The sequence below is a fragment of the Acomys russatus genome, chromosome 4 (genome assembly GCF_903995435.1).
Source record: "Acomys russatus chromosome 4, mAcoRus1.1, whole genome shotgun sequence".
In the NCBI taxonomy this organism is placed as follows: Eukaryota; Metazoa; Chordata; class Mammalia; order Rodentia; family Muridae; genus Acomys; species Acomys russatus.
The window spans coordinates 22,584,297-22,639,057 of record NC_067140.1 but is presented as its reverse complement, the minus strand read 5'-3'; the positions used below and the strand labels follow the sequence as shown (position 1 = coordinate 22,639,057).

At 49.7% G+C, this 54,761-nt stretch overlaps 1 protein-coding gene across 1 annotated transcript; it reads right to left on the bottom strand.

The window, feature by feature from the left end:
• Positions 1-40,372: 40,372 nt before the first annotated feature.
• Positions 40,373-45,781, bottom strand: Pck1 (phosphoenolpyruvate carboxykinase 1). The gene is made up of 10 exons (XM_051143896.1): positions 45,617-45,781; positions 45,175-45,439; positions 44,612-44,793; positions 43,808-44,011; positions 43,378-43,565; positions 42,658-42,820; positions 41,812-42,036; positions 41,594-41,725; positions 40,970-41,065; positions 40,373-40,843 (listed from the first exon to the last, which is right to left on the bottom strand). The coding sequence occupies exons 2-10, from the start codon at positions 45,396-45,398 to the stop codon at positions 40,389-40,391; spliced, it is 1,869 nt and encodes a 622-aa protein (XP_050999853.1). The 5' UTR covers positions 45,399-45,439; positions 45,617-45,781; the 3' UTR covers positions 40,373-40,388.
• Between the last annotated feature and the right edge of the window lie 8,980 nt (positions 45,782-54,761).

Genomic DNA, 54,761 nt, shown 5'->3' with positions numbered 1-54,761 from the left:
TCTCTCTCTCTCTCTCTCTCTCTTAATTTGAATAAGCATTTGTCAATCTTACTGATTTTCTCAAAGAACCAACTCTTTGTTCATTGATTGTATTATACTCTTTGTTTCTATTGTATTGATTATTTCTTGCCATCTACTTCTTTTAGATGTTAGTTTTTCTTTTTGTTCTAGTTCTTCCAGGTGTGCTGCTAACTTACTAATACGGTGCTTTCCCTACCTCCTTTTTTAATGTAAGTACTTAGTGCTATGAAATATCCTCTTAGCACTGTTTTCATCGTGCCCCATAAGTCTGGGTATGCTGTGTATTCATTTTCATTGAATTCTAGGAAGTCTTTATTTCTTTATTTTTTTCATTCAGTAGAGAGTTGTTCAGTTTCCATGAGCCTGTAAGCTTTCTACTGTTCCCGTTGCTGTTGATATCCAGCTTTAATCTGTGGTGTCCTGACAGGATGCAGGGGGGTTACTTCAGTTTTCTTGTCTCTGTTGAGACTTGGTTTGTGTACAAGTATGTGGTCAATTTTGGAGAAAGTTCTGTGAGCTATAGAGAAGAATGTATATTTTTTTGTGTTTGGGTGGAATGTTCTGTAAATATCTGTTAGCACCATTCAGTTTGTGATACCATTTAGCTTCCTGTTTAGTTTTTGTCTGGATGACCTGTCTACTGGTGAAAGTAGGCTATGTGAAATCTCCCTTCATCAGTGTGTGATGGTTAGTGTGTGGTTTAAACTGTAGTAGTGTGTCTTTTACAAACTTATGTATCCTTGTATTTGATGTTAAGAATTGAAATGTCATCTTGGTGGATTTTTCCTTCAGTGAGTATATGGTGTTTTCCCCCATCTCTTTTGATTTGGTTTTGGTTTAAAGTCTATTTCACTAGGTATTAAAATGGCCACGCCAGCTTGTTTCCTAGGTTCATTTGCTTGTGACAGCCTTTTCCAACCTTTTACTCTGAGGTAATATCTATCCTTGATGTTATTGTGCATTTCTTGGATGCAGCAGGAGGATGGATCCTGTTTTTCCATCCATTTTGTTAGTTTGTGTCTTTTTATTGGGGAATTGATAGTGAGAGATATCAACCACCAGTGATTGTTGATTCCTGCTATTTTGTTGTTGCTGTTCTTGTTGGTGGTGATGGTGGTGGAAGTGGTGATGGTAGTGGTGGTGGTGGTGGTGGTGGTGTGTGTGTGTGTGTGTGATGTGTGTGTGTGTGTGTGTGTGTGTGATTTTGTTGGTCTGAACTTAATCACTCCCTGTGTGTTTATGGTTGTAGTTAGCCATCTTAGGCTGGAATTTTCCTTCTAGCACTTTCTGTAGGGCCGGACTTATAAATATTGCTTAAATTTTGTTTTATCTTGCAATATCTTATTTTATCCATCTCTGATGACTGAAAAATTGCTGAGTTTAGTACTCTGGGTTTGCATCTGTGGTCTCTTAGAGTCTGCAGCACATCTGTCCAGGCACTTCTGACTTTTAGAGTTTCCACTGAGAAGTCAGATGTAACTCTAATAGGTCTGCCTTTATATTTTACTTTATCTTTTTTCTTTGCAGCTTTTAATTTTTTGTTTGTTTGTTTTTTATTTTTTGTTTTTCAAGGCAGGGTTTCTCTGTGTAGCCCTGGCTTTCCTGGACTCACTTTGTAGACCAGGCTGGCCTTGAACTCACAGCGATCCACCTGCCTCTACCTCCTGCGTGCTGGGATTAAAGGTGTGCGCCACCACGCCCTGTCCAGTTTTCAATCTTCGTTGTTCTGTACATTTAGTATTTTGATTATCAGGTGCTGAGGGGATGTTCTTTCCTGGTTCTGATGTTCTGTAAGCTTCTTGTACCTTGATAGGTGCCACCTTCTTTAGGGAAATTTTCTTCTATAATTCTGTTAAAAAATTTTTTCTGGGCCTTTGATCTGAGTTTCTTTTCCTTTATCTATTTCCATTATTCTTAGATTTGAACTTTTCACAGTGTTCTAGATTTCCTGGATGTGTTGTGTCATGAGTTTTGCAGATTTAACATTTTCTTTAAACAATGTATCCATTTCATCTACTGTATTTTCAACCCCTGAGATTCTCTCTTCTATCTCTCATACTCTGTTGGTAAGGCTTGCCTCTGTTTGAATTCCTAAATTTTTCATTTCCAGGTTTGTTTGTTTTTTTTTTTTTTTCCAGTTCGGATTTTCTTGATTGATTCTACTTCCAGTCTCAAGTCTTGAGTCATTTTATTCATTTCCTTGCACTGTTTGTTTGTGTTTTCCTAGGTTTCTTTAAGGGATTTGCTCATTTCCTCTTTGAGGGCATCTGTCATCTTCATATAGGTAGTTTTGACATCTTTTACTTGAGCTTCAGCTATATTGGAATATTCAGGGCCTGTTGTGGTAAGGTCTCTGGGCATAATGCAGACATATTTTCCTGCTGTAACTAATCATGCTTTTATGCTGCATCTAGGACTGGGATGGTTATAAATCCAGGTTCTGCTACCTGCTTTTGTCTTTGTTGTGTGGGTGTTTTGGCTTTTGTTTTCTCTGTGGATTTCAGGAGGGTGTGGTGTGTTGCCTGGTAGGAAATTTCCTGTGGACCTGTCTCCCTGGCCTGCTCAGTTGGTGTGTTCCCAGGGATGCCTGCTGCTGTTGGGGGCTGAGGTCATGGGATGAGCTGGGGGGAGGAAGGCTGCAAGAGAAGATATTTGTGGTTCATTAGGGGTGGGGTCAGAAAGGAAAAGGAGGGTGCAGCTGGTGCTCTGCTGCAGAGCCTGGGATGAGACTGGGTGGTTGGATCTGGAGTTGCAGAAGGAGAGGCGAAGATCTGCAGTCAGCCTGCCTGCTTCCCTGGCAGAGTGGTAGGTTTTAACATGTTTAAATTACATTTTAGCTGTTGGTGTGGGGGGTGGGTAGCGGGTGAGGGAGTGGGGGAGTGCATGACATGTGGAGGCCAGAGGACAGTTTGTGGGTCCTGGGGATCAAATATAGGTTGTTAAGCTCAGTGGTAAGCTTCTTTACTTCTGAAGCCGTCTTGCCCACCCAATCAGGAAGTCTGAAACAAACAAAGACGTTTGTTAAGAATAAGATTGGGTGTTGCCCGCTGGGTGGGACTTTGGAATTAAGATACAAAAGAAGTCCATCTGGCCAGTGTTTCTGCTTGATTGTTTCTGTTGAGCTTTTCTCTTTTTGTGGGATGGCAGGATTCTCACTCTGACCACAGAGTTCTGCCCAGCAGGAAGCAAAGTGCTGGGTTCTACAATCCCACAGAAGGCAAAGTAGCTCCTAAAGCAACTCAAATTCATTTGGCCTTGGGGATGAGAGTCAGTGACTATATATAACCAGTCTGGGGCCAGCCCTGACTGTGAAGGAGCTTGACCAATGAGACCCACCTTCCAGCATAGGAGAAACCTGCAACTCATGATGGGTAAACTGGACTCAGGTAAGTGATTCCCCTCTCCCTCCTGCCTACCACTTCCCTCTCTCCAGGCTCCTCCCCAGCCCCATAGCAGACTGCGTGCGTGCATGTGTGCGTGTGTGTATGTGTATGTAGGGGGAGTGGGGGGGGCAGGCTCTCCTCCCTCCATACTGCCATTCCCTGGGGACTCTTTCAACCTTTGCTTGGAGGATCTAGCTCCCTGCCCTGGATCCCTCTGTGTCAGGGTTAATGCCTGGAAAAACTTTCCACCCTGGACATCCGAGGCCGCACCTGGCAGGGACCCAGACCTGTGCATCACACTTTTCCTTCCCATCCTCCATTAAGATGTCTCCATCTTCACTCTCAGCCCAGGAACAACCTTCCTTGTTGTCTTCTTCCCCCTTCCACTCCACTCCCTGAAGACTCACTCCTGGTTCAGACCCAGGCTCCCCTTGGCCCTTTTGTCCCTGCCTTTCCAAGCAGGGTCCCATCTTTCTACCACACCTCCAATTTCCTGGGGACATCTCTAAGTGTGAATACAACGATCCCCTTAGCTCTTCCTGAAGCCCCTCTCGGCCTTTTCTCCTAGGCGACCTCTACTCCTTTCTGCCACCCACCAGCTTGCACAAGCACCCCTAACAGCCAACTCACAACTATCACACTTTCCTAAGAACTAGAGAGCACAACTGAAACCAGAAAATGGAACACCCGCCTGACAATGACATACCAGACATCAACACCTAAAATGACCTCAGTCATCCCAACCCCAGATGCCAAGACATTGGCATAAACAACAATAGCCAGGACGATATTGTCCAGTAGAGCCCAGCAACCCCACCACAGTAAGCCCTGAGAGATGCAACATAGCTGAACCATAATACAAGGTCTTTAAAACATATGCTATGAAATGATCAAGGGCATTAAAGGGATGTGAATAAGTCCCTTAACAAAGTGAAAACAGAAATGAAATCACTAAAGAAAACTCAAACTGGGCTGGAGAGATGGCTCAGTGGTTAAGAGCTCTGTCTGCTCTTCCAAAGGTTCTGAGTTCAATTCCCAGCAACCACATGGTGGTTCACAACCATCTGTAATGTGATCTGAGGCCTCTTCTGGCCTACAGGTATATATATAGGCAGAGCACTGTATACATAATAAATAAATAAATAAATAAATCTTTAAAAAGAAAAAGAAAACTCAAACTGAGGTAAAACTGGAAATGAAAAACTTAGGAAGTTAAAAGTACAAGACATAGAAGAAAGGATCTCAGGTGTTAAAGACACCTATCAAAGTATAAGAAGCATACAGAAGACCAAATAGACTGAACCAGAAAAAAATTTCCTTGGCACATAATAAAACACTGAACATACAGAATAAAGAATATTAAAAGCTGCAACAGAAAAAGACCAAATGACATATAGAGGCAGACTTATTAGAATAACACCCCTGTTTTCTCAATGGAGACTCTAAAAGCCAGAAGGGTCTAGACAGATGTTCCACAAACTCTAGAGATCTCAGGTATAAACTACTATACCCAACAAAACCATCAATCAGAATAACCAGAGAAAGGAAAACATTCCATGAAGAAAGCAAACAAGCAGTATCTGTCTACCAATTCAGCTCTACAGAAAGCACTAGAAGAAAACTTCAATCTGAGCAGGTTAACCACACCCAAGAAAACCCAAAAAATAACCCAGACCAGCAAATCAAAGCAGGGCACACACACAATAAACAACAAATTAACAGGAATCAATAAACACTACTCATTGATAGCTCTCAATATTAATGGTCTCAACTTCCTAATAAAAAGAGACAGATTGGATCAGAAAACAGGATACATCTTTTGGCTGCATCTAAGAAACATACTTTTCCAGAAATAATAGAGATCACCTCAGGGCAAAAGGATGGAAGAAAATAGTCTAGGCAATTGTATCCAAGAAGCAAGCAGGTGTACCTACTTTAACAGCTGACAAAAGAGACTTCAATCCAGAACAAATCAGAAGAGATGGAGAAAGGTACTACATACTCAGCCAAGGGAAAGTCCACAAAGATTTCGCAATTCCAACATGTCTGTAGTGAATACAAGGGCACCAAAGTTAATAAAGCAAACAGTGAAAAATCACATTCAGACCTTAACAGAGAATGTTGGAGCTAAAGAATGTCATAAACCAAATGGACCCAGCAGATAGTTACAGAAAATTTCTATAACTTAACAGAAATAAATATACCTCCTCCTTAGCACCTCATGGACCTTTCTCTAAAATTAGTCACCTACTTGCACACAAAGCAAGTCTCAACAATAGAGGAAAATTGAAATAACACCCTGAACCCTATCTGACATCCATGGAGTAAAGCTGGATATCAACAATAACACAAAATATACAAATTCATAGAAACTGAACAACTGACTACTGAATGAAAAAAATGAGTCAAGATAAAAATTAAGATGGAAAATAAAAATGTTTTAAAGTTGAAGGAAAATGAAATCACAACATACCCAAACTTATGTAGCACAATAAAGGCAGTTCACAGCACCAAGTACACATGAGAGAGAGAGAGAGAGAGAGAGAGAGAGAGAGAGAGAGAGAGAGAGAGAGAGAGAGTTTTTATTCTTATACTGGTAGCAAGTAACAAGAGCACCAAAGTTAATAAAAGAAACATTACTACAGAGAAAATCACATACTGACCCTCACATTGATAGTGAGTGACTTAAATACCCCACTCTCATTAATAACTCAGTTAGCAACACACCTGAAAGGCCTAGAAAAAAAGAGGGAATGCCACTCTAAAAGAGTGGATGGGAAGAAATAGAGAGCAAGAAATAATCAATTGCAAGGTTGAAATCAGTAAAACAGAAACACCATCAAAAACACAAAGAATCAATGAAACAGAGTTGGTAGTTTGAGAAAAGTCAATAAGACCAATAAACTCTCAACCACTTTAACTAAAAGGTGGAGAATGATACAAATTAATAAAATTAGAGATGAAAAGGGAGACGTAACAACAAATACTGAGGAATCCTAAGAATCATAGGACGTACTTTACCAATTTGTCCGCCACCAAACTGGAAAATCTAAAGAAGTGTGTGTGTGTGTGTGTGTGTGTGTGTGTGTGTGTGTGTGTGTGTGTGTACATATATGACCTACCAAAGTTAAATCAAGACCAGATACGCCCCTTAGACAGACTCATAACCCATAGTGAAATAGAGGCACTAATTAAAAATCTACCAACCAAAAGGAAGAGGAGGAAGAGGAGGAAGAAGAAGAAGAGAGAGAGGGAGAGAGGGAGAAAAACACTACATGGGTTTCAGCACAGAATTCTACCAGATCTGCAGGGAAGAATTAATGCCAATACTCCTCAAATTATTCTGCGAAATAGAAACAAAAGAAGCACTGCCCGGTTTGTTCTAAGGCATAATAACCCTGACACCTAAACCCTACAGAGGCCCAACAAAGAGAATATCCTCCATGATCAAGTGGGCTTCATCCCTGAGATGAAGGATGGTTCAATATACGTTAACCAATAAACAGAATCCTCCACAGAAACAGACTACATCATTATCATCTCATTAGATGCAGAAAAGGCCTTTGACACAATCCAACATCCCTTTGTTATAAAAGGTACTGGAGATATTAGAGATACAAGGGACAAACCAAACATAACAAGAGTGATTTACAGCAAGGTCATGGCCAGCCTCAACTTAAAGTGGAGAGAAATTCAAAGCAATTCCACTAAAATCAGGAACAAGACAAGGTTTTTCACCCTATCCTATCTATTCACTATAGTTCTTGAATTCTTAAAACTATAGCAATAAGACAACTGAAGGAGATCAATTAAGAAAGGGAGAAGTCAGCGGGGCAGTGGTGGTGCACGCCTTTAATCCCAGCACTCGGGAGGCAGAGGCAGGTGAATCACTGTGAGTTCGAGGCCAGCCTGGTCTACAAAGCAAGTCCAGGATAGTCAAGGCTACCCAGAGAAACCCTGTCTCGAAAAACAAAAACAAAAACAAAAAACAAACCAAAAAAGAAAGAAAGAAAGGAAGAAAGAGAAGAAAATAAGGGAGATTTGTGGATGATATTATTTTATACATAAATGACCCTAAGAACCCTACCAGGAAACTTCTACAGCTAATAACACTTTTAGCAAAACAGCAGGACACAAAATTAACGTACAAAAACCAGTAGCCTTCCTATATACAAGTGACAAATGGACTGAGAAAGAAATCAGGCTAACACCACCTTTCACAGTAGCCTCAAAAAGGTAACTCTAACCAAGCAAGTGAAAGACCTGTATAATAAAAACCTTACAACATCAAAGAAAGAGATTGAAGAAGACATCAGAGGGTGAAATGATCTCCCATGTTCATGCATCAGTAGGGTTATCATAATAAAAAATGGCCATCCTACCAAAAGCAATCTACAGATCCAACTCATCAAATTTCCAGCACAATTCTTCTCAGAACTTGAAAGGACAATTCTCAGTTTCATATGGAAAAAACAAAAACAACAATAACAACAAAAAACCAGGATAGCTAAAACAATCCTGAATAACGAAAGAACTGATAGGGGTCTCACCATCCCTGACCTCAAACTATACTACAGAGCTATAGTAACAACAACTGCATGGTATTAGCATAAAACAGACACATTGGCCAATGGAATTGAACTGGAGACACAAGTCCACACAGCTATGGACATCTGACTTTTGACAAAGAAACAAATGCACACTGGAAAAAAGTGTCTTAAACAAACAGTGCGGTCCAGGTGGATGGCTGCACGCGGAAGAAGAGAAATAGGGCCATATTCATTGCGTGCATAACTCTCAACTCCAAATGGATTAAAGACTGCAACACAAAACCAGACCCACTGAACCTGCCAGAAGAGAAAGTAGGAAATAGTCTTGAGCTCGTTGGCACAGGACAGGTCACCGTTAGCACAGGCACTAAGATCAACAGTTAATAAATGGAACCTCATGAAAATGAAAAGCTTCTGCCGGCAAAGGACACTGTGATTTGGACAAAGCAACAGCCTACAGAATAGGAAAAGATTTTTACTAACTACACATTTGATACTGTCCAAAAAATATAAAGAACTCAAAATATTGGACATCAAGAAAGCGACTCAGTTTTAAAAACTGGAGTACAGATCTAAACAGAGAATTCTCAAAAGACTAAACACAAATAGCTGACATTTTTTTTTTTTTTTAATGTTCAGCATCTTTGCCATCAGGGAAATGCCAATCAAAACTATTTAAGATGTAATCTTACACCAGTCAGAAAGGCCAAGATCAATAAAACAAATGACAGCTCATGCTGGTGAGGATGGCGGGGTGAGGGAGCACTCACGCTTTGCTAGTGTGAGTGCAGACTTGTTCCGCCACTGAGGAAATTCATGGGGCTGGTTCCTCAAGAAGCTGTGAACAGATCTACGTAAAGACACAGCTATACCACTCTTGGGCATTTACCCAAAGGACTCCGTTCTACTATAGAAATGTTTGCTCATCCAGGTTCACCGAAGCGCTCTTCATAATAGCCAGAAATTAGGAAGAGCCCAGATGCCCATCAACAGATTAATGGATCAGGAAAATGTGGTGCATTCACCCAATGGAATATTATTCAGCTCTTTAAAAGAACCATAAAATTTACAAATAAATGGAGCTAGAAAAAAATTATCCTAAATGAGGTAACCCAGACCCCAAAGGACATATGGTATGCATTCGTTTATATGTGGATGTTAGCTTTTAGTGCTTGATAGTCATGCTGCTATCTAAATAACAACAGAGGTCAGGAATTAGGTATTAGTAAGGAATTTTGGGGAGATATTAAGTATAGGGTAAGAAAGTAGGGGAGATTCTATTTCCCCAAGGAAGAGGAAGTGGGGTATATTGTTAGAGAGAAACAGGGAAGAGGCTGGAATGCAAGGAACACAGGGAGGGGAAGGAAAGATTGTGATCAGAAGGGGATATGGGGAAGGGAAGCTAACACTAAGGGCCATTTGAAGAATTATGGAAGCCTACTATAGTAAATGCTTCTTAAAATATGTACGTGAAAGAAATCTAAGAAGGATCACTATATAACAAGAAGACAAAGCCCCAGCTAGAGGTCTCTCGCCACCAAGTGAAACCCAGAGCAAAGAATGAAGGCCATCTAATTGAGTGGTTGGCCAGAGGGGTCCCATGGGAGCCCCCAAACAACCCAGGCTATTGCCAAGGCTACGGTTTGCTTTTCACAATGTGATGGCAAGGCCCCATTACTGAAGACAACATCTACATAATTCACTGAACATGCAGAAGTCAAGCTGGTGCCTATCTATAGTCTTTACCACTCCTGACTAGTGTTCATGCTTCTGGAAAGTCTGCACACTGCCAGAGGAGAAATAGAAATATTAACAGCTGCACAAAGCCTTTGGTCTACAACGTTGACCTGCTCACATGATACACTAGCACAATTGTGGCAGCGAGGCTGTCGAAGTAACCAGCCACTGTCTGTTTGGATTTAAGGATGAGATGGAACGCATACCTAACACTACTTGCGTGGTCAAGAATCTGGGACTAGACAGGCCATGGAGTGTGTGTGTGTGCGTGCGTGTGCGCATGCATTTCTCATGTTCTATCATTTCATTTGTTACTTTGTTCATTTTGTTTTATCCTTCTTTGTTTACCTTTTTTATTTGCCTGTTTTCTTAAGAGAGAGAAAAGGAATCGATGGAGTTGGAAGGGTGGGGGGAATGCAGAAGGAGATGATTGAAGGGGAATGATCAGAATATGCCGTGTAAAACTAGCTTCATTTTAAATAAAAAATACAATGTAAATACAGAGAAAGGGCCAGGCATGGTGAGGCGCACCTTTAATCCCAGCACACAGGAAGGCAGAGGCAGGGGGATCTCTGTGAGTTCGAGTACAGGACAGCCAAGGTTACACAGAGAAACCCTGTCTCAAAAACAAAACAAACAAACAAACAAAAACAAAAAACCAACCAATCAAAACCAAAGAAAGGTAAAGTGCTGATACACGGGCCCTATACCCAACCTTTCCATCAGGCCAGATTTTCTGGCCCCATTGGCCAACCCACCACCCCAAGCCTTGGTCCTCCTTCCCCCAGGCCCTAGTGAGGAGAGTGGAGGGCTCCAGCTGTGCTGTGTCCAGTAGAGGAGGAGAGGAACCAGTGTTTTACACTTCCTGGAAGAATCCTCCTCTCACAAGAGGCCTGAGATACGAGGCTCCCTGGACACCCACCCACTTGGGGCCCACTGCCCAGTGCAGTCATCACACCCGGGGAGGGAAAACAAGGCTTAGAGAAGTCTAGGTGGTTGGTGAAGGAACAGGCTTCAGCCCCAGGTGGCATGGCCCCTAAACCTAATTTGTCACCTGATATCCACTTCTGTGGTCACCTCCCTATCCAGAGTGTGTTGGTGGCTCACTCACTGTCTCCCAATCTTTTGACCTGGGCCACTATCACCAGAGGAGATCCTAGAAGAACACGAGTGTCAGAGGGTGGGGTCAGGGGCCTTGCAAGGAGATCCTAGAAGAACACGAGTGTCAGTGGGTGGGGTCAGGGACCTTGCTACTTCTAGCTACAGATTCCATGTGCTCTGGCTGTGTCTACGTGTGGTTCGAAGGCGGCAGCCTGCCTAGCAGTCAGGAGGAAGCTAAGCTGCTACCTCACGGGCAGCCTATTTAACAGCTCCTGAACTAACCTTGAAGACAATCACCAGCCTCCGAACCATTAGCTGTTATCACTCCTGAAAAAATGTGCATCTACAGAATCACAGTATCTCAGGAGGGCACCTCTAGCCTTCACTGCAGAGAGTCCCTCAGCCCCAGGCCAGGCCCTTGACAGAGTTCCCTAGCAGAGAACGTGGGAAGCAGTGCCAGACAGGGAAACAAGCCGCATCTGTCTGTCTGTTAACCATGCTGGTACCACGAAAACGGAAGAAAACGCCAGGATTGATGCCGCGGCCCAGGTAGACACAGGCCAAGTGTGACATGAGTAGGACCCTGCCCATCTCATCTGACCCTCTGGTAAAATAGGACAATGCCTTCCTCACAGAGTCCACTCGAGGGTGAGAGCAGACAGCAGAGCAACTTCCTGCTTACTCCAGAACCAGGGCAGGGACAGGGCAGGGAAACAAGGCACAGACTTGGCTGTATGGGTGGGAAGTGTTCCTACGGGGTCCCTTGTATCCCCCAGCCCTGGAGGTGAGATGTCTCAGCTGCACCTCCCCCCAACTGAGCACACCAAGATCATGGAAGGACCCTAGTACCCAGGCTACACAATCAATTAACAGCACCACCCTCCTGCCACTCTTGATGGCTAGAAACGCTGGGCAGGGAAGTGGCCTCCTCGCTGGTGTCCAGGCTCTTGCAGATTCACAGCTTTGGGCCGAGCGCCCTCTGCTGGTCGTGACCACCACCCCGTATACTCAGTTGAGCCGGTGAACTTCAGGGTCTCAGGAGGGCCAGGCAGAGGATTCCAGGGCCCTCCATGCATGCGGCTAAATATACAGCACGTTCCTGAATTTTGCGTCACAGCACAAAAGCTGTAAACAGACTCCAAGATAAGTTTATCTTTCCCCCAGCTCTCTCCAGCCAACACCAATGCTCAAAGCTAAAGGTTGGGATCCCACATTTTGCACCCTTGCAGCACGCTGTCTGTAGAGCTCCCACACACCCACAACTTGCTTGCTGTGGCCCACAGCTTGTCCCGTAATGCCGACATCAGACTCCTATAAGCACCAGTTTAGTTACTCACTATGCCTGTGTGTATAGTGAGTATACACACTTCAAGACGCACAGAGATGTTGAACTGTTTGCTGGAGGTAACAAGATGTAAACAGCCACCAAGATGAAACTCAGGAGCAAAGGTTCACAACCCCCGTGGGTAGGGAAAAGCCACCTGGGTTCTGGAAATACCTCCAGGTTGGGTGGGACAAAGATGAGGATAGGGAGCCGGGTGTGGTGGCACACGCCTTTAATTCCAGCCCTCGGGAGGCAGAGGCAGGCAGATCTCTGTGAGTTCAAGGCCAGCCTGGTCTACAAAGTGAGTCCAGGACAGCTAGGGCTACATGGAGAAACCCTGTCTCCGAAAAAGAAGATGAGGATGGGGATTTGCCTGTGGGGTCCCGTGGCACACAACTAACCCAGGTTCACAGAAGACAGGCATTGGGCCAACCCAGCCTCAGAGTTTAGTCCAACTATCTTCTAGCTATGTGACTTTGGACAGGCTCCTAGTCCTCAGTTTCCACTTCTCTTGGATGGGACCATCACCTTCCTCCCTCCGGGGGTTGTTTTTAGGACGAGGTGAGAAAATGTCTAGCCACATGACTGGCCACATTCATCCTTCGAATGATCTGCCATCACCACCCATATCACCAAACCTTACCTAAGGTCAGGGACCCTCCCTCCTTCTTTGCCCTCCCTCCTTTGCGACCCATACCTGGTTTGAGTGTGACAGTCACTTCAGCAGGGCTTATGGGCTGGAACTCCATGGGCCCTGGTTAATGCTGGCTGTCCTCCAGCCATTTTGTCCTCTGGGCCATGACACGCTGAATGACCCATCTTCTGCCCCATCCCAACTCTCGACTCATTAGCACCTGGGGTGGGGTAAGGTCTCCACACAGACAGCTGTATCTCCCATGTCACACACCAGACCCTAGCCACATCCTGCTGAGCATCACCTGACCCAGGGATTATGAGGTCATCGCCCAAGGAGAACCCCCCAGAACTTTTCCTAGTGTGAAGTTAGCAGTACCTGGCCACTCAGCAAATGTGTGGCTCAATTTGTTGCTCCCTTCCCCTGGCCTCAGTTTCTCCAACTGGAAAATGAAAGTTTAAATGAAACCCAGGGGGTCCTTGGAAGTGGCTGTAGGCGGCCGGTGTGGTGTGGCCCTGGTGTCAGTAGCTCCCTCCCCATTAGTCTCATGGACGCAAAGGGTAGATAGAATCCATGTGACAATGACCTCCTGCCAAGAGGGCCTCACCAAGCCTCTTCCACAGGTGACAAGAGCAGACTGGTGACTGTGAGGTTGCTCCTGTCCCCCAGTTAACAACATAGATGTAGCCTCGGGGCTCTGAAGTCCTCAGAGTGGAAGAAGAGAGCAACTGGCTGACTGACCGGAGAGCCCTCACACCAGCCCATAGAAAGCTTGGCAGACATTTCCTAACAGTCCCTGGGGCTGAGGTGCCTCATGGGTGGATCTGCTATGTCCTAGCTACCATGTGCCCACCTCTAACAGGCAGGAATACAGGTCAGGGAGGCCCTGGGACAATCAAAAGCCAGCGACTGTCCTGAGGTGCCACCTTTGTGGACAGGAGGCTGGTGGGCTCCTTTCCCAGAGCTGTGACCTCTTTACTCAGTCCCAATCTCTGTCCCCTTGCTGAGGGCCATGGCTATCCTGTCTTCCTCAGTTGAGACAGAACAAGGGAGGACACTGTGGGACGCTCACTTGGCTCCTGGTAACAACCTCTGACTGATGGCATCACACAGCCACTCTCTGCCTACCAGGAGGAATCTCAGCTGCCAGAGAGGGAGAATCCCCCATTTCACAGTGCGTGGGAGCCCAGCAGTTGTCTGAGTCTGTGGGCTGTGAATCAGTTTTTACATGAGAACGTACATGGGTGTGTGGAGAAAAGTCTGGAAGGAAATCAGAGCACCTGGGAAGAGGGGCTGGTACTGGGCACGAAACCCAGACCATGGGGTTTCTCTAGGGCCCCTTAGCTTTCTGCGTCACCTACAGAACACCTGTGCTCACCAGAAAGTGGCCATGACTGTCTTTTGAGCCCACCTGGGACACTGACACACCTGGACAGAGGTCTGGGCTGAGGCAGCCATGGCTGAGACTCTGGCCACCAGGTGGCACCCCTGATCTATTTTTAAGTGAACAGTTCAAATTAGGACTTGGCTAACAGGTGGGCAAAGGCTGGGACAGTTCCCAAGGTCCCATCTGAGACTTGTCTGTGGAGCCTTGAAGTGAGCTTTACCTCATGTCCTAGCCTCTGCAAAGGTTACTGGCAGGGCTCAGTCTGTTCCATGAGACCCCTGACTCCCCATTGGGCTGGTGGCCTGTTGTACTTTCCCTGATTCTAGGTCAACTCTACAACCCAGACCCACCCCAGTGGGTGTGTACATGTGCGTACGTGCATGTCTGCGCACATGTGTATGTGTGTGCGCACATGTGCACACACGCACATGTGTAGAACTCAGGTTGTCAATCCCCACCTCACCCCCAGCCTCAGGCTTCCTCTGTGTAGCCCTGGCTGTCCTGAAACTCACTCTGTAGACCAGGCTGCCCTCAGACTCAGAAATCCTCCTGCCTCTGAGTCCCGAGTGCTGGGATGAAAGGCCACCACCAGCCTCAGGTTGTCAACCTTGACAGAAGGTGCCTCTCTACCTGCTAAGCCATCCCACCAACCTAAGACCGCTGTCTCATGCTGCCCTCTTTGTTTCTGGCTGAGCAGAGCCCGCTGGCCTGAGACCAGTCCCTGGCATCTTTCCATCTCCAGCCCCAGCCCCCGGCCCTTCAGCCACTCCAAGCCCTCCTACCCAAGGAGCTCTGCAGGGATGTCACCTGCCCTTCTCCCACCGTCTCATCTGGCTCATCTCTCAGGTACCAAGCACTATACTAGTTGGTGTGTCCTACATATCATCCTTTCCTGACATCCTAGTTACCCAGTGAACATCAGCTTATTAGTTTAGCATGTCCCAATGCCAAGAGCACCTGCCCCACCAATGGCCACTCCACAGTTATTGAAAGACTGAAGTTCACAGGTGACCATGGGGACCAGTGGATCTGGAAGTCTGACCGTCTTCACCCATGGCCTCTTCTACCTGTTCCTTGTGTTCTCTCATGATCTGAGGTCTTCATCCAGAAAGTCCTGGGTGGCATCTTGGCCTGTCCTGGGGCAGCGACCTTCCTGGGCGCCCCCTCCCCTGCCCTGGGCACACAACCCACCATAAGGTTTGGTCTCCACTGCCCCTTCCTCTATTAAAACCTTCTTGTTCTCCCCTGAGTCAGCCTGGACCTGTCCCGTGAATACCAGCCACATTGTGTCACCCACGACTTCAGCCAGAGGCTGTAACTGTCCACCAGGGTCAGCATTCTGCTGGACTGGGCATCAACATCAGTATCTCCCAAAGGACAGGGTACCCCTCAGCCCACCCCAGGGCACTGCCTAGCAGTAGGGCATGTCCTGGAATTACCAACACTACCAGACTTCCTAATGCGGGTGCCTTCTGACCTACCTGAGGCTGGGGTGAGTTGAGGGGCAGTTCTGACTTTGGCCTTTGCATGGAGGCCAGTGTTCAATAGTAACTGAAGAGCCCTGGGCCACGGGTGCACCAGAGGTGCCTGGGAGGCCCATGTCCTCCTCTAGGCTGTGTGGACCTAAGCAAATGCCCACTCTCTGTGCGCTTGGCTTCCTGCTGGTGCTGACACGCAAGTAGGTGTGGGATGCTGCTGGGGAGGCAAACCCAGATTCCAAACAGTGTCTGTTGGGCAGGAAGCTGGCATGCAGAAAGCTGAGCTGGGTCTGTCTCACCCATGGAGGTGGTAAGCATGCAACAGTGGCTCCCCTGGCCACATCCTACACTGCCACCTGCTTGTCAGGAGCCCCTTTGAGCCTCAGCTTTGGTTCTCTTGTCTCTATTGGGGTTCCCACCAGCCCTTCCTCTCCAGAGGGGAGCCCATTCCCTTAGCCCTGGGACTCCATCTCAGGAAGCAAGTCCATCCTTTCCCACTCTTGTCCCAGAAGGAAGGGACACTCCACTCCCATCCCCAGCACCTACTGCGATCCCTGGGGAGGACACTTTCACCAGGCCCCTGAGCCATTGCTGTGCCTGTTAAGAACAAAGCCACCTTGTACAGTCATGATCTCTAAACTCACTCTCTTGCTGCCAAACACCCTCACAGGGACTCCAGACTTTGACCAGAGCTGGGTGTCTACCAAGTGACCTGAGTTCCCTTGGAATGCTGACGTTGTGGCCAGTGGCTCTGTCAGAACCACTGTGTTAAGCTTTGATTTTTCTGGCCCATTCTGGCTCAGGACAGCCCTGGTAGCTAAAGCCAGAGGCCACAGGTGGCTGAGACGCCCCTCTCACCCCCAGGCTTTTCTCCTGAAATGAAAGGACAGGGTGGGACGGGGTGGGACAGGGTGGGACGGGGTGACATCTCCTGACTCCCATATTCCCTGATGATAGTCAAGGTCCAGGCAAACTGCCTCTCACCTCTGTGTCCTAACCCTCAGCCCAACCTGAGTCCTTCCTGGGCCCCAGCTTGCCTCTCTTGGGAAAACTAGGTGCTTATTCTCTTTCTTTCTTTCTTTCTTTTCTTTTCTTTTTGTTTTTTTTTTGTTTGTTTGTTTGTTTTTTGTTTTTGTTTTTGTTTTTGTTTGTTTGTTTTGTTTTGTTTTTGTTTTTCAAGACAGGGTCTCTCTGTGTAGCTTTGGCTATTCTGGACTCACTTTGTAGACCAGGCAGGCCTCGAACTCATAGCAATCTGCCTGTGCTGGGATTACCTCTCATGCTTTTCCTGGAGCTCTGGGAACCCTGCCTCCTCCCTGGAGGTAGGAAGGCCCTCAGGCTGTCCTCCTCCTCAGCCCATTGCCTTCTTCTCTCTTGGAGTCCTCAGACACCCACTCCCCCAATTCGCCAACTTACAGCAGAACACTGACCAGGCCACCACTGTCTCCCTGCGGGAGCCTCCTTTGGCTTCCTCATCCTTCTTTATCTCTCTCTTCATTCTCTACCCAGCAACCAGGGACCTCGGGGAACACAAATCTTGTCAGTCTCTCCCCTTCTTTAACCTTCCATGGCCCCTACAGGCCCTAGGATCAAGACCCAACCCCTAAACTTGACCTTGAGCCATGAAGATCCAGTCACCACCCCTCTGCTTGCTTCCATCTCAACCTGGGTGGGCTAGCTACACTACTTCAGCCAGCACCAGACACCCCTGGCTGAGTCCTTCCTGCTGGCACACCTAGTCATGCCCTTGCCTCTGACACACCTGGCCAGGTCCTTGCCTCTGACACACCTGGCCAAGCCCTTGCCTCTGACACACCTGGCCAGGTCCTTGTTGCTAACACACCTGGCCAGGTCATTGCTGCTGACGCACTTGGCCAGGTCCTTGTTGCTGACACACCTGGCCATGCCCTTGTCTCTGACACACCTGGCCAGGTCCTTGCTGCTGACACACCTGGCCAGGTCCTTGTTGCTGACACACCTGGCCAGGTCATTGCTGCTGACACACTTGACCAGGTTCTTGTTGCTGACACACCTGGCCAGGTCCTTGCCTCTGACACACCTGGCCAGGTCCTTGCCTCTGACACACCTGGCCAGGTCCTTGCCTCTGACACACCTGGCCAGGTCCTTGCCTCTGACACACCTGGCCAGGTCCTTGTTGCTGACACACCTGGCCAGGTCCTTGTTGCTGACACACCTGGCCAGGTCCTTGTTGCTGACACACCTGGCCAGGTCCTTGTTGCTGACACACCTGGCCAGGTCCTTGTTGCTGACACACCTGGCCAGGTCCTTGCCTCTGACACACCTGGCCAAGCCCTTGCCTCTGACACACCTGGCCAGATCCTTGTTGCTGACACACCTGGCCAGATCCTTGCCTCTGACACACCTGGCCAGGTCCTTGCCTCTGACACACCTGGCCAGGTCCTTGCCTCTGACACACCTGGCCAAGCCCTTGCCTCTGACATACCTGGCCAGGTCCTTGTTGCTGACACACTTGGCCAGGTCCTTGCCTCTGACACACCTGGCCAGGTCCTTGTTGCTGACACACCTGGCCAGGTCCTTGCCTCTGACACACCTGGCCAGATCCTTGCTGCTGATACACCTGGCCAGGTCCTTGCTTCCGAGCCTCCTGTGATGCTTTTATTTCCTAGAATGCCCTATTTCTCCACCTGGCTCAGGGCCACAGGCCTCTCAGGTCTAGGTTTACACATGCTTCTCTGATTAGCCTGCCCGAGGACTCTCAAGGGGCTCCCTTGGAGAACTGTCTTGCTCCACCACCCCCAACGCAGGGCCCAGAGAGAGCAGACCACTAGCCCTGGTCACAGCAGGAAAGCAGTCCTGCTCAAAGGAAACCCAGGCTTCGTGGGTGACCGTGGTTTTTCACACTTCCCATTGGAAGTCTCCCACCAGCAGCAGCCCGCGTTGGGTGATATGGCCTAACCTAGATGTCGGCAGAGAGTGTGCACCCTTGGAAGCCTGCCGGGGTGGGCGGCTGATGTCTGCCATGGAGAGCAAGCAGTGTGGATTGCACTGTGTGGTTGTGGAGTACTTGTCTGCTGCTCTGAGAACTGAATTCAGTTCCCACTCCCTTCCTGGGTCCCAGGCAGTGTCCAGTCTCCTGAGTCAAGCTGACCCTGTGAACACCAAGAAGACAGCACTTGTTTTCCGTGTGTGTAGGAAGAGGCACTAAAGGGTCAGTCCTAGACACCTCTGGAAGTGCAGGGCCTCATTTAACCAGCACTGTTAGCCTGCACAGGGGCTGGGGAGCATATAGCTCCTTACCTCAGACTCAGCTCCAGGGATCAGATTCAGAAACTCCGTTATACATCTAAGCTTCAACTCTTTTGTTTGTTTGTTTGTTTTTTGTATTTTTTTGAAACAGGGTTTCTCTGTGTAGCCTTCGCTGTCCCGGACTCACTTTGTAGACCAGGCTGGCCTTGAACTCACAGCGATCCGCCTGCCTCTGCCTCCCGAGGGCTGGGATTAAAGGCGTGTGCCACCATGCCCGGCTAAGCTTCAACTCTTAATTCTCTTGGACCTCAGTTTCCCCAACTGTTGGACCGGTCACAGCTTATGAGGTATGAGGCTTTTTCCCCATCCTGCCACACATATTATCTCTTGGGTTCTTGGCTCAGACCCCTGTGCCAGCTGCTGGAGTAGCAGAAACTTGGGGGGTGAGAGGAGAACACAGCAGATAAGGAGCGTGTGGCTTCATCACTGCCCCAGAGGCATTGGAACCTGATCCTGGTAGCTGTGTCCAGGATGTGCCAGGGTCTACAGGGCCAGCCTGGAGATTCAGCCTAGCAAGGCGGCATCCTTCCCTCCCTTGCAGCCTGGCAATGTGAGCAGGAACTAAGCAAGCATCGGGATGTTTGAGGGTCCTGCCGGCTTCTGTGTTCTATGGTTTTTTTGTGTGTGGCTCAAGATGGACAGCAGGCAGGAGGAGTAGAGGCTTGGGCTCCCCCAGTAGAGGGCAACCAGGAAGTCTGGATGTTTCTAGAACCCAGTATCTCAGGTGCCTGACTTCCTTCAGTGTGATGCCTATGTACCCCAGCAGGGCCACTTCTCTTCATGCTGGCCACCCATGGACACCTGCCCTGTATTCAGGCCACCTTCCAGGCAACAGGAAGCCCACCCCTCTGACCCTGGTTGCCAGCCTTCTCAGTCTCCTTCCTGGGGGCCTTTTCTTCACTCCTTCCTGGCTCTTATTTCATTCTACCTCTGTCCTCTATGCCTACCCGACATAGGGCAAAAGGTGGCTTGTGTGGGTGTCTGAACACTGTCCTATATCAACAGGATAACTGTAGCACACTTTAAAATAAAACACACATTTTACCTTATATTTATGGATTTTGACTGGAGTTACAGAGGATTGTGAGCTGCCACGTGGGTGCTGGGATTCAAACCGGGGTCCTCTAGGAGAGCAGCTGGTGTTCTTAACCACCCAGCCATCTTGCCCAGCCGCCTGTGGCATGTTTTAAACATATGAAGCCAGGCGTGGTGGCACACGCCTTGAATTCCAGCACTCAGGAGGCAGAGGTAGGTGGATCGTTGTGAGTTCAAGGCCAGCCTGGTCTACAAAGGGAGTGCAGGACAGCCAAGGCTCCATAGAGAAACCCTGTCTTGAAAAACAAAAAATAATAAATAAATAAATAAATAAATAAATAAATAAAATGACCAGATCCCTTGAAACCAGGTGTGGTGGTACATGCTTCTGATCTTGGCATTCGGGAGGATTGCTGCGAGTTGAAAGTCAGCCTGGGCTGCAGAGTGAGCACCAGCTGGGCCACAAATACATAGCAAAACTTGTCAGTGGTTATGACAATTGAATGAGAACAAGCCCACTCCCCAGCAAGGACACCCACAGTGCTTCAGCTCATGTGTATCTAGGACAGGGTGCTGTGATGTAGGCAGCTTGCTGCAAAGTTGAAATGTGGCTTCAGAGTTCAGCCCCAGGTCTTCAGGCCTCTCGGGGAATTTGTTATCCTCTGAGCACAGGCTGTTGCCCAGTCAGAACAACACAGCAGTTGGTATGGGCTGGTCCCAACCAGATTGCCCCTGCTGAGAGCAGAGGTCCTGGGCACAGCAGAATTCCACCCTGGCACGGGCCAGGAGCCAGAAGCTGGACTCTGGCATGGACGACACTGCCTCGCTAAGATCTCCAGGGCTGCACAGAGGGACAGAACCGCCTGGACCAAGGCCCTATATGCATCTGAGATCTCCTACTGGAACCTTGGCCCACTGTTGGCAAAGGCCAAGAACCTGGTGGTTGTGGGGGGCCTCCCAGCCCCTCTTTACCCAGCTTTCTGCTTGTCTCAGGATCCCTGGGCAAGGCCTTCAGCATGTGGTCAAAGTTGACCGGCTCCCTAAAGCCCCTTCCTGCAGCACAGCGCCCCCTGATGTCTCCTCCAAGGCTTACAAAGGCCCAGTCTGGCATCTGCAGGCCCTATCCTGAACTAGGTCCTGGGCCCAGCCCTGGGTTTCCTTCCCAGGTTTGCTAAGTTTGCCAAGCTGCCCTATCCAGGGTCCCCACCACTTGCTACTGCTTCTTTCTAGTCTGTGCACATTGCACTCCACTCTGACTTCCAGTCTCCAGAGTCACTGGCAGCTGCAGCCTAGGCTAGGGATCCAGACTGTTTGGGGTCAAATCCTGACTCTACCACTTCCTGTGTGTCCCTGAGCCCTGATTTAACTTCTCTGTGCCTGCAAATTAGGGGAAGACAGTTCTTCCATCTCAGGGTCTTTGAGAGGCTTTAATGGGCAAATCCAACATCTTTGTTCCGGACCCCAGAGAGACCCTAGGAAGGCCTATGGGGAAATAGGAAAATGGGGGAGGGGGGAGCAAGGAGGAAAAGGGGAGGTGGTAGGCCTGTGGCTTCTTGCTCCTCCAGGGCACTGGGAACAGCGCAGGACACAGCATGGTCGTTTCGAAGTGAAGGTTGCTGGAGCAGAACCCAGGGCTTGCCACTGTCCTTGGCAGCTGTGAGGAGTATGAAAAACCACTCACTCATGTTTGCAGAACAGCTGCAGCAGGCTCAGAGCCCCAGGTCCAGGTGACAGGTCATGCTATGGACACCACCCAGAAAGGATAAGAGCAGCAATAGGGAAGGGCAGCATCTACAGGTGGGTGTGAAGGCAGCACTCACACCTGGTGCCATCGCAGCACCGCATGGCCATTCTGTAGGTCCAGGCTCAGCACCATGTCCCCTGCTCAGGAGCTCTCTCCTAAAGGTGGAGCTGGCAGGAGGTGGGGGTGGGGAGGGGAGCCGAGCTATAATCCCAGCCCTCAGAAGCTGACTGCATTCACTGTGCCCCAGAGCCAGGGCCAGGTGCATAGAGCCAACATGAGCTACTGGGTGAGACCCTGTCTCTAGAAACAGAAAAAGAAAGGCCTTTCTGAGCCCAAAGAGAGGTTATTTCCCCCCAAAGCTCCCCTCCTCTATACCCTTCACACTCATTTACATCCTGGCACTCACCCTCCCAGCCTTTTAGAGCCTCCAGGTGTTTACTGGCTAGAAGTCTGTTTAACCCCAACTGCAAACATGCTCGGGCTGACCACCCATCTCCAGCCGCCCAAGAGCACAGAACAGGCACTCGCTGTTTGGATGGGGACAGAGGTGGATGTACGCATGCGTGTGGATGCGTGCCTGCACAATGGATGGTTATGTATGTGGAGGAGCAGACCGTGAGGTATGTGGCCATGTGGTGACTGGCTGGCTGGATGCATGGGTAGGCAGCCAGGTAGGTGCATGCATGCATGGCTCGGTGAGGCGATGCTGCATTCGTGGGTGGATGGACCCACAGGGGCCTGGCTAGACCCTATCGTCCCAATGAAACACCCGAGGTTTCACCTCACCGGTGCTGATTTCTTTGACGATCACAGCTGCTTTTCCAGGGCCCAGCTGATCAGCATGCAGACTCTTAGCACTGCACATCCCACAACTGGCCTCTAGCCGTGTTCCCCCTGAAGCCTCCTGAGCTGTGCTTCTACTGTCCTCGCTGCTGCAGTACTCCTGTCTGCAAGGCCCCACAGAACAGGCCATTCAACTCCCTGACCACTGAAGCAAAAAACCATGGCTTTTCCATGCCTAAGTCTTCCACATTCTTCTCCCCCAAAAAGGACAGGCAGGGCTGCAGAGATGGTTAAGAGCGCTTGCTGCCCTTGCACAGGCCCTGGGGTCAGGTCCATGTTCAGCAGCTAAATGAAAGTTTACAAACATCCGAACTCTAGAGGATCTGGTACCCTCTTCTGGCTGCCCCGGGCACTGTGCACACACAGTACATAAACATACATGTAGGAAAAGCTCCACATGCATACCAATAAATAAATAAAGCTTTAAAAATTTCAGATTAATTAAAGCAACAAGCCCTCTTCCTCAGTGCCAACTTCTGTCCAGTCTCATTTTCATTGCTGTGATAAAACACTCTGAGAAAAAGCAAGTTAGGGCATTAAGAGGTCTGCTTCTGCTTACAAATCCAAGTTGCAGTTCATCAGTGTGGGGAAGACAAGGCAGGAACTTAAAGCAGCTGGTCACACCACACCCGTAGTCAGGAGCAGGAGAAATGAATTTATGCTTGCTCACTTGCTTGTTCTCTGCTAGAGTTCTCCATTGGCGTGCAGCTCAGGACACCAGCCTAGGGACTGGTGCCGCCCACAGTGGACTGGGTCTTCCTGCATAGTTAGCAACCAAGGCAACCCCCTACACACATTCCCAGCCTGAGCTGGATAACTCATCACGAACACTCTCTTCCCAGGTTGTGTCAGGTTGATGGTTAAAACTAACCAGCACAGGGAGTTTAAACCAAATGGGTTACATCACCTTCGGGTAATAAAATCCCAGAGGAAGAAAGCTCAGAATCAAGAAGACACCTTCTAGAAATCACTAAAGACCAGATCCCCTCTTCCTTAAGCTCCTCCATACTTAATACAACACTTCTACTGTAGCTGCCGGTGCTCCAGCCATCAAATCTCCTTTCTAGCTACCAGGAAGAAGTGGATGTGGAGGGAATTCTCTGGAAAACAGCATACGTGATTCCGCCATTTATGCCTTGCTGGTCAGCACTCAGGCACAAGTCCATGTGCTTAAAAGCTAAAATAAGGACCTCCCCCCCATTACCCCCCCTCCCCCCCGCTCCCCACCAATATGAGGCTGATGGGTAGTGAGGGCAGCTGGCAGCTCTGCCTGGTAACTGGACAGGAGCCAGTTTGGAGGTCTTTGATTCATCAGTGCAGAGCCAAGGGCTGAGGAAACACAGGACTAAACTTGGGGAAGCCCTCTGGGTAGGCTCTGTTCTTCGACAGGCAAGAACCCATTCTGGGTATAGGCGTTGCAACCCATGGGAGTCAAAGCCTGTGGGGAACCCCGTAGGCACAAAAGGTTGTGGATTAGGAGGGTAACCAGGGCCAGACCAGGGAGACAGGGGCTGAGAGAAAAGACAGACATGAGAGAACAGTGAGTGAAGATCCTCCCAAGGACCAAGGGGGAGGCAGCTCACAGTCCCCAGCTCGGCCGGGTGCTCTGAGCCTCCATCTTCTCACGCATGACATATGAATGGGGACTGTGCTGTTGGGTAAGACATAAAACATACAGCCTGGAAAAGCTCCCCTCCTCCACACACCCCATCTGAGGGGGACTTCAACAGAGCCTAGGTTTGGTGCATTTGGGGTTTGTCACAGTTGGGAGGAAGCTGTTGTGATGGTCATCTCTCAGAGAACAACCATCCACTTATCTATAGTGCCAGAATTTCCAGAATCCAAAGTGCCCACACAGCTCCTCCCACTGTGTGGGGACCCTCCTGGTCCCCTCCCACTGTGTCTTAGGGCCCTCCTTGTTCCCTCCCACTGTGTCTCAGGTCCCTCTTTGTCTCTTCCCACTGTGTCCCAGGACCCTCCTTGACCCCTCCCACTGTGTCCCAGGTGAGGACCCTCCTTGTCCCCTCTCACTGTCTCAAGACTCTCTTTGTTCCCTCCATGTCCCAGAACCCTCTTTGTCCCCTCCCACTGTGTCTCAGGACCCTCCTTATCCCCTCCCACTTGTCTCAGGACCCTCCTTGTCCCCTCCCACTTGTCTCAGGACCCTCCTTGTCCCCTCCCACTGTGTCTCAGGACCCTCTTTGTCCCTTCTACTATGTCCCAGGACCCTCCTTGTCCCCTCCCACTGTGTCTCAGAACCCTCCTTGTCCCCTCCCACTGTGTCTCAGGACCCTCTTTGTCCCTTCTACTATGTCCCAGAACCCTCCTTGTCCCCTCCCACTGTGTCTCAGAACCCTCCTTGTCCCCTCCCACTGTGACTCAGGACCCTCCTTGTCCCCTCCCACTGTGTCTCAGGACCCTCCTTGTCCCCTCCCACTATGTCCCAGGACCCTCCTTGTCCCCCCCCCACTGTGTCTCAGAACCCTCCTTGTCCCCTCCCACTGTCTCAGGACTCTCTGGGTCCCCTCAGAACCCTGAGCCTATTCCTTGGCTTTGGCCACTGAACCCAGCTACCTTCCACTTCACAATCAGCCACAGTGACTCAGGCTTTTTGTGAAGTTCTGGGAAACTAAGTCTCTTGTCTTTATTCAGTGTCAAACACGTAGGGGCCATCGTCCCCAAATCATTACCAGTTAACACACAGCTATTATTTTTACAATAGTGCTCAGAAATGGCTTGCATTCTCTAATTTGCTAAATTGATGTGATGTGGATATTGACTAAATAAATATTTGGCACAAAGCCCATTTCCCCTCCACACTTATTAATCCTGGGGCAATGGAAACACAAGACATGAAATGAGCTTCTGTCCAGAGATGCAGACAGGAATACGTTGTTGCTGCAGCAGAGACCAGCCAATCAGCAAGCTCCATGGTTTCAGTGACGCACTTGTCTGCCCAGGATGTGCCTGGGTTGCTAAGGCTCTACAGAAGTTTGGAACAAGCAACTTTTACCTCTGTGGGGAGAAAAAAAAATCAAAGCAGAGCAGTTTTAGAGGTAGGTATTTAGGAGGCTTATGGCTTCAGTGTTTGCAAGAGAAATCTAAACTACAGGAGACTCCCTGGGAGTAGACCCTGACTTCATCCAAGGGGATATTAGCATCCTTAGCTTAGGGAAGAAACTGCAGCTGCCTGGGGAAGAGGCCCTGTCCTTGGTTGACAATGCAGTTGCCATGGCAACCCTCATTTGACTCTTTCATCACTGGGGCTATGGCCACTGTGTGTTATCACCGCGCTAGGCTGGCTTGTGCCACGGAAGCAAGGAGTCCAGCGTAGGGAAAAATGTACAACAGTGGGGAAGTGGACCCGGCAGAAGGAAAGGAGAGCATTTTCCTTTTGCCTAGCTGGAAGGATGTGACTCCCCAGGTGCAAGCATTGCATCTCACATCCCCTTGACCAGACCAGAAGCTTCCTCACTGGGCAGATGCTGGTCCACTCCAAAGGGAACATGAGTCCACAGTTGCCAACTGAGACAGGCCTCTTCCTATGCCCAGCTGTGCCCTGGAGTGAGCTGCACACTGAGACAGGCCTCTTCTTATGCCCAGCGGTGGCCTGGAGCAAGCTGCACACTGACACAGGCCTCTTCCCTGTACCCAGCTGTGCCCTAGAGTGAGCTGCACGCTGACACAGGCCTCTTCTCTGTGCCCAGCTGTGCCCTGGAGCAAACTGCACACTTTCGTCAAGCCTGTTTCTTGATGTACATGGCTGAGAGTCATGATGGGATCACCATGGTGATGTTCCCAGCACTTGACTCATGTAGGCTGGCTGCTGCCCAAGTCAGGACATGTGCATCTACATTCATATGGAGTCCAAGCAACAGGAATAGCCTGTGTGAAGGCCCTGGGGTAGAACATGACTTCTGGCCAGTGACCAGAAATGGCCTAGCAGACCGCATGGTTGCCTCAGATAACAACAGGACAGCCAGCCAGTACTGGTCCCACAGTCCTTTGTCAGCAGGAGGTCGATTGTACCCTATGTGGTGACAGGCACAGGGTCTGTCTGAGTCTCAGCCTCCGTAGCCCCAGGGCCAGCTGCAGTTCCATGAAGCTCCTTCTGGTCAGCTTGGGGGCCCAGGAGGCTTTGTGACTTCTGCAGCATACAGAATTCTCTCTCCCTCAAGACACTATCTGATCACGGGCCATTAAAACAGGCAGCAACTGTAGCTGTTGAGGTCATAAACAGGGGCCCTCTTGGCTCTTAGCGATAGCAGGTAGGACTTGGGAGGGGCTTGGACCCCAGAAGTTCCTCATAACCTGCATCCTGGCATCTGATTTGGATTTATTGACTCAAGAGAATGTTCTAGAAAGACTAACTCATTAGTCCTTCCCCAAACAGGCTCAAAGAGACATGGCCAGGTGGGCATGAGGAGGAGAGAAGGAGTCATGCAATGTGGCCAAATGGAGGGAGCTGAGTAACATGATGGGGGTGGGACATCAGAGTTTGCCCTGACTTCCCAGCCCCTTGGGAATGTTCTACCCAGAACAAGAAAGTCCAACACTGCTTGGCTTGGAAATGTGAGGCGCTTTCTGGGGGGTACGATGGAATGTTGTAGGCCTGGACCTGGGAGGGGCTGCTGGCTGTTGCCCATGTTCACCCCTCACCATACTCAATCCTCTGTGCTTTATATTTTGTGTCTTACAGAGATGGATTATGCTGTCACCAGTACTGCTCCAGAGGACCTGCCATGGTCTGGGGTCTGCAGTTGGCTCTTCCCCTCTGCAGATGCCTAAGTTTTCTAGGCAGAAATAGAAGTTCTGGATGTCCAGAGTACCTCACTCTGGGGAGGGCGGGGGAGCTAAGGGCTTCTGAGGCCACCGCACCACCTTCCTGCAGCGATCCATCTTGTCTCGGCAGGGCTGGGGAATTGCTTGGAGGCAAAGCCGCATCTTGAATATTCATCTGATTTATGGTCGTTGCCGACAGCTTTATGAGTCCACCCACCGCTCCCTCCAGCCGGCCATCAATCTTCCCAGAGACGGGGCCTCTGCCAGCAGCTCATGAATTAAAGAGGCCCCTCCGGCCCTCAGCCCGCCGCCCTCCCCGCGGCGCGTCGTGTCGGAGGAGGACCTGACCAGAAGTCACGATGCTGTGGTGTCTTGCTGCAGTGGCGGCTCTGGCGACCTTGGATGACTCTCCCGGGTTGTTTGTTTCAAGTGAGAGCAAGTCAGGAGACCTGAGGCCCGCCTTGCTCAAACTCTGAGACTCAGTTTCCCTATCTGACAAGGGGGTAATGCACAGCCTGGTTCCCTCTGCTTAACTAGGTAGGGTCTAAGGCAGGGGGGGGCAGGGTTTCGTGCCAGAACGCAGGTTACTGCAGTTAGCCTTACTGTCAGGAGGGGCTTGGAGGAAGGCACATAAGGCCCACAGAGTCTGTGGGAGGGGCTTGGAGGAATGCAAGTAATGTAGAAAACAAACGCGCCCCTCCCCCACCCCCGCAGAGTCGGTGGGAGGGACTCTGCGGACGCCTGGCCCTAGAGAGCCCACCATGGAATGGGGCGCTCTGGGTTTTGCTCAGGACATGTCAGGCTTTAGTTCTGGGCTTGAGAACCCACTCCTGAACATTTCTGAACTCTACCCATTGGACAGGGACCCCGAAAAGAAATCTGTCAGTCAAATCATGGGCAACCTAGCTCCAGAGTCCCCTTCACCTAACATAGAGCTGGAATAGGGCAGGCTAATCTGGGCGCAGTCACCAACACTAATCAGGCCTGAAAGTGAAGAGGCTACAGCTGTGTGGAGGTAACAGGTCCCCCTAGCTGTCAGCAGGGCACTGGGATCCCGTGGCCTTCTAGGGAGCAGCCTGCCTACTACCCCTCAGTATTGGGTTCTCACACATGTCTCAGGCCCCTGGACCCTGAGCTGAGGACCAGAGAGGGACAAAGAAAGCACCACCTAGTGTCACTCAATGTTGCCCATGTCTTTCTTTGGCCCACGGAAGGTCCTGAGCATTTGTCCCCATGCTTTGCCTGTGAGGAAGGTTCAGAAGACAAACTTGGGAGAGCCCCCGAGCCCTGCATGCCACCAGCTCTTCCATAAGACCCAACCTCATCACTGTGAGTCTCAGTATCCTCCAGTACAAAGTAAGATCCGCAAGCCCTGCTCTTCTGGAACACTGATTTGGGCTGGCTCGAAGAGGCACCCTGAGTTGGCTGGGTGCTGAGCTTTCAGACCCTTCCCTCCCCATCCTATATGAGCCTAGAGACAAGACCCAATAAGCCACATATTTGGTTACAAGAGCAGGGGACCTTGGATGGAGGGGAAGGATGGTGAAATCCAGTGAGAATTTCCTGAAAAGGGACAGAAGAAGTAGGCCAAATGTCACCAGGGACAAAGTTCCAACTTCTGGAAGCAGCCGGAGGCTCCTGACCCGGACTTTCACCACTGCTGACCACGCTGGCACTAGTGGTGTTTATTCCATGGAAGGGAGGGCCAACCGTGAGCAGGCGGGGCTGGGAGCTGGGCAGGAGATGGGAAGCTAGGCGGAGCCCAGGCAGCCTGGGATGAGGGCCTTTCATATCACCTGTGTGAGCTCCTTGTCAGAGCAGAATCACAGACAGGTAGAGGGCCATGAGCCTCACCACCTCTCCCTTCCTGGACAGTTCTTTTTCTGTCCTCCAGATGAGAGTGACACTGCAACCTTTCCTCCTGGCTAGCTCTAAGAACTACTTTGCAGCCTCATCTATTTTAAAGTCTACAACAAACAGGGACCTCTAAGACATCAAAGCTAGTCATTGGCTTTATAAACGCTCAGGGGTTTCTCTAGATAGATAAACGTGGGCAGACATGTGTATTCATCCAGTACCGTCTATCCATCTATCCATCATACCAGAGAGCTAAATATCTATCCACCTACCTACCCATCCATGCATCCATCCATGCATTCAACCACCCATTTATCCTTCCATCCATCCTTCTGTCCATCCATGCATCCATTCACCAATCCATTCACCCATTAGTCCTATCCATCCATCCACCCATCCATCCATCCATTCATCTATTCACCCATCCATCTGTTCATCCACCCATTCATCTGTATACCCATCTGTCCACTTATCCACTGTCTGGTCATCCATCCTCTCATCCATTCATCCATTTCCATGTCAATCCCAATTGCACATGTGTGGTGGGTAGGGCGGTAGCAGGTGGCTTGGCCACGTAGACAGCTAGACAGATGGGTAAGTGAAGGAGGAAGTGAGAAGCTGGCTGGCTTAGTGGGCAGATAGATTGTGGGTAGATGGATGTTCTGATGGTCAGTTAGATGGATGAACAGACAGGTAGACTGCTGGCTGGCTGGGACCACTCTCTCCATGCTAAACTGTCTTATTCCCAAGGGCAGTAGATTGCAGAAGCTTTAGTCCATGCCTGATGCTGCAAGCATTAGCCAGGCCACAGGGGGCCAAACCACAGCTTGCACTGTGATTATTACTGACTCCTGGGCTTTCAGTCTGACGCCTCTCAGAACTCACCAACTTACAGGATAACAGTATGACATTTCGTGTTCCCTCTAGCAGTACCTGGCCTTTCACTGAACTTGGCACCCAGCTGTTTGCTGGCTTGCCTCCCCTTGGAGGGACACTCAAGGCTTCTGCAGTAAGGTCCTGGTTTCCAGGATGAGGGGACACCTAAAGACTCAGCCCCCTCCTGCAGCTGCCTGACCCCAGTCTCTCCACAGCTCCACCAATCTCCTTAATTACCCTTCAGTTAGGGTTTAATTTATCACTCGGTGGCAAAGCAAGCGCCAGAGAAAGAGTTTCCTTGGCAACCAAGTTTTTAAACACAAGATTCTCTGTGTTTTCAAAGCCACTTCTCATCTAATTTCCTCCCTGGAAATTAACTTGGAGCTTGCCGGTGCTGGAAAGCTCTGCCTAACAGCAGGCCGGCACTTAGGTGTGAAGCCATCAAAGGCCCCACTCTGTCCCTGGCAGAGGTGGCTGCTGGCGGGTATGGTTCCCTCCATCTCTTTGTTCCAAAATGGCCATTACAAATTGACCATGGAGACTTGGCTTGACCATCAAGCCACCAGACAGGATGACAGCAGCTGGTTTCTGACTTCTGGCTGCCTGGGTCCCTGGAGGTTAGAGCTGGGGACATGAGCCTTGATGCAATGTGAGGAAAGGCAGGTGTCTGAGACTGAATGTACAGGCACCGCTGGCCTCCTGTCCCCAGCCTGAGAAGAGGAGCCAGGGAAGGACACTTCTCTTGGCACCCACCACCACAAACCTAGTTTCCTAACCAACAGAATACAGCCTAAGTCAGCCATATGGATGGCTTTTCATAAACTTCCCTTGTGTAAGGTTGGAGCACACTATATTTCTCCTGTCCCTAAGGCCTCCATCCAATGTCCAGCCACTGCTGCAGCCTCTCCCCTCTACCTCTCCACTTATTCTCCCTTGCACTCCAAACCCTGAGGCTGTGTTCCATGCAGCAGCATTTTAGAATCCTTGTACTTTGTCCTTTAGATCCTCATTTTCTAAAATCCATGTCACCCTGTGGCTCCTACTCAAATGATGCTCCTCGTGGCTCCCCACCCAGCCTTTCCTGGGGCTCCCAGTCAGCATGCTTGTCTCAGTGATGACAGGAGTACTGGTGGCACAGGGGAAGTCAGGATGGTTTGGTGGAAGGTGGACTGAGGATAGGCACAAGGGTTCAACTGGTCTATGGAAGGGAATAATAGTAGTGACTAAGTGGAGACTGAGGGCAGGAAGGTGAGGGCACAGATGATTCAGGACATCTAGACACACAGATGGCTGAAGGATAGCAGCATAGGTATTAGAAGCAAAAGGAGCCAGTCAAGAGGCAGGAAGAAGATGGGGAAAAGAGGAAGAAAGGGAAGAAGGAAAGCTGGCTGTCTAAATAAGTAGGTTGACAGATGGGTAGGTGGATGCATGAACTGATAGCTGTATAGACAGGTGGATAGTGAATGTGTGGGTGGGTGGCCACGTGAATGGGTAGATGTTAGGATGGGTAGATTGATGAATGGAGAGGTGGTTAGGTTGATGGATGGATAGATGGGTGGGTGGGTGGGTGGGTGAGTGGATGGATGGGTGGATGGATAGATGGGTGGGTGGATGATGGATGGATGGATGGATGGATGGATGGACATATTGACAAATAGATAGGTGCATGGATGGATGGATGGATGGGTGGGTGGGTGGGTGGATGGATAGATGGGTGGGTGGGTGGGTGGATGGATGGGTGGATGATGGGTGGGTGGATGGATGGGTGGATGGATGGGTGGGTGGGTGGGTGGATGGATAGATGGGTGGGTGGGTGGGTGGATGGATGGGTGGATGATGGGTGGGTGGATGGATGGGTGGATGATGGGTGGGTGGATGGATGGGTGGATTGATGGGTTGGTGGGTGGATGGATAGATGGTTGGATGGATGGGTGGGTGAACATATTGATAAATGGACAGATAGATGGATGATGGATGGATGGATGAATGGGTGGAGGGTGGAGGGATGGGTGGGTGGACATATTAATAAATGGATAGATGGATGGATGGGTAGATGAATAAATGGAAGATTAGTGGATGTGTGAATGGATGGATGAGTAGAAGTATGTATGTGTATGTATGTATGTATGTATGTATGTATGTATACATGTATGCATGTTTGGATGGATGAATGGATGCTTGGATGGATGGATAGATGGGGGAATATATGGATGAAGGAATGGGTATAAGAATAGATGGATGGGGTAAGCTAGTAGATATGTGGATGGGTGGGTGAGGGGATGGATGGGTGGGTGAGGGGATGGATGGGTGGGTGAGGGGATGGATGGGTGGGTTGGTGAATAGATATATGAAGCGACACCTTCTCTCAGCTGCACAGACTAAATTGAAAACTCTGGAGTGTAGCCCAGAGGTGATCAGACAGTTCTGAATGCAGCAGAAGTGAGAACTTTTGAATTTTACCCACAAAAAATATTCACTCTTGAAATGCTGGAACTTGAAGAAGTTTGTCAGTGACCCCTGGAGAAGGACAGGATCTTCCTGTGGGACCCATTCATTAGGAAAGCTAATCCCCCATAAGCTCATTTAAGCACTTGGGCTGACTCTAAGTGCCAGGCAGTCGGAGGACATTCACTGACTATTCATTGGAAAGTGATGGATTGATCCTGGCCACCTGCCATGGTGGAGAAGCACAGCTGACTAGGAACGGCACAGGCATCTCAGTTCTCCATGCACATCCCCAACCCCACCTGCATCAGCACGGGGAGATATGTTGGGTCTGTTGTCATTGGCACTGTGTTCTGTGGCTTTACGATGACTATCCCCCAACACACAAGAGGGTCCAGAAGCCATGCCTCTTCTGGAACCATACTCAGGAAACAGCAAGGCCTATGCACATCCCACCCACTTGGTTTGGAAGGCACAGGGATAACTTGGGGTATGGCCCAGACTCTGGGTGGTCATTCATCCACAGTAGAAGAAGTCCCTACTCTGTGGCATGATGGGAGACGGAGTGACACAGCATGTCTATTCTACAAAGGGTTAGACCAATGTAGACATTGGACCTTCATGCTTTTGAAGAAGAAAATTTCTCACCAGGAGGGGACCACAGACATAAACTGAGGCCAGAGGAAGGTGCACCTCCCTTCTCAATTCGCCCTCAATTCCAGCTGCAGCTTTTAAGTTCTCCTCAAACCCAGGAGGAGGCTAGCCACAGTTGCCAGTAGCTTGACATATACAGATGAGGACTTGTCCACAGGTCCCGAGACAGGGCATCCAGTCTCACTTTGCAGTTTTTTGACAGGGTCTTTAGGGCTGAGTGCTGTGCCCTGAAGATGAGGCAAACTGCAACATAACTCAGAGGTTCCTAAACTCTCTCTCTACTTTTCCCATCACCTCCCCTCCCCTCCCCAGCAGGAAGGGGGGAGCATCAGGAAAAATAAACTCACTTCTGCTTTATCTATAAAGTGCTTATCTAAGTGCTTGGCATACAGTAAGTGCTCAATAAATAACCATTTTTAAGGGACGGTGCAACAGAGGAAATCGGACAGATCAGAATTTAATTCAGCCATGTAGATTTATTGTGCTTTTGCCCAAGGGGGAGAAAAAAAGACAATGACTATCTTTTCTTCCCATCTCTTTCCGTGGCTGACTTTGCGGCAGCGTCCTCTCATCCCCTTTGCCTGCAGCCTGTTGGGAAAAAAAAACCAATAAGAAGAGAAAGCCAATCTGGCATGCTTGGCTGAGCCCTTGTCTCTCCTGCCCACAGCTCCCTCTGACTTGATGTTTAATTTCCCAGGGTCAGAAAGAAGCTTGTTGATGATCCCAGTTAATTCAAAATGTAAATTTCATCTCCTATCAGCTAATGGCGCTGAGCTCCGCTTTACATAATAGGGGTGCAACCAGCCATATGAGTCATCGGAGCCCCAGGCTCCCTCTCCAACACTTCAGACAGACAGCCCTGGCCTCTGCCCACCATGTGGCTAGACCCAAGTTCACCCAGAGTGTTCTATTAACAATGGAACATAGAGCAGGGGGTGCATGCCAACCCCAGGGGATGGGCTTAGCCCAAGAAACTCCAGCTGGACCAAACCAGTCTCCTGGGGTCATCCCTGGGCATCTCAGGCTTGCAGGTCCATTTACCTGGACCCAGAGCCTCAACCTGGACAGGGAACTTGCCAATAAGCAAAGCTGGTGCAAGGGCCTCCTTTGTCAACCCTTGGAAGTTGCCTCTGTGCTCTGGGAAACGGCATCTGGCATGGTGGCCAAGGTCTTTCTATTATTAATGCCTTTGGGTGACAAGATCCCAAGTCTGTCCTCTCACTGGCCTCAGGACCACCAAACCAGTTTCTTCCTACCTCCATAAAGGACCCTCCCAAAGCCAGCCCAGTGTCTTATTGTCAGACGTAAACAGTTCTGCAAGCCCCCATGAAAGGGCAGGCTGGAGGCCCTCACCTGTCATCTGTAGCCTGGACCTGAACCAGGCTTTGCTTTAGGACAAAGGATGAAGGGCTCCTGGGGTGTGCCTGTGACTCTGAGCCTATTTTCAGTGCCAGTCCTTTCCAATGCCAGCACCATGGCTAATCATGTGACTTCTTTCTGCTGGTAGGGCTGGTGAGGGTCTTGGTTTCCAGTCTAGGGTCTCTTCCTTCTGCTGAGTAGAATCTTCTGGGCTCATGGGCAAGTCTGTGCTGGTTTCTGGAACTAGAGGGTCCTGATGGTTTCCGCTCTGCCACCTGCTGGCCAAGGGACTTTTTAACTGGACCTGATTTTTTTTTTTTTTTTTTTTTGCCTTCCTTTCTCTTCTCTTCCCTTCTCTCCTCTCACCTCTCCTCCTCTTCTTTCCTCTCTTTTTCCTTTCTTCCCTCCCTCCCTCCCTACTCCCTCTCCTCCTCCTTCTTCTTCTCCTTCTGTTTTGGTTTTTCAAGACAAGGTTTCTTTGTGTAGTTCTGGCTGTCCTGGAACTAGCTCTATAAACCACTGGCCTCCAATGCACAGAAATCCACCTGCCTCTGCCACCCAAGTGCTGGACCTAAAGACATATGCTACCACACACAACTGGCATTGTTTCTTATCCAATCATTAATGAGATGAATTCCTTGTGGCTGTCCCATCTTCTTTGAAACTTCACCATTTCTTCTAGAAAGAATTTCTGTGAGGCATGGATACCTCTTAGTAGGTGACAAATGCCGGCCTCTAGCTTTCTCTCTAGAAGGCAGCTGGCTTCTATATGAGTTAAGTGAATCTTTGTTTATGTTGTATTTTCTTTTTTTTAAACAAACTTTATGAAGCTATAATTTAGACACCATAAAAGCCACCCATTAAAATGCACGATTTAATGGGTTTTAATATATTCACAGGCTGCATAAACTTCCCCAACAATCTGCCTCGGAACATTTCCCAAAGGAACTTTATGCTCTCTGAGCAAACGCTGTACACACACACCCATGCCCAGCCTCTTGCTCTCTGGACTCCTGGTCACCACCAACTGGCTTCTGTCTCTCAGACCAGCCTGCTCTGGTCCCCACACAGATGGAGTCGTCCACTGTTTGTGGTTTTGCTGACTGGTTTTTCTACTTATGATAAAAACAACAAACAAACAACAACAACAACAACAAAAAACCCCATGGTTGTGGCAAGGTGGTGGTGCATGTCTTTAATTGCAGCCTTGTGAGTTCGAAGCCAGCCTGGCCTACAAATGGAGTCCAGAACAGCCAAGGCTACACAGAGAAACCCTGTCTCTAAAAACAAAACAAAATAAAAAAACAAACAAAAAGAATGTAGCGATTGGACTGGGAGGGCAGCTCAGTTAAAAGTGCTTGCCTAGCATGCACAAAGGCCTGCTTGAGCTCTCAGTGCCACATACACTGGTGTGCTGGTGCAAGCCTGTAATCCCAGTACCGAAGCACAGAGGCAGGAGCGTCAGGAGTTCAAGATCAACCTCTGCTCTACAGAAAGTTTAAAGGCTAGACTGGGCTACATGGGTCATGACTAAGAAAAAAGGAAGAGAAGAAGGAGGAAGAGGAGGAGGAGGAGAGAAAAGAAAGGAAAAAAAGGTTGATTTAGCAAGGAATGCTGGTTTGAGGCCAAGTTGTAATTCGGCCTTCTTCCTCCTTCCATCTTTTTGCTGTTTTGTTGTTGTTTGGTTGGTTGGTTTTTTATCATTAGGAATTGAGCACAAAATCTGATGTGTGTTGGGCAAGACCTCTACTAGATCTTGTTTTTAGCTTTGATTTTAAGACAAGGTCTCACTAAATTGCCTGGGCTCACCTTGAACTCACTGGGAGGCCTTGAACTTGTGTTTTGTCTTGCCTCGGCCTCCCAAGCAGCAAGGTGACAGCATCCCAGCGTCTACTGGTTCTTTTCCACTTAAGAGAACTGACCTTTTGCTCAAGTGGTCATTGTCCCTGGATGGTGGGTGGAACATGCTGGAGATATTTGGGCATTGGCGCTAGGGCCTGCCTGAGGGTCTTTGGACCCCTTGCCAGAGCCACTCTGAGTTGGGGCCTGTTCTGCTCCCCATCTTCCCGTAGCCACTGTCTCCCCTCACTCCTTCCTTCGCCCTCCCCCATTGCCTCCCAGGCTTGCACTGTGGCAAGAAGGACCTGAGCAAAGTGCAGAACAAGTGGCCGGTCCCCACTGTCAACAAGCTCCGAGGGACAGCTGCAGGCTGCCTGCCTCTCCCCATCCCTTCATCTGGAAGTAGAGCCTACAAGTTTAATTATGCAATTAAAGTCATTTTCCTGAGCTGAACAAATATTTACAGCGTATTTTGCTGTAAATTGCTTCGCCTGGAGAGCAGGTCTGCCACTCAGGCTGGCAAACACTGGCTCATTTGCATATCCCATTACCAAAGGGCTCACAGCCTAGCCCGCCACAGGACCTGGGCTGCGTGGGCAGGCCTCTCGGGGAGAAGTGTCAGGCATGTAAATGCGTTCTTGGCTCCACTCCGAGGCGGCTGTGGACTCAATGACGTCCACAGCTCCCGCTGTGGTGGCCCCCAAGTCCCCACTCTACGCATTTCAGAGACCTCTAAGCTTTTGTCCCAATGCTGAGGGGGCCCAGATGGCTGAGAGAACATGATTCAGGAACACGGTTCTGTAATAACCAACCCGTCATTGATCGTGCCCAGCTGCCCTCCTGTCATGGCTACAGGTCTGCTGAAGTGGGCTTAGCCTGAGTTCTGAGCCTCTCCTGGGAGCCCCCCCTCTGCCCCCGCTCTGCTGAGCTTCCTGTAGAAGCCAGCTAGCAAAACTTCAGGCCAAACTTCTCAGGGTAGGCGAGAAGGCCACTGGTTCCAACTTACCCCAACCAACAGGTGCCCCACGTCAAGTAGGCATCTGTCCCTGCACAAGGGGCTTGATGCCTGTCGGAGGGTTTTACCACTTGGGGTGGAGACTCCTGTCATGACATATATAGATACTGGCTTGTGGCAAAGTTCTGGGGGCTTTCATGGAATAGCAGTTTGTGGGGTCGGGGTGACAGGAGCCATGTACAACTCAGCTCCTAGTAGAACTCGTAGCCCAGAGACAGGAGTCCAGTGCTGAGCCCTCTTGGCTGTGAGGGAGGTCTGGGGAAAGACACTGCCTAGGCAGATCACCTCTTCTTTTGTTCTAACACAACCCAGTGGTCTATTCTGGAAGAACTATAGCTTCTTTTGTTAATTCCTTATGACTGGGCTTTTCTAGATGGTTCTCAGGCCTCAGCCATGACAGGTAGCAACTTGGCCTTCAGGACCTGGATACTCTTGTTAGGATAGATGTGAATTTTTTTTTTCTTAGGAAGCACTTTTTACTTTTTTTTTTTCTCCCCTTCCTTCCCTCCCTCCCTCTTTCCCTCCCTCCCTCCCTCCCTCTCTCCTTCCTGCACACTAGAGCTACATAATGAGCTATAAACAAACCTAACATGAGGCACACCTCAGAAAGGCAGAATTGCTGAACTCGGGCTCAAACCCTTTTGTTCAGGTCTTAAAAAAACACAAATGTGACCGTGGGATTTGGGGCACGGGGAGAAATGCTGCTCAAGGTCCTGACTGGCTTCCTTCTCCCATCCCTCACCTTGCCGTCTATGAGGAGGGAGGATGGGGATGGAGGCCACACAGAAGACCAAGTGCCACCCCCGGGCCACAGCTGTTCATCAGAGTCAATGAGGAAGGGGACAAGTAGGTCCCAACGAGATGTGGCTCCCACCCAGCCACATTAGGGATCTAGAGTGAAAACAGAAATTACTGTCCTTGTAGGGTCCTTTTCTATGTCATGCTCCTTCTTGAACCAGTTCATCTGATCTCTTCAGTCATTTTCAAGAAAATGCAAATCGGGCTGGAGTGATGGCTCAGAGGTTAAGAGCACTGTCTGTTCTTCCAGAGGTCCTGAGTTCAATTCCCAGCAACCACATGGTGGCTTACAACCATCTATAATGAGATCTGGTGATCTCTTCTGGTGTGTATATGTAATAAATACAAATCTTTTTTTTAAAAAAGAAAGAAAATGCAAATCTACCCATTTTAAAGCCTAGGAAGTTGAGGCTCAGCATTGCCTGTGATCACCTAAGGGCACACTGAGAAAAGAGGTAGAATCTCAACTTGTAGACTTACACCTGTACTCTCTCACAGACTCCAAGGCCTGCGCTGATCTGGGCCGACCCATAATAGTCTCAAATCTTACAGGGCTAATAATGCATGGGGGGACACATAGATGGGGTACAAGAGTACCCTGCTGTCACATGTTTGATGCTGACAGCTAGGAAAGAGGGAAAAGAGGGAGGAGCTGGACGTCAGCTCTTCCGCACAGGTGAGTCCACCTGGAGCCATTAATGCAAGGACTGCATAGAACAAGCCCCCTTTGCGCCTGGGCCAGTGTTCCTGGCAGAAAGACAGATCAGGGGAGCCAGCCAGGCTCCTGCTGTTTAGTTCCTCTGCAAGGCCCGTGTGAAGCTCAAGGCTTCGGTTCAAGTATCCGATCCCGCTTTACTTAAGGGGAAGGTTACTGAGTGGGCCCTGCTGGATGCTCCTGGTGCCCTGTGGGTCTGTGGTGAGTCCTGAAGGGAGTGGCCGGAGGTTTCTAATGAGTGTGGGAATGAGCCAGCATCTGGGTGTGGTGGAGGGGATAAAGTGATCTGAACCAGCTCCCTGAAAGGAAAACACACTGGGAGGGAAAAAAAAAAAGTACTTATCTGCAGGGCAAGCATGCCACATAATACACTATATAAAGTTTATGGTTTGTTTGGACTCTTCTAGAACAACCAATAAGTGAAGGAAGCAGAGAAGACCCAGAAGGGCTAGCAGCTGACCTTGGGCCAACCCCTGCAATACCCCTTCCCAGGCAACCACTATGTTGAGTACACACAAGGAGTGCAATTAATGCTCTTTCTTCTGGTTTTCCTCCCACTCTCTAGGCCCATAAGAAAAGTGTTAGCCGTGAAAGGGCTTAAAGGCAAAGGGTTGTGCCTGTGCACAGTCCACTTAAAGAGAAGCCTGAGCCTTCTCAAACCCTCCGGATCCAGCTGTGCATATGCACAGGTCTGTCTGTAAAGCTGCCAAAGAGCGCCAACTAGTGGCACCAATGACTTAGCACACAGGAAAACTGCCTTTCCCCCTCCCAGCTCCTGCTGCCACCCCTCCTTAGGGTCCCTCACACACCCCACCCCCCAGCCCCTGACAAGTTCCCTCCACTCAAGGGTGGAATCCCCCAGGTCTCAGAGGAACAGGATTAAAGCTCAAGGTGTTTAATCAGAGTCCTCTCCCTTTGCTAGTCCAAGTAAAAAGAAAAACCAAAGCCGATGAAATGCACATTTTCTATAAAAGTTTATTTTATTTTATTTTCCAAGAAGTGGTCAGCACACCTACTTTAATTATGTAAAGAAAGGTAAGTAAGGGTGGTATATAAAAATAATTTAAACATACATACTAGCGACAAAGCAACACATCTTTTACAGCTGCAGATAAACTTGCCATAGATTTTCCAAAGGTATTAAATATACTGTAGACAATGGGACAGGCATGGACACACATACACACACACACACACAAGCACAAACACATATATACAGCTCAAGTATATTTTCTGTGCATTTTAGCTAACTGCTACAGCTAAAGTGAAAAACTGAATTCCTGAGTGACCTTGAAATGGAACCATAACCTGCATCTTGGTCAGATGCAAACTTCGCAGAGCGTGCTGTGATTTTCCCTCCCGTCCCTGTTCTCTGTGGTACGCGACTGACTAATAAGAGGTGCCCTTCGGAGCTACTCAGCATTGTAGTTTCTACCTCAGGCTGGCTTTCTCCCAGCTCCCAGAACATGCTCTGGGTGGGACGGGGTGACTCTAAAGATGCCGCCCCCCCCCCCCAATCAGGATTACATCTGGCTGATTCTTTGTTTCAGGGCTTGGAGTTCCCTCTCAATTTCATAGGGGAGGTCGGCATTGACTTGCTCTTTCAGATACTGGTTTATCTCCTCCACCTCATTCTCCCAGAACTCCTTGGAGATTCCAAACAGCTCCTCCATGTTGACGTCTTTCAGGCCTTTCAGGTTCAGGGCGTCCTCCTTGGGGATGTAGCCGATGGGTGTGAGCTTGGCCACGTCTTCCCCTTCAGTCCTCCTGAACATCCACTCCAGCACCCGGGAGTTCTCGCCGAAGCCCGGCCAGAGGAACTTGCCGTCTTTGTCCTTTCGGAACCAGTTGACGTGGAAGATCTTGGGCAGCTTGGCTGCCGGACGGTGGGCCATGCTCAGCCAGTGGGCCAGGTATTTGCCGAAGTTGTAGCCAAAGAAGGGCCGCATAGCAAAGGGGTCGTGCATGATGACCTTGCCTGTCACACAGAGACCACCATTTACCTCTGACCCCGTCGTGCTAGCTTCTCTTTCCCTCCATGACCAGCACCACGAAGGGCTTGGATTGCCTTTCCTGGGACTTGGGGGCCCAGACTTTGACTCACCCTTGTGCTCCGCAGCCGCTGTGGCCTCTGATCTCATGGCTGCTCCTACAAACACCCCATGTTGCCAGTTGAGAGCTTCATACACAAGGGGGACACCTTAAGCAGAGAGACCAGGTCATTAAAAACTTAAACTTCTGAGGACTAACGGTGCTATGCTATTGCTCAGTATCATCTTCTTTTTCTTTTCTTTAAATAAGGAACTTTCACTCTGTAGCCCAGAATAGCCTGAGACTTACTCTGTAGCCAGGCTAGCCCTGAACTTGCAGCAATCCTCCTGCCTCATCCACCCAAGTGCTAGGATTACAGGCTTGAGCCACCTTGCCTGACAAGCCTGAAGTTTCTGTTGAGTTAATCTTGCAAACTGCAGAGACAATAAACAGGAAAACACGAAGGCCAGTGGCACCAGAGAGGTCACTCTGGGAGGCAGAATACTGGCCTAAGCTGTCTCAGACTACAGACCCAGAAAGGCCGTTGGCAATCAGGAGGCTGGCTCTACATTTAAGCTGGCCCAATTAGTCTGGATATAGGAGGAAGAAAGTCTTCGGAACCAGCATGGATAAAGACTTCCTGGATGTCTTTGACTCACCACACCCCATGCTCCCAGGCTGACTAGAAGATGCTCACCTGCAGGCCTACGGCCACCAAAAATTATGCCTTCAATGGGCACACCTTCTGGGGACTCCCAGTCAGGGTCGATGATGGGGCACTGGCTGGCAGGGGTGCAGAATCTGGAGTTGGGATGGGCACATGGTTCCCCTACAAGAGACAGATACCCTTTAGCATGTGGCCCAGATGGATGATGCCCACACACCGGAGCACGTGACTTCTGAGGGGGGACCCACCATCCTGTGGTTTCCATTCCTTGTTCTTCCAGGAGGTGATGGTGACACCCGAGGCCAGCGGCTCATCGATGCCTTCCCAGTAAACACCCCCGTCACTAGTCTCGGCCACGTTGGTGAAGATGGTGTTTTTCTGGATGGTCTTAATAGCATTTGGATTTGTCTTCACGGAGGTGCCAGGGGCAACTCCAAAGAATCCATTTTCTGGGTTAATAGCCCTTAAGTTGCCTGGATAGATGCAAGCGAGAGACGGAGGTATGAATGTGAGTCAAGCATAACAGAGTTCTTAACATCTTGCCAGGCTAGCTCACATACTAAAATTTTATATCTTTCTCTTCCCCATCCCTAAACTACACAGCAGTCCATTTCGATCAACACACCACGGCCAACTCAGACTTCTGCAGGTTTCCCTTTCTTCACTGTTCTGCAATGCAGCCTATTAATTTAAAAATAGTATTATTTATTCTGTGTGTGTGTGTGTGTGTGTGTGTGTGTGTGTGTAGGTGGGCTGTGAGTGGTCCAGGGCACACATGTGGAGGTCAGAAGAGAACTTGAAGGAGTCAGTTCTATCTTTCCACCATTTGCGTCCTGGAAATCAAAGCCAGGTCACCAGGTTTGGCAGCAACAGTCCTCTCACCAACTCTAGCAATATCATACAAACAGCCCCTCCTGGCCCTCTCTATCCAGATGGTCCTCACAAAATGCCTGTAGGACAACACTGCTGATGCCTTGGTGACTCTGAACTCAAATTCTTAGTGCCCAGTGCTGGCACCTTAGGAGCCGGTGGTGTTCGAAGCCAGCCACACACCAGGGGGTGTGGCTGTCACCAGCCAGACCTTGAAGACTCACCTTGAGCATCAAACTTCATCCAGGCGATGTCATCGCCCACACACTCAACCTTCCACCCAGGGAGAGTGGGGTTCATCATGGCCAAGTTGGTCTTCCCACAGGCGCTGGGAAAGGCAGCTGCCAGGTACTTCTTCTTGCCTTCAGGGTTGGTTATGCCCAGGATCTGCAGGGACATGGGGTCCACGTTATAATCTCTGCTCCTCGACATGAACTGCCACTACTCTGTATTATTCATATGGTAAAAGAGAGACAGAGGGGGTGTGTTTCCAATGGAAACATAGGCCTGGCTTTCAGACTAAGGAAGGACAGGAGAGGGTGGCCAGAAATTAAAAGGAAGATGACAGAGAAGAAAGGAGAGGGCAGGAGAGGAAGAAAGATCACATCGTAATATCACTGACATGAAGCCCTGTGTTCTCTCATGTCACAGAGGTCTGGGAACACCCCTACAGTCTCTCCAAGGGCAAATCTTCAAGGCCTATCCCTCATACACCAGGTTTACTGATGGCTTACAAAAGAATAAAATCTCCAAGGTCACTGTTGCTCCAGTGCGTGTAAGCGCGTGAACCCCTTTCAACGAGACCAACTCTGGGGTGCTTAGAGACAATTTGATACTCTCCCACTCTGCCCTCAAGGCCTCAGAAGTTGGAGAATCTCGACGTGGCTCACCCTTGCCACCCCAGGCCCTCCAAATGTCTGCCCTAGCACTCCCTGACCACATACCAGCATGTGCTCCGCCAGCCACCCTTCCTCCTTAGCCAGCCGGCTGGCAATCCTCAGCGCAAAGCATTTCTTCCCAAGCAGTGAGTTCCCTCCGTATCCGCTTCCAAAGGAGATGATCTCTCTGCGGTCCGGGAGGTGGGCGATCAGTGTCAGCTCCGGGTTGCAGGCCCAGTTGTTGACCAAGGGCTCTGGAAAGGAGCACCAATTATGAGTGTGTGTGGTGCACATTCCTGCCCTAGGCTCCAGGCTGGCCTTGAACCAGCTACGGAGCGAAGAATGGCTTGGAACTGCTGAGCCTCCTTTCCCTGTCCTACCATGGTCAGTTTATTTGGTGTCTGGGATCGAACTCAGGCCCTCACGCTCTACCCATTGAACTGCATCCCCAGCCTCTACACTTTTACTTTTGATTTGGGGAAGGATGGGTACTCACTTTTTAAAGGAAGAGGGCACCCCACGGAGTGGAGGCACTTGATAAACTCCCCGCTGCCCAGGGCCTCCAGCACAGACATCCCCATCCGTGTCATGATCCGCATGCTGGCCACCACATAGGGCGAGTCCGTCAACTCAATGCCGATCTTGGCCAGAGGTGAGCCCAGTGGCCCCATGCTGAAGGGGATGACATACATAGTGCGACCTGCAGAGGCAGATGGGTGGGTCCTGGTAAGAAGCCACGGAGGCTCACAAAGCTTCTTCCTGTCATCTTCCTAGAGATAGCCATGGGCCACGTCTCCCACACCATGCCCTGTTGGCCACCAGCCACTGTTTTAAGTGGCCACTAGAACCCCAAAATGCTGAAATTAAAGCTTTCATGACCCTTCTGCTTGGCCACACCAAGTCGCTTTACATTCACACAAGTGGGAACCATGCTGTATTTATTTATTTTCTATTTGACCTATTTGCTTTTAAGGATCGAACCCAGGGCCTTGCACATTCTAGACAAGCACTCTACCCCTGAGCTACACCCGCAGCCCCCTTTTCCAGTTTTTATTTGGAGACAATGTGTAAGTTGCTCAGACTGCTCCTGTCTCTGCTTCTCAGCATCTGGGATGACAGGCCTGAGCCACCAGGACTACCAGAGAACATCTTAGCATTCCCATGTCCCCATCCATCAAACAGAACTGGCAGCGCATTTTCACACATGGGTCGCCCTTAGCATCTCAGGCCCACATTAGGAACATGAACTACATACACAGCACATCCTCCCCCATCAGGCCTAGGGCTGGGTCTCACTGACCTTTCATGCATCCTGGGAACCTGGCGTTGAACGCTTTCTCAAAGTCCTCTTCAGACATCCAGCGGCCCAGCTGGCTGAGGCCAGTTTTGGGGATGGGCACTGTGTCTCTCTGCTCTTGGGTGATGATGACTGTCTTGCTTTCAATTCTGGCCACATCCCTGGGGTCAGTGAGAGCCAGCCAGCTGAAAAAACCATGGGGATTCCTTCAGCAAATCACCCTTTTGGATGCACCCCTCTTGCCCCTGTTAGGCTCTTCCTAGTCTTGTGGGACACAAGGACACTGGCCATGATCCTTAAGTATGGAAGCCTAAGCCAACAGGGCCTTTACCAGGTGGACATTTGCTAGACCGTTGCTGGCCCTGGGGAAATGGCACCGCCTTCCCAAGTTCTCTGAACTCTAACGACTGGCTATGCTCGCCTCGCAGGGCATGTGAATTCTACTTATTCTATTAAATCTCTCTGGTGTTTGCTACCTCGAGGTCTTAATTCCCCTCTTCTCCACACCCCACGAAGGTGGAACTGGGGAGCCCACAGGCTAAACAGTATGGGCTGAGGGGACTCACCAGTTGTCGTATTTCTTTAGCTTTCGGATGACACCCTCCTCCTGCATGTGGGCCAGCAACTGCCTGTACTCCTCCTCAGAGCCGTTGCAGATGTGGATATGCTCCGGCTGGCACAGCTGGGCATTGTGTTCTACGAACTCCCTCACTGCCTGGGGCAGGCTGTCGAGGCTACCCTGGATGACCTTGGCAGAGAAGTCCAGACCGTTATGCAGCTGAGGAGGCATCTTTGCAAGTGTATGGCGAGAGGCAGGGACTCTGGTGTCACCTGAAACAGAAAAACAGGGGGTTCCTGAATACCAGCACCCGGGGGCTCCTTGCAGTTCCTTCTGTGGACGTTGCATGGGTTGCACGTGACCAGGGAACTATGAATGTCAAGAGAAAAAGAAAGTAAGTTGTCTCATCACTGGTCTTTTCAGAGAGATAAAGAAATGACTCTACCTACCTTTCGTCCTTTAGGAAGGCCTGGATCAGTGAGGCGGGAGCGCCTTGCCGGATTTTCCCTGTTGACCGAGGGCGTGTTCCCAGAGGGAAGGCCAGGCCAACTGTGCTTGGTAGTCAGCCCTCCTCGCTTTAAATACTACACAGAAGGGAGAGAAGTCCTGCCCCTCAGCTGTACCCGGAGGCTCGCCTCTGACGTAAGGGGCAGGCCTTTGGATCATAGCCACAGTCAGCAAGGTTTGGAACTGACAACACAATAAACCTCAGGAAGATAATGATTGAACTTGGGGTTGTTAATGAGTGTTGGGAGGCCTCAGGCCCCTCTGTCGGCCATAGTGATTCCTTACACAACATTTGATTGACTAAACTTTGACCCTGCCTGTTGCTGATGCAAACTACAGACTTTTTCCTTGATTGTCAGGTAAAGGTCAAGGACAAGGCTAGCCGGGACACCTCTTGGACTTCATATGTTGTTGGCAGCACATTTTGTGTGCCAGTGGTTACTGGTTGTCAAAACACTGCAATTGTGAGGTGTCACCCCCATGGTCAAAAGTCATGAGAAGAAAACTCCAGCTCTGAGACACATCTTCTAGACAAATTCTGCAACAGCTGACTTAGCTGGGGGTGTGTCTGTTGGATTCTCTGGCCACTTCAAGCTGAACACTCCAGAGGTAGGGGTGGCTGCAAGCTTTGTTCTGAGGGGACAATGCCTGGCACACAACAGTCACTAATATATATACTGACCCCTGCTCAGTAAGTGTTTTATGCCAGCTCATTCATTACTACTGCCTGAAATGGAAGTACGACAATCCTGGGTACAGACTAGGAAACTGAGGCAGAAAGATCGATTAACAGGTCCCAGCTGGCTAGTGAGAGCCAGAAGAAGGGTATGCATATAGTCAGGCTGGGCTACGGGTACCACGGCATGTCTTGTAAAGTACTGTTGTCTTTTCTAGAACCTTTAGTGTGTTCTTCAGGAAGTTCTGGATTAGGCAGTCACACTTGGAGTTGCCTGGATGCTTGTTGCAAGTCTGAGAGTCTGGGGAGAGGAGGAAAGAGGGGCTTGGCAGGTCTTCTGGGTCACACTTGAGCAACAAGACCTTTACCACAGTTATAAACGTTCTTCACTGCTAGCCACAGATTTTCGTTCCAATTGAACCAGCCGCGAGCTTCCCCTCCGGAGTTGAGAGAGAAGTGAGTGAGAAGTCAACAAAAAGGGGCCAATGGCCAGGCCTGGCTGCCCACAGCTGGCCTCAGAGGAGGTGTCAGGGATTTGGCCCACTTCCCTGTGGGCAGGGGGATGATCCGGCAGACAACTCTGTGACTCTGCTTCCTAAGACCTGTGTCAGATTTGAGGCACCATGACGGGTAGAGGCAGAATGCTTTTGACCTGGGTTTACTCTTCAAGGCCACAAATATCTATTACCTCCTTCCTGCACCCCAACCACCAGAGTTCTGGGGGCTCATCCACTAGATTTTCATTGTCTGCAGTGCAGAAGAAGGCATTTCCTCTTCAGGTCACTAAGACCTCTCATGAGGTGGGGGGCTCACCCTATGCAAACTGTGCTGGGTCTCAATCCCGCCAGAGTGTTTTGCTCCACGGCTGAAGGGTCCTTTCTCCGCACAAGGCATGGGCTAAACCAGCCGTTGCAGTGCACACTTCCTCTGAGAGTCACGGCCAAACCCCACCTTGCTGCTAACCATGCCATGGGTTTGAGTCCATGGAAGCTTAAATTGAAAACAAAAAGCGAGAGACCTGAACTCAGGCGGCATTTTGAAGCTCCCTACACACACCTCAGGTACCTCTGCTGTGAATCTTCTGAAAGGAATACAGCAGTCTAATGATGGTGTAGGGGCGGGGTCCCCCCCCCGCCATGGCCTTCCAATTAATCAGTACCCACACATGTACTGTGCGGGGGTGTGGTGGCACCCATGCCATACCTTCCCGAAATCTCGTAAGGCAGGGGCTGCATTACAAAATGACCTGAACGTATGTGGCCCTCTGGAAGAACTGAGATACGGAGAGCAAAACTCTAGGGACATTGAGCCAAAGATAGCTAAAGTGTCCTTACCTCAAGTTGAGGTCATGCTAGGGCCTTCCCTTGTCACTTGGGCAGCCCTCCTGCTCCCTCCCTAGGGAGAGGCTGTGAGCCACCCCACTTTCCTACTCCTTCATCTTGAGTAAGCCTCAAAGGAAGTCCTAGGTGTTGGTTGCAAGCTGTCCCACTGGGGGGGGGGGAGGTTCCCAGGGGTCCTTAGCACGGCCTGTGTGGATGCTCAGTGCCTATACAGGACCAGCAAGGGCCAGGAACTCCCGCTGGGTGGGAGTTTCTCATATGCTTTCTAGTACAAACAAGGAGACCCCTGGATTCTCAGAGGCTCACCTTTCCTTAAGTCGGGGCAGCTTTCTGTCACGTCCGTAAGCAGTTGTTTCCAGATGTAAAGCTGCTTTGGAGAGGAAGAGAGGAAGTGCAGACACCCAGAAGCTGACTCAAAATTACGCTGCTGTATTAGTCAGGGTTCTCTAGAGTAAGAGACATGCACGCGCATGCGCGCGCGTACACACACACACACACACACACACACACACACACACACACACATGTAATATATGTACATACATATAAAAGGGATGTCTTGGAATGGCTTACAAGCTGCAGTCTAGCTAATCCAATGATGGCTGGCCGTGACTGGAAAGTCCAAGAGGCTAGTAGTTGTTCAGTCCCACAAGACAGGATGTCTCAGCTGGTCTTCTGTAGATGCTGTAATCCCAAAGAAGTGGGCCCTAATGCCAGTGAAGGATTGGGTGGGTGTGCTAGCAAGGCGAGAGCAAGCAAGCAGAGAGCAAAAGCATCTCTTCTATGTCCTTATATAGGCTCCCAGCAGAAGGCAAACTAAGGGCCCAAATTAAAGGTGTGTGTCTTCCTGCCTCACAATCTGGATTAAAGGTGTGTGTCTCCCAGCACCTGGGAGGCAGAGGCAGGCATATCTCTGTGAGTTAGAGACCAATCTGGTCTACAGAATGAGTCTAGGACAGCCAGCCAGGGCTACACAAAGAAACCTTGTCTCAAAACAAAACAAAACAACCAAAAACAAACAAAAAAACCCCAAGAAAACAAAAAACAAAACAAAAAGATATATGTCTTCCTACCTCAAAGGTCCAGACTAGAAGTGGACTCACCCACCTCAAACCAAGCAAAAAAACTCTCAATTTCTGGATTATAGTTCATTCCGGATGTAGTCAAGCTGGCAACCTGTACCAACCACAATCACAACTGCCTTCTTCCCTGCTCCTTCCAGAAGCTACGTTGGCTCAGTCACACCAGCTGTCCCCTTTCAGAAAGTTCCACAGCTATGGCAAGATAAAGAAAGATTTGAAGTCCTGTTTGCTAACTCCCTTCTCTCTCCAGTACCTGGTAGTCCCAACCCTGGAAAGAATGATTTGCCTAATGGTGGGATTCCTGTGGTTTTCTCTTGTCTTTATTATCTTCTCCACTTTAGTGGTCAGGAAATTGAGACTCAAGAAAGGAATCACCAGGGAGGCAGAAGCAGGCGGAGCTCTGTGAGTTCGAGGCCAGCCTGGTCTAGAAAGCCAGTTGAGGACAGCCAAGGCTACACAGAGAAACCCTGTCTTAAAAACAAAGAAACAAAGAAAAACAAAAAGAAAGAAAAGAAAAAAAGAATCACATGCATTCACTCAAAAATTACTGGCTGGGCAGCTGCTGTTACTCTTGAGCAGAATAGAGGTTCTACAAACTGTGAGCCTAGGGCTTGGATTACCTCTCTATGCCCCCAGGACTTCATCATTAGGCACACATTTGACACCTACTACATACTCATCCACAGGATGGCTCAAGGAGTTATGGGTATGTCAGGTACTTGGAAAGATATAGTCTCTGTTCTTGGACTTTATGGCCACCCTGCCTAGTGACCCACCATACTGTATCCCTGACAAGTCCTGGCCTTCAGCAGAGAGAAGTGGGTTGTGTACAGGTGTCTTCAGACATCTGGTGTCTGTGAGTATCCTGGTGCCTGAGGAAACATGAAATGTAACTAGCAAATTGTGGGTACCATGGCAGGTGAAGAGGACAAAGAAAAGGGAAAAGCACTTCATTCTTTTAGAACCAGGGGTCCTGTATTTTTCTTTTGTTTTGTTTAAATTTGTTTTGTTTTGTTTTGTTTTTTGAGACAGGGTTTCTCTGTGTAGCCTTGGCTGTCCTGGACTCACTTTGTAGATCAGGCTGGCCTTGAACTCACAGCGATCTGCCTGCCTCTGCCTCCCGAGTGCTGGTATTAAAGGCATGCAACACCACTGCCCGGAGCATTTTTTTTTTTTTTTTTTTTTTTTTTGTACTTGGTCCTGAAAACCACACAGCCATCCCAAACACATGATGTTGATTGCTTTAAGAGAACCCTGGAGCTGCGCGAGGGTGGTGCGTGCCTTTAGTCCCAGCACTCAAGAGGCAGAGGCAGGTGGATATCTGTGAGTCTGAGGCTAAGCTGGTCTTGAGTGAGTTCTAGGAAAGCCAAGGCTACACAGAGAAACTCTGTCTTGAAAACTTGAGAGAGACACACACAGAGAGAGACAGAGGTTCTGCCAGGTAGGATATAATCTGGTACCCAGGAGGCAGAGGCAGGATAATGAGTTTGACTCATACAATGGTCCTGTGTAAAAAGAGGCTACGTACACATGGCCCAGCCCCATGTGCACAGCTCACATCCTGTCGGGACATCAATGGCTGTATTTGTATACAGACTAGGATCAATAGTGATGACATAGACAGTGGCTATGGGTTCCGAGGTCACAAGTGCCCTCCCAGATGAGCTTACACTTGTCCTCGGCAGCCACGAGACAGGCAGACATAACTGACCCATACATCAAAGGAGCTGTTTAAACCCAAGTACCCTGAGCCCTCAGGCCAAGATCTGGCCCTCCTGATCCCCTGAGCTGCTGGACAGGTAGAAGGGGAGTGGTTGCTGGAAGGGTCCTGGGCAAGGCAGCAGCCCTATTGGTTCTCCAGACAGGCTGTCTCCAGGGCTCTCTCAGAAAGTGCAAACAGCATAGCAGTGAAGAAGCAATATGAAGGCAACGGATGTGGCTCCGCTGGTCCCGTGCTTGCCTAGATGCACAATGTACAAGTGCAATCCCCAGTGCCATGGTGCTGTACACCTGCGACCCCAGCCTTTGGGAAGTGGTCGCAGGAAGATTAGGAAGTCAAGGTCATCCTTGGTTACATAACAAACCCAAGATCAGAAAGAGATACACAAGGGCTGGAGAGAGGGCTCAGAGGTTAAGAGCTCTGGCTGTTCTTCCAGAGGTCCTAAGTTCAATTCCCAGCAACCACATGGTGGCTTACCACCATCTATAATGAGATCTAGTGCCCTCTGCTGGCAGGCAGGCCTACATAAATAATATTTTTTAAGGGGGGAGGGGCACTCTAACTCTGGCCAGGCCTCACCAAGATGCAACAGTCGTGATAGATGATGGGTGGCGGCCATGGTGGTCAGCGGCTATGTGCCACGTAAGTCACTAAGAGAAACCCCATGGACGTCATGGGATCTCCTTTTGGGGAAATCTGGTGAATGATGGGTGATTGGGGCATGCCTTGGTGAGCTTTGGTAGCCTGGAGGCTAATAAAAAAAAAAAAAAACCACATCCACCCCCACAGCTGAGTCTCAGTCTCTGCAAAGAGCAGAAGCTGGGTCTGTGGGTTTGAGTTGGTGTCTCCGGGCCTGCCATACCCCGCCACACCTCCTCCAGACTAAAGTAAGAGCCAGAGAGATGTACCCAGAGTCCCCTTCATCCACAGAGCCTGACTCCCCCAACGTGAGCCAGGAAATGTACTCATCACCATGGTTCAAACCCTGGCCTCCTTCTCCTGAAGCTGCGCCTCTCACTGTTAGACCACACCCTCCCCAGGTCACCTTAGCCATGGATGGAGGGATTCCTCCCTGCAGAGACAGCTGGGTAAGGAGACCACCAAGGGGCCACTCTGTTCAGGAATCTGAACTCATAGGAACTCCGACTGGACTGGCAGCACAGAAAGCGGCTGGGCCTTTTTTTTTTTTTTTTTTTTTTTTTTTTCCTTAGAAGGAAGCAAGAAACAGTGTGGATTCCACACGCTAGAGCCAAAGGCATTTTCAAGTCACCCCGGAATCTCTACTGCATTTTCAAGTCACCCCGGGAATCTCTACTGCCAATGGGCTAGTTGAGGGGCACCTGGCTGACCTCTCAGGGAAGTTCCCGACAGCAAGAAAACACTGCAGCTGGGATCGTCATCAGGACAATTCGGGGTCATCCACCCGCAACTGTGTTTGCCTGGGACAAATATTTAGACATTCTCTCTGCAGCCTGGCGGGGCGGCATTTGCAGTTGAATGAGTGGTGAATTGAAAGGACCTTAGCACATCTCCTAGGGCTCTACTGCCTGTTTTGTAACTGTGAAGAGGGGTGGGTAGACAGGAATGTAGCCACACTACAAAACTGTACGACTTTAAATGGTCCCTTCATGCTGTGTGAATTGATTTTATTTTATTTTATGCACATTGGTTTTTTTTTTGCCTACATGGATGTCTGTGTGAGGGTGTTGGATCCTGGAGCTACAGACAGAGGTGAGCTGCCATGTGGGTCAGGGCAATTGAACCTAGGTCCTCTGGAAAATGAGTCAGTGCTCTTAACCACGGAACCATGTCTCCAGCCCAGAATTTCATCTCTTAAAAATAAAAAATAAAGCATTTTATCCCAGTGGTGGTGGTGCACATCTTTGATCCCAGCATTAGGGAAGCAGAGGCAGACAGATCTCTGTGAGTTCGAGGCCAGTCCAGAACAAGACAGCCAGGGCTACACAGAGAAACCTTGTCTCAAAAAAACCATCCAGGCAACCAAATAACAACAAAACCTAAAACAGAGACTGCGCACACAGTCCAGCCTCCTTTTAGAAGACGCTGGGGAAAGTTGTGGGCAGCATGACAGGAGGGGACCAAAGCCTACTTTGGGGTGCAGAAGGCTCTCCAATGTCTGCCCATCTTCAGCACAGCCCTTGGTGCTCCTCCCCACAGCCTGGGACACCTTGAGACTGTGGTCTCCAGCTGAGGGATCCTGAGTTTAAAAGGTCCTGTTGCACCACAGCTTTCCCCAAAGAGTTGCAGCTCCTTTGTCTTTCTTCTTCTTTTATTACATAAGCCCATACCTGTGCCTGAGCCTGAGCCTGAGCCTGAGGCTGAGGCTGAGCCTGAGCCTGAGCCTGAGCCTGAGCCTGTGCCTGAGCCTGAGCCTGTGCCTGAGCCTGAGCCTGTGCCTGAGCCTGAGCCTGAGCCTGAGCCTGACCCTGTGCCTGACCCTGAGCCTGACCCTGAGCCTGAGCCTGTGCCTGAGCCTGTGCCTGAGCCTGTGCCTGAGCCTGAGCCTGAACCTGAGCCTGTGCCTGAGCCTGAGCCTGTACCTGAGCCTGAGCCTGAACCTGAGCCTGTGCCTGAGCCTGAGCCTGTGCCTGAGCCTGAGCCTGAGCCTGAGCCTGAGCCTGAGCCTGAGCCTGAGCCTAAACCTGTGCCTGAGCCTGAGCCTGAGCCTGAGCCTGTGCCTGAGCCTGTGCCTGTGCCTGAGCCTGAGCCTGATCCTGGGATTGAATTCAGGCAGTCAGACTGGGCCACAAATGCCTTTACACTTCCTAGCCACCAGCTCTGCTCGCATATATTCTAGAAAAAAGAAATAAAAAATGAAAAAACAAATCTGTGATTAAAACACCTCACCTGGGGCTCAGCAATAAAGGGTGAAGTCGGCTACAAAGTTAGTCCCAGAAGATGCACTGCAGATGTGCTAATATTCAGCTGTTAGAGCCTGCTTGGGTTGAGTTCTATGCATTGTGGGCATTGCTGACCCTTGCTTTCTAGGATGCTGTGGGTGCTGAGGGGTTAAGTCCAGGCTTCTTACAAGTCAGAGAAGCAGCAAACATAGACCCATACCTCCAGTTCTTGATGGTTTCTTCCTTTAGAGACAGGGACTGCTGTATAGTTCAAGCTGGTCTGGAACCCAGAGTCCTCCTGCCTCCAACTCCTGAATGCAGGGGTTATATTGGCCTTGTTAACTTCCTTGTGATTTCTTCCTCAGGGTAGATGGCGGCACCCTGGCATGTCATATGATGTTTGAGGGTTCAACATCACATGTCACGCCAGCAGATGAACAACCTGATCCTCCAGAGCTCCATGTCACCTCATGTGGGCTTCTCTCACAGTGGGGACAAGAAGGAAAGACCCAAGGTTTTGTTTTGAGATCACCACCCTCCGTGTCTTGAGCCTTTGACTCTGGTCTTTCTGCTTGCAGCTAAAGCAGCCCAGTGAGGTGAGGTCTGTCTGTCCAGTCTGTGGGGAGTAGGACCCCAAGACCTACAGCAATCTCCCCAGCTCCTTAGCTCTCTCAGAAGCCTACTTAACAGTGCCACCCAGTATTGAGAGGGCTGATAAATTCCAAGGTCACTGTCATTTGTAAAGCCCTGTCCCTTCGTCACAGAATGCTGTCCTTTTGGTGCTCAGCTTCTCTCTAGCCTACTTAGGACAGCTGGTCACCATGTTTGCTCTTCTTGTTGGAGGCTCCAGAAAGTACGTCTATGTCTTTACGTCTTCCCCCGACCCCTTTTTGAGATGAGATCCCATTTTACAGGCCAGGCTAGCCTCAAACTCACAGCTATCCTCCTGCCTCAGTTTCCCAAGTAGTGGGACTCCAGGTGTGAGCCATCCTACCCAGCTGGGGAAATGTCTTTCATTTGTGTGCACGGATCACTGCAGGACCCTTCCTGCCTGTCAGCAGGCACGCGGCTTCAATAACCACAAGCGTGAAAAAGAACAAAACGAAAAGTTCAAGGCTGTGCTAATTAGCTCACCGTCGCCTTGCTCTCTCCTTCTGTCTGCCTGTTCCACACAAAGGGAAGTAGATTTCTAACTAAAATTCCCCAGTTCCCAATTATTCTGAGCCTTGGCTTCCACGTGGTTTCCCCCTGCAGATTCTGTGCAAACCCCCTATCGCTTGGAATGCTTCTAGCTGCACCAAGTCAGGATACCCAAAGCCAAGGACTTACAGGAGAGCCACGTGGTACAGCCTCATGGGGTCTCTTAAGAGGCTGGACCATGAGACTGCAGATGGCCTCCGTAGACAAG

What these genes read in the sequence shown, in the direction of transcription:
- Pck1 (XM_051143896.1), bottom strand. Translation starts at nt 45,398, where the DNA reads ATGCCTCCTCAGCTGCATAACGGTCTGGACTTCTCTGCCAAGGTCATC. An exon ending in CTAAAGAAATACGACAACTG is followed by an intron (nt 44,794 to 45,174) that starts GTGAGTCCCCTC and finishes TGGTTTTTTCAG; the next exon opens with CTGGCTGGCTCTCACTGACC. An exon ending in AGCGGCTGCGGAGCACAAGG is followed by an intron (nt 40,844 to 40,969) that starts GTGAGTCAAAGT and finishes TCTGTGTGACAG; the next exon opens with GCAAGGTCATCATGCACGAC.